This window comes from Nicotiana tabacum, chromosome 15 (genome assembly GCF_000715075.1).
Source record: "Nicotiana tabacum cultivar K326 chromosome 15, ASM71507v2, whole genome shotgun sequence".
Taxonomy (NCBI): Eukaryota; Viridiplantae; Streptophyta; class Magnoliopsida; order Solanales; family Solanaceae; genus Nicotiana; species Nicotiana tabacum.
The window spans coordinates 104,298,043-104,370,131 of record NC_134094.1 but is presented as its reverse complement, the minus strand read 5'-3'; the positions used below and the strand labels follow the sequence as shown (position 1 = coordinate 104,370,131).

The 72,089-nt window shown below is 39.2% G+C and overlaps 1 non-coding gene and 1 pseudogene across 1 annotated transcript; both read left to right on the top strand.

The window, feature by feature from the left end:
- The first annotated feature begins 30,565 nt into the window (after positions 1 to 30,565).
- LOC107798667 (uncharacterized) lies at positions 30,566 to 32,217 on the top strand (annotated as a pseudogene).
- Positions 32,218 to 62,150: 29,933 nt separating this feature from the next.
- Positions 62,151 to 62,257, top strand: LOC142169958 (small nucleolar RNA R71). The gene has a single exon (XR_012699578.1). It is a non-coding gene; the product is annotated as a small nucleolar RNA R71 (small nucleolar RNA).
- Positions 62,258 to 72,089: the final 9,832 nt, after the last annotated feature.

The following is a 72,089-nucleotide window of genomic DNA, read 5'->3' as shown; positions in this document are numbered from 1 at the left end:
GCGCACTCGCGCTCTATCCCCACAAAAAACTAGTCAAACAATCTATTATACACTACTTACAATCAAATATTTTAAAAGGCGGGGGCGTGAGGCGGGGATGTTTTACTTGATATGGGGCTAGGCGTAAGCCTGGAGGAAGGGGGTAAGCCCCATGGATCTTTAAAAATTTTAATTTATAAATTAATAAAATAACATAATAACACAAAAAAATATATAATATAAAATATAAATTTAAAAATTAAAAAAAAATTAAAGGAACTCATAGAAAAAAATCTAGCATGATTCTTAAGTATAACTAATGCATACAAATAGCGTATAATGTCTTTAACTTTCAAATAATTAAAAACTTATAATTTTTTTAAAAACATTATCAAACTCCACATTTTACCTTCCTAAAAGTAAATAATTAATAAAATCTTATTAGTACGATAATTAAAATATTACTCCTTCATGAATAAATACAAATTAGTTTAAGATATCAAATTAATAAAAGTGTATAACAAGGAGGGACAAATGAACTAAGACACGACCAATAACAAGTGAAGATATAAATTCGCAATACTATGTCTCATTATTAGAGTTATGCTCAATCTTCATATTTCTATCGATGAATAGAACTTTTATCATTAATTTGTTAAAGAATTTTGAAGGTCAACGATATTAATTAGGAAATTCGACGTGTGATTTATGTTAGAACTGTTAGGCGAGTCCCGAGCGTTGGGCATTAAGCGTGTTTAGGGCGCACGGTCGGACGCTTGGAGCGTAAGCCTCATAGAACTAAGCCCCATACATGAGCACCAGGGCGTTTTACAAGTGCCCCGCCCTGGGGCGAGTCCCAGAAATGCCTTTTAAAATACTGCATGATACCCATTTCGGCGGATATCTATAAAATTCAACAAGTTTCTTCGGGACTTGGAGGAGAATAATGCATTATTTATAATAAGTCTTGCTCCCTTAGACAGAAATACAATAGCTCTTCCAGAGCCTTCAATCAAACTTATATTACCAGAAATTGTAGAAACATTTGCTTTTTCCTTATGCAAATAAGAAAAGTATTTCTGATCTTTGAATATGGCATGAGTTGTTCCACTATCAATTACACAAATATCTTTATGATTGGTCTTTGATCCAAACATAATTTGAGGATTATCCATATTCTTCAAAATGACATAAACAAAATAAATATGATAGTAAACATTATTATCAAAGCATAACATTTATTTATGTACAACAATTACATAACCATACTATCTACTACAAATAATAAAAATTAAAATATTTATATTTTTACAGATTCACTACCGATCACATGACTTGTTTCTCCTTCTGAGAGTGCAAAATAATCAGTTACATCCAAATGCATGAAGTCTAAATTATCTTCAGAAATAAAATTTGCTTCAATATTTTTCTCTGTCTTCTTCAGGGAGGCTTGATATAGCTCAACCAGGTGCTTTGGCGTACGGCATGTACGTGACCAGTGCCCTTTTCCTCCACATCTATAGCATGTATTTTCTGGCTTTGCTGCTTGCACCGCTTCATGTTTTTGCTCCTTCCTTTTACACTGCTGGTGGTGAGGAGGGTTCTTTGGTGCATTATTATTACCATGATTAGAGTTTCTTCCCCAACCACGGTCATGACCACGACTGGGGCCACGTCCTCTTCCACACTTAGCTTGGTGGAAGTTCGTCTCATTCACTTCAGGGAATAGACAAGAACTAGTAGGTCGGCTTTCATGGTTTTTCATTAATAGCCCATTATGTTGCTCGGCTACAAGAAGATGTGAGATAAGTTCAGAATACTTTTTGAATCCCATCTCTCGATATTGCTGCTGCAGGAGCATATTCAAAGTATGACAAGTGGTGAAAGTTTTCTCCAACATATCATGATCAGTAATATTGTTACCACATAGTTTCAATTGGGAAATAATTCTGAACATAACAGAATTATACTCACTAATAGATTTAAAATCTTGTACCCTTAGATGAGTCCAATCATAACGTGTCTGTGGAAGAACGACCATCTTCAGGTGGTCATATCTATCTTTCAAATTATTCCACATTATGACTGGATCTTTAACAGTAAGATATTCTATTTTCAGGCCCTCATCAAGGTGATGGCGTAGGAACATCATTGCTTTGGCACGGTCTTGGTTTGATGCCTGATTTTTATCTTTGATGGTGTCTGCCAGACCCATCGCATCAAGATGAATTTCGGCATCAAGCACCCTAGACATGTAGCTTTTTTCCGATATATCCAGGGTTACAAACTCAAGTTTAGAAAGATTTGACATTATTTAGAAAAAGAAAGTTCGTACCTCTGATACTTTCAAAGTATTTTCTCGAGATGGCAGAGTCTCGTACTGATAACGTGTTATAAAATAAAGGCAGTAAATTAAAGACAAGTATAGAGAGAGATTGATATATTATTCAAACTTTAAAATTATGTACATAATGAATTGAAAACTCCTCTATTTATAGAAGAAAGGAAGCAGCTGCGAGGCTTTTCAGGAAGCAGCTGCAAGGCTTTTCTTTAGCTGCTTGTAAGCTGTCTACATGAGCTGCTTGCAACCTGCCTGTTTAATAAGAAGCTGCTGCAAATTATTTCATTGAGCTGCTTGCAACCTGCCTGCATCAGCTGCTTGTAGATAAATTTCAACAGAGTACTAAATGGATAATCTTCTTCAGGAAGATTATCTATAGCGGAGTAATAAATGAACATCCACAATATAATTATTTTCATAACATAATTGAATTTGTAATGTAATTTATAGACATGTGAATTAATTTGATCCAAGAATATAAAATAACTAAAAATAGAAATAAATTGATTAAACAAACTTGATACCGTTTGCCACAAGTGTATCCGCCCGTGACCCGACCCATTCCCCCTTCAAGTTTCAATTTCCTTTTCATTTTCTCATTGAAGACGAAACCCACCAAAACCACCGCCACCCTCTGTCGTGCTTAGCTCTGTTGCTCCCTTTAGGATTTTCTGTTGAGATTTTTTGTTTTTAAGATGAAATAGTCTTAAAATGAGGGTGAATGGAAAATGGAGGGAAAATGAAATTTTTGAGTAAAATTTTAAGTTTTCCCCTCTTGACAATGAGACATTGTCCCATATTGGAAGAGAATTTTTTTTTTGGTGGGTATATATATATTTGCTCTTCTTGTAGCTCTTAAAGAGTTAAGAAGAAAGCAAGCCTCGCGCCGTCGTCGTCGTCGCTCGCTCGGCTCGGCTACGGCTATGGCTTCGGCTTCGGCTTCGGCTTCGGATTTGGATTTGGATTTGGATTTGGATTTGGTCAAATGATCGATTGATTGATCAATTTTTTGGACCAAATTTATTTATTAATAGTAAATATTAACGTAAGATTATCCGCATTTGTAACGGATATTTTCCAATCCGTGTATTGACCACCGGCTGCAATAGCAGCCGCCTAATGCTCTTCCCACCATGAATGTGCTTGCTCCACAAATAAGTGCTTGCTCCACAAACAAGCTAGTGCATGCTCCACCATGGAGGGTGGACGATTGTTCTTCTTCAACACTGGCTGCTATATATATGTGCAGCAGCTGTTGAAGAAAGACACACACAATACACAAGACACAAAACTGAAATCGCTCAACAGATTTGGCTATACATTGCACTCCTTCCTCTCAGCATTTCCATACGATTTTCTGAGTTTCTACTCCTTTGTTCTGCATTGTTTTAACTTCAAACAAAGCAACTGTAAGTGTGATTTGCTACCGAACTTTGTGTTCGCTGAAACACTGGGGTTTGAAGTACCGCTACACCAGTGTGTGATTCGTTCTATCCTGGGAGAAAATAATTCATTACCTTGGGTACTAGGAGGGGATTAAATTCCTTAAGGAAACACTATGAATTCAGTGTGCTCGAATTAATTACTGTTTCATTACGATAACTTATATTTTACAGAATTATTATTTACAAATACAGCAATATTGGCGGGACTAACATCAAATAGTCAAAATTGATTACAATCCTTTAAGTGAAGAAGTACAAGAAGAGGTTTCATAAGATTGCAATTCATATGTTAGATGCTTTGTCCTAGTAATCAGAAAAAAATTTCTCTTCTCTATCTCTTTCTGATCTTACCTTTTTCAAATTTGAATACATTTTATGTTTCTGGAAAGCTATACATGGAGAAATTTGGAAGTGAGAAAACTGAAAAAAGAATTAGAACTTTGAAGGTTGTTTCTTCTCTGTATACTTGTTTGAACTTAAGTGTTTATAAAGAAAAAATGGAAAAATTGTATCTTTTGAGAATAAGTTGTTTTTGAGATTTCTATTATTTTTGTGAACTGAAGCAAAGTTTTTTGTTGGAGTTCTGCTATAAAATTTTGAAGGTTAACAGTAAGAAATGGGTTGAAGAATTAACGAAAGAAACTAAAATTAAAAAAAAAAAAAAGGAAAGAAAAGAAAGGACAAAAAAATAAGAACAATAAATGAAAGATTTCGCGGAGAATGAAGGGCGTTCGCCGGCGACAAGGCCGACACCTTCCCTCATTCCCCTCAATCACACATAAATGTACTGGATTATTTTTGCCCATGCTTACGCACGGGCCCAACAGTACAATATGATTCTATCGAAGTTCATTTATCTTCTTTTTTTTATTAATTATTCTTGTTATAATTTGTTGTTCTGTTTCAAATTCAACTAACTGAGCAAAAAATTTGTATATAATGATCTACATCAATAAATATAATCATGGGAGCATATATGTATTTCTATAGTCAACTTGTTAGAATATGAAGACAAAATCAAGAAAAAATAAGATACAAGAAAAGTGAGGAAATTAACACAAACCTCTCTGACAACTAATTCTAATTCTTTAAATTAAATTTTCTCAGAAAAAAGTAAAAAATACTTTAATACATATTGTGATTTTTTTCTCATTCTTGGTTCTCTCTCCCTTTTTAGATAGATAATTTAATTGTTATATTTACAATAAGTATTTTATTTTAGTTTGTTGCTCGATTGTTTACCTTTAAAATAGATAACAATTGAATTTATACGCGGTTTTAAGAAAATATGGACTAATTCTATACAAGTGATTAATAACGTTAGATGAACAGGTTAAAGATAGAATAAATGGCCAAACGAGTGGTATTATCGAGTCTGGGCTCGGTTGTGAGCCTAACAAATTAGCCTGCCTTCTGTTCGAAACCAAACACTTATGAATAACTATGAACAAAATTAAGAACTTTGAACAACCTTTAGGAGAAGAGAAAATAAATGTGTATTGCCTTGATATGCATGTTACAACGTGTCTATTGAATAATCAGCTTCCCCTTTATATAGTAGGAGAGTTTTACCCTAAGTACAATTCTAAGAAAGGTAAAAATCTTCCTTTTTGCTAATCACTGATCTGCTGCTGATACGGGCCGAAATTCACACCGTGATATCTGGTTGGACACGGATATCACGACCCTTTATTAATCGTGTGCGATCGTTTGGTAATGCTTTCCGAGGTCTTGGAACTCAAAACGGACCAGGGGGTCGTGTGCGGTCGTTTGTTCGGGCCTTAATATGAGAGGCTCCTGACTTTGATTCCGATTTCTTGTAGTTACGTCCTTGCTTCGTTTGCCTCAACGGGAAATCGGGGTGTTCATTAGCCTCGGTTTTACCCGTCTACAGATAGTCCACTCGTTTCTCACAGAGTAGGTTTTCCGAAACGATGAGAAACGATAGATGCTCTCTGGTTCCTTCTTTCGTACGTTACGACGAAGAAGTCGAAACGTCCCATCAGTCGCATCGTTCTAGCTTCGGACACGTGTCAACCATTAGCTGGTTGCCTCCGAATGCGAAGCATCACGTACCTCCCTATAAAATCTTCTATCCTTTGTTCTTTTTCTACTTTTCGAGCTTTTACCTTCGATCTTCCTAGATATCATCAACTTTTTTCAAACCTTCATACCTTCATCTTTTGATCTTCAAGTCTTCATAGTTGTTCTTAGGTTCTTGCCCAGATCTTCTTAAATTCTTCATACTTTGTTGTTCAGCCTTCAAACTTGTTCTTCCAAACCTTCATACTTCTTCTTCAAATCTTCAAATTTTACCAGACAACAATGGCTAACACTTCCAAATCTGTTCCCTAACAGTCTGCCTCATCATCTTCCCAACCGGCCGCCGGTACTGAGGCAGCCGCCGGTACTGAGGCAGCCGCTCCCGAAATAGTTTTCCTTGAGGCGACTGCTCTAGAAGTGACTGCCACCGAGTCAGTAGCCGCCGAACTGGCTCCCGACCCCCCTTGAAAATGTTTATTCCCGAGGGTTATTCTATTGTGGACGACTTCAAGGTTGAGAAACCCTCATCCAAACATGACCGGGGTGAAGGAGAATTGAGGTGTATATGCCCCATTACCAAAAACTTCCTTCCCACGGTTCGAGAGGACTGTAAATGGGAAGGCAAAGACGTAGTAGTACCCGAGCCTGAGGATGTTATTACTACCCACGTGGAGGGGTATTTAAGTGTTTACACTTACCCCTTCATACTAGGCCAGGTAGACCCAGTTCTTTTGGATTTTTGCAAGAGATACGAGGTGTGCTGGTACATCATCGACCATATGCTCCGTCTATATAGTCCCCGAACTTTCCGAGGGGGACTGATCAAGCTCACTCATCGGGCCAACAAGGCCCCTTCTCGAGCATCGACGAAGATCAAAACCGAGACCGAGGCTACTAGGGGCGCTTTGTCCGGGTGAAGACTGAGGACTTGATCCCTCCCGAGTTCATGCCATTCCCCGAGAAGCGGAATGCATCTTGTAAGTGCAACCCTTCTTTAAATGTCAATATTTCCTCATTCTCTTTCTCATCATTCATGTATGTGGTATAGCAATTGTTGTCCAGGTTCCAAATACGACCCCCCAGCTTAAGGAGTGGATCGAAGGCATCTGCAAACAGATATCATACTTCGAGCGCTCATGGCGCAAGCTTTCGAAGGGCTGATGAGAGGCTCGTTCTCTTGGTTAGGTTCTCCTTCAAATAGATATTATCGTGTCCTTAGCTCACATCATACTAACCTTTCTTATTTCTTTTATTGGTTTGCCTAAGACTACCGAGCTTAGGTCTTTGGAAGGGGATGAGGACGTATCCTTGTCTGTTGATCCCTCCGTTATGTGACAGCCCGAGGATGCCGCAGTGGTAAAGAAGAAAAGGAAAAGAAAATCTTCGGGCTCCTCGGGTCCTGAGGTGAAACCAAAGAAGAGGGTGGCTCGCAAGCCCAGGAAAAGCACCATCTCCCGGATGAAGATGACATTTTTAACGCCCATGGATCGACCCCTCACGGGGAGAAAAAGGCAGCCGAGGGGGAGACTCGTGAGGCCGACCTCCCTCAGACTCGATAGGTCGATATGGAGACCGAGGGTGGGATCCCCCGGGATGCCGGCTCTGCTTCGAAGAAAGCGCCCGGTGTAATAGAAATTATGGGGAAACCCTCATACACCGAGTCTATGCTTGATGAGGCCCAAGCAGGGAAAGAGAAGTCCAATGAAAGGGTTCATAGCACGGACAATCCCCTTCATTCTTTCTTTAATGGTGTGGACTCGTCTACTTTGGAAGATTTTTCTGGGCTGGGCGACCTAGAAGTCCCGAAGAAGGATACATTTTCGAAAGCTAGTGGGCCGAGTTCGAACCCAAAACTAATTAATCAGTTTCCCGCTCTGAATGTGGACCCCGATCGCAAGATATTGTTATCCTTACTGTCCCGGAGGATGCCCGGGTTCTATCTACCTCTGATGTATGGTGACCGAGGAGTACCAGGTAAAAATGAACGAGGTGGACGTGCCGTATTTTTTCAATGAGGCGCAGCATGCACTGAACTGGGTAAGGCATCATTACGTCCTTTTGAATTTTACTTAGGTTTGGATATTTCTCCCGACTTTCATTGTTTTGCAGGCCTCGGTACTTCATCATGAAATCTTTCTCTAGTACTGTGTCGAGGTCAACCAGCTCGAGCTTGAGCTCAAGGAGCAGGCTCAAAAAAGGGATACGTAAAAGCTCCTCAGCGAGCAACAATATGGGGTCATTAAGGACCTTCAGGCCGAGCTGTATAGGGCTTAGAAGGAAGCATCGATCCTAAGGCGGGAACACGCTTACTTGGTCGAAAAGGTAAAGGTCTTTGAAGTTAGAAACGAGGAACTAGTCGTAGGGGCTAGCGACAAAACCTCGCAGGTTCAACAGAAGATCGACCAGGTCGACCAACTCCGAAAGGAGATGAACGAGATCCAAGCCATGTCCGATTGGTGGAAGAGCAAGATGGATATGCTGGCTTTGGAGAAGGAAACTGCACAGGCAAAGCTATCTTCGGTAGAGGTTCAACTTCGGGTAGCGAAGGAGAAAGCTGACAAGCGGGAGCAGCTGAATGAAGATCTCCGAGAACAGCTGACTCGACTATTGTAGAACAGGATACGCTCGGTAAAGAGCTCGAAGCAACGAGGTACAAGCTAGAGACAACCTCTACCGATGCTGAGGAGATGGTGGCCCAATACAAAACTGATGTCGAAGCAGTCGAGGCCCGCCTGAAGACCATTGCGAATATGTGAGGCAACTGTCTTGAAGGGAGACCCTTAAAGAGATTCACGCCCGAGGCTTCGACCTGTCAGCCGAGATCGAGGAAGTAATAAAGCTTGATGCTGAGGTGAAGAAACTTTCTGAGCCCAAAGGTGTAGAGGGCTTCGAGAGATCCGAAGGCTCCGACGGTTCTGGCGACGAATCAGGCCCCGACGAAGATCAGGCATAAATGCCTTAGAACTTTTTTAGTTTTTGTATTGTGTATATTTTTTGTTTATTTTAAGGCTCTTTTTGTTGGGCCTTTATAAATACATTCCGAAATATATAAAATTTCCCTTTTTGGCAATGTCAAGTCTCTACTTTTTTTTAGCATCTTTTCATAATTTCTACTGCAAATATTTCTAATGCCTTAGCATGGAATCAAATGTAGTAATAAGTTGTTTGTTTTTCGGAGGTCCGAATAGATCCCGACTTCGATGCAACTTTATTTGCTCAAGGCTTGAAAACTCAAAGTGATCCAAAGTTTTCACAAGATGATTAAATGATTTTAGACGATGCTTTTGCCGAGTGTAACATTTTAGCAGGTTTTGAATCTTTATAAACACCTAATTTTCTGATTACGTGCTTCGGACGTCTCTGAGTCTTTTTTTGGGGTGGACGTAGCCTTTTGTGTTTAGGCACTACCTAATAGGTTTTGTGCCTCCTGGATTTGGTAGCCCGATTTGCCCGAATGTATTTTGGACGACAGTCCACGAGTAGGGGTAGCCCTTGGGATCGATAGTCTCCAAATAGGGATGGACCTTAGGCTCTATGTTTGAAGAGGTAAAAATGCGTAATAGCAAGGTGAATTTCTTTTTTATTTCTGTGTGTAAAGTACATGATCGAAAGCATATAAAAGATTATATTATGGCTAAGGTAGCCTACGCGGGCACGATTCATTTGACCGTTTGGCCCTTACAATAAGTCCTAACCACCGAGCTTAAGCTGTTCAAGTACAAAGTTTCCTTCTTTCCTTGTTAAGGACCTTAATCCAAGGGTGATGGCCCCCAGTATTCGAGGTCGATCTTGGGAGGGCTCGGTACTATTGATGAGCCCATTGACTCCGATTTAAAACTGATTTTCGAATCTAAGTTAGCACGATTTACTGTTGCCTCGTTAAAAACCTTACAGGAAAGCCCATTTGGGACAAAACTGGTTCAAGGGAAAAAGAGTGCAACGCGTGCTTTCAGAACTAATAGTCACATTCTTCTTTGGCTATTGCCTGCAAGCGTTAATCTGATTCATAATATTATATAAAAAAAGTAAATGAGATCATACCTTAGCAGTAATACCGCTTTAAGTGCGTGATGTTCCAGTTGTTTGGTAGCAATGCACCGTTTCCTGCTTCGAGTTTGTACGAGCCCTTGCCGGTGATTCTGATGACTAGATATGGTCCTTCCCAATTCGGTCCCAACTTTCCCTCATTCGGGTTTCGGGTATGCTATGTTACCTTTCTTAACTCAAAGTCCCGGATCTTGAAGTGTCAGAGGTTGGCTCTTCGGTTGTAATATCTTTCTATCCGTTGTTTCTCGGCGGCCAATAAGACTAGGGAGGCCTCTCGTCCTTCATCCAATAGTTCAAGGCTTGTACTCATGGCCTCACCGTTTGATTCTTCGGTCGCATATCGGAACCCGAGGCTCAACTCTCCCACTTCGACCGGTATTAATGCTTCAGCACCGTAGACCAACGAAAGCGGGGTGGACCTGGTACTAGATTTCCAAGTTGTAGGCCCACAAAACTTGGGGTAGAATTTCCTTCCACTTCCCCTTGCCATCGGTCAATCTCTTTTTCAAGTTTTGGAGTATGGTATTGTTTGTAGATTTCACTTGTCCATTCCCACTAGGGTGATAGGGTGTGGAGAGTATATTTTTAATCTTGTGGTCTTCGAAAAACTTGTTTACCTTGCTGCCGATGAATTGCTTCCCATTATTACATACGATCTCGGTCGGTATCCCAAACCGGCATATTATGTGGTCCAAAATGAAGTCAATCACTACTTTTTCCCGGACTTTCTCAAACGCTTGAGCTTCGACCTATTTGGAGAAATAATCAGTCATAAACAGTACAAATTGAGCCTTACCATGTGCCCACGGCAGGGGACCGACGATGTCCATTCCCCATTTCATGAACGGCCATGGGGACAAGACCGAATGGAGTAGGTCTCCGAGTTGATGGATCATCGGTGCGTGTCTTTGACAGCCGTCGCATCTTCGTACAAAGTCCTTTACATTTTTCTCCATGTCAATCCAGTAATAGTCATCCCTGATTATCTTCTGAACCAAAGATTCTGCCCTCGAATGGTTTTCGCAGGTGATTTCATGAACTTATCTCAAGACCTATTCGGTATCTCCCGGCCCAAGCATATGGAGAGTGAGCCGTCGAATGTTGTTCTGAACAAAGTCCCTTCGGACTTATTTCTCCAGTCCTAAGTCAAACTTTTGAGTTTATTTAAGCTTGGCCTTCTTCCACTACCAATTTCATGAGTTGTACGACCGTTCCTGAGCAGAATTCATCTTAATCAACCGATGATCCCAAGTTAGCCAGAGCATTGGCTTCGCTATTTTGATCTCGGAGCACTTGTTTTAGGGTCCATTATTTGAATCGATGTAGCGTCATTTGTTATTTGTCTATGTACCTTCGTATTCGTTGCTCTTTTACTTCGAATGTCCCATTGACTTGATTTACCACAAGGAGGGAGTCGCACTTAGCTTCGACCACTTCGGCCCCCAGACTTTTAGCCAATTCTAGACCTGCAATCATGGCCTCATATTTGGCCTCATTGTTAGTCAATTTCAAAGTTCTAATAGACTGCCTAACTATGCTACCCGTAGGTGGCTTCAACACGATGCCAAGTTCGGACCCTTTTACATTCGAGGCACCGTATGTAAATAGGGTCCAGTTTCTCGAGAAAGTCTCCGAGGTTAACAACAATTGCTTTTCGACTTCGGGTATTAAGGCCGGTGTAAAGTCGGCCACAAAGTCTACCAAAATTTATGATTTGATGGCGGTTTAGGGTCGATATTCGATATCGTACCCGCTAATTTCTACCGCCCATTCAGCTAACCGGCCCTAGAGCTCAAGTTTGTGCATTATGTTCCTTAGTGGGTAAGAAGTTACGACACATATGGGGTGGCATTGAAAATATGGCTTTAACTTTCTGGAGGCGCTTAACAAAGCGAGCGCCAATTTTTCCAGGTGAGGATACTTTGTATCGGCCTCGCCTAGAGTTCTGCTAACATAATAAATAGGAAATTATGTACCTTCCTCTTCCCAGACTAGGACTTTACTTATCGCTACCTCGGATACCGCCAAGTACAGGTACAACTGCTCATCCGCCTTCGGAGTATGGAGCAAGGGTGGACTCGAAAGGTACCGTTTGAGTCCTTCCAAAGCTTGTTGGCATTCCAGGGTCCAAGAAAAGTTATTCTTCTTCTCCAATAATGAGAATAATCGATGGCTCTTATCGGAAGACCACGAGATGAACCGGCCCAGGGCGGCTATGCGCCCGGTTAGCCTATGAACGGCCTTAACACTATCCACTACGGTGATGTCTTCTATAGTTTTGATTTTATCGGGATTGATCTCAATCCCTCGGCTGGACACCATGAATCCAAGAAATTTCCCGTATCCGACCCCGAATGCGCATTTCTCCAGGTTCAGTTTCATATTGTATCTCTTCAGTATGTTAAAGGTTTCCTGTAAATGTTTTAAATGGTCCTCTGCTCGCAGGGACATAACTAACATGTCGTCAATAAAACTTCCATTTATTATCCTATTTGTTCTTCGAATATCTGGTTTACTAGGCGTTGACAAATGGCACCAGCGTTCTTTAGTCCGAACGACATTACGTTATAACAATAGGTGCCGAATTTAGTGAAAAAGAAATTTTTTTTGATTGCCCGAGTCCATCCGGATTTGGTTGTACCCGGAATAGGTGTCGAGAAAGTTGAGTATCTCGTGCCCGACCATCGTATCGATCGTGCGATCGATGTTAGGTAAAGGAAAAGAGTCCTTAGGGCACATTTTGTTCAAGTCTAATCTACACACATTCTTAATTTATTTCCCTTTTTAGGCACTACCACTACGTTAGCTAACCAATTCGGGTAATTAACTTCCCGAATGAAACCTATTTTAAGAAGTTTGGATACCTCATCTTTGATGAATGCAAGCTTGACTTCGGATTGAGGCCTCCTCTTCTGTTTCACCGGATGGAACTTTGGATCCAAGCTCAGCTTATAAATGGTTATTTCTGGCGGGATCATTGTCATATCAAGATGGGACCAAGAGAAACAATCTGTGTTAGCTATAAGGAATTTAATGAGTTTTTTCCTGAGCTCGAGAATTAACCCTGTGCCCAATTATACCTTCCGATTAGGAAAGTGTTTGATCAATATGACTTGATCCAGCTCCTTGACCATTGATTTTGTGGCATCAGAATTATCAGGGGTGATGAACGACCTAGGGACTCTGTAATCATCATCCTCGCCTGTTTCTTGCTTCTACGGTTCGGTCGGGGCCGGTATCGGTGATTGCTAATTAGTTTCTTCCTTCTTAACCAGCTCTGTGTTCTTTGATGTCGAGAGTAAATACATCGGGATCACCTCATCGATCGCGAACATTTCTTTTGCGGTCCGCTGCTCTCCGTAAATCGTCTTGATTCCTCCCAACATGGGGAACTTTAGTGCCTGGTGTAGTGTCGAGGGTACTGCCCTCATGTTGTGAATCCATGGTTTTCCGAATAGAGCATTATATCTCATATCCACCTCGATCACATAGAACTTTGTTTCTTGAATGGTCCCGGCGGTGTTCACCGGTAGGGTTATCGCCCCTTTAGTAGTTTCGCATTCCATGTTGAATCCGTTTAAAACCCGAACTGTCGGTACTATTTTGTCTTGTAGACTTAACTGCTCTATGACTCTCGATCTACCTGGATCAATCAACACACGCTTAACTCGAGATTTATTTATAAGTACAGATATTACCAGTGCATCATTATGCGGTTGCACGATGCCATCGGTGTCCTCATCGTTGAACGAAATGATCCCCTCTAAGATATAGTCTTGGGTTCATTTTTCCCTTATGATGGACACCTTAGTGTGCTTTAGCATTAGTCCCTGGGGGATGTCGACTCTACCAATGATCATGTTAATGACGTGCTGAGGTTCCTCTTGTTCGGTCTGTTTGTTGGAGTCCCTATTCCTGAAGTGATTTTTGGTTCGATCGCTCAGAAATTCCCAAAGATGCCCGTTATTGAATAACCGGGCCACTTCTTCTCTTAGATGTTGGCAGTCATCGGCTCTATGGCCATGAGTGCGATGATACTTACACATTAAGTTAGGGTTTCTCTAGGTGGGGTCGGACTACAATGGTCGAGGCCACTTGGTATCTTTGATGCGCCCGATGGAAGATACGATGCTTGCAGCATCGACATAACTCTCTGATAACCTTGGTGCCTCCCTGGCCCCGAGTGGTATGTCGAAACCATTTTTTCTCATGAGTCCCCGGCCACTGTGGCCTCGATCGTTCCTCTTTTCATTTCTGGCTGGGTTATGCCCAGATCCGTTGCCCTTTCGATCGCCGATATACGGTTGATACCGGTCTCTGTTCGATCTTGGTTCATGATCGATGACTCTCTTAGGCCTGTCATTAGTTCTGATGAGATAAACGGACCCAGAAGAGACCCCGAGCTGATCAACTCTATTTTTTGACTGGTACCTATTATGGACGTCGGTCCAAGTTACCACCGGGTACTCTATCAAATTCTGTTTCAACTGTTGTGAAGCGAAGGAGCTTTGGGGGTTGAGTCCTTGAGTGAATGCATGAACGGCCAAATCAACCACAACCGGGGGCAGATCCATCCGTTCCTTTTGAAACCTCGATACGCATTCCCTAAGCATTTCATTATCTCTTTGTTTTACATTGAAAAGGTCCTATTTTCTGATCTCGACCTTGATGGCCCCAGCATGCGCTTTCACAAAGGCGACTGCAAGCATAGCAAACTAATCAATAGATTTTGGGGGTAAGTTGTGATACCATATTGTTGGTCCTTTGGACAGGGTTTCACCGAACGTTTTTAGCAAATCCGACACAGTTTCGTCATCTTCTAGGTCATTTCTCTAGATGGCACACATGTAGGAGGTCACGTGCTTATTTGGTTCTGTATTTCTATTATACTTTGGAATTTCAGGCATGCAAAACTTCTTCGGGATTGTCTTTGGTGCCGCACTCGGAGGGAAAGGTTTTTGGACAAATTTCTTGGAATCCAGGGCTTTCAATAACGGGGGCGCTCCTGGGATTTGGTCGACTCTGGAGTTATAGGTCTCCACTTTTTTGTCGTTAGCCTCAATTTTCTTCTTCTCCTATTCCACCCGCATTGTCAGTTCCTCAAGCATTTTTATTATTTCGGGGTTGGTCCCGGGCTTAACTTCACCCAGACTTTCTGTGGCGTGCTCACTCCTTCGGGTGCTTTCTTGGGATGGTTCAGGCTCAACTCTACTGGGGGCGTGACTTTGATTTTGCAGTTGTGCTATCACCGCCTGTTAGGCGTGTAACATTTCAAAGATTACCCGCAGATTGATCCTATCGCCTTCACCTTCGGGCGTACCTTGAGTCGTAGGTCGGGCTCCTCCACGAATGTTGTTCTCAGGGTCGGTCGGCAGGTTAGCATTGATGGCCACACGCAAGTTGGCATCAACTAGGTCCGCAATCGAGACTGCATTGGGATCAACAAGGAGCACCTCGTTGCTAGGTATCATATAGTTGTTTTCGCCGTGATGGCTAGTTTCAGCATCAACGTTCAAGTGAGCAGACTGAGAGTTTGACATTTTTAGGTTGACCTGAAATTAAAATCTCAAAGAACAAGCGTAAAACAGAGTGTGTTATGAAAATTTATATCAAATTATCACTATTATCCTTATCCTCACGGTGGACGCCAAACTGTTTACCTTTAAAAATGGATAATAATTGAATTTATACGCGATTTAAGGATATATGGACTAATTCAATATAAGTGATTAATAACGTTAGATGAATAAGTTAATTATAGAATAAATGGACAAACCAGTGGTGTTATCGAGTCTGGGCTCGGTTGCGAGCCTAAAAAATTAGCCTGCCTTCAGTTCGGAACCAAACACTTATGAAGAACTATGAACAAAATTAAGAACTTTGAACAACCTTTAGAAGCAGAGAAAATAAATGTATATTACTTTGATATGCGTGTTATATTGTGTGTATTGAATAATCAGCTTCTCTTTTATATAGTAAGGGAGGTTTACCCTAAGTACAATTCTAAGAAAGGTAAAAATCTTCCTTTTTCGCTAATCATTGACCTTCTGCCCATACGGGTTGAGATACACGCCGTGATATCCAGTTATATCCGTATATCACGACCCTTTGTTATTCGTGCGCGGTCGTTTGGTAATTCTTTCCGAGGTCTTGGAACTTGAACCAGATTTGGGGGACGCATTCTCGATGGCTCCGAGGACAGGTGTTTTGTTCGGGCCTTGATACGAGAGGTTCCTGGCTTCGATTCCGATTTCTTGTAGTTACGTCCTTACTTCGTTTGCCTCACCGGAAAATCGGGGTGTTCATTAGCCTCGATTTTACCCGTATCATCGATAAATATTATAAGAATTTGAGGATTGCATATTCGCAAGATTCATTCTCATTTCAATGGTATTTTGAAATATTAGTTTCTTTTTGTTAACTTTATCTTGTTTACTTGAGAGTAGCTACAAGCTATATACTCTTAATACCTTTTTGTGTACTCTATTTATCCGATTGTTTTCTAAAAAAATAGGCTTAGTAGTTTAACTACTAAGTAAATGTTGATTTATTTTATTTTTATTTACTTTCTCCCTTCTTTATTCTTCACAATTCACTAGCACATTTGTTTGGAAACCTTTTCAACAAATTTTGAATAGACAAAATCACCTTCAAATGACATCTAACTTTGCAATGAAAAACTAAACAAAGAAAAAGAAAATATGTCTTTTGCAGATTATTTTTCTTCAATTTCATTAAATCAAACTGTAATTCGAAAATATTGTCCAAGTATTTTTCTAAACAAAATAGTATTTGATACAATTGATAATTAAAGAGTTTTTAGACTTCAAAATACCAAGTTAACTACAGTAAAAGGTATTACAAACTAATTTGATAAATCTTTCCTGTAAAATAATTTGGCTCTTGAAAAATGTCACGACCCCGAATCTCAACCTGAGGATCGTGATGACGCCTAATATCCACTTGGTAGGCAAGCCGACGTGTGTTAAATAAATAGCCAAGTTTTTATGGTTTAACAAAGTGATGATAATTAACGAGAGATAGGAACTCATTCTAATACAACACCATCATTAGACATGTAAGAATATCTACTCCCAAAGATCCGGAGTCACGAGTACACGAACTACTAGAAGTTTTACAAATAGAGTCTGAAATTAATACAACTGGTTCGAATGAAATGAATAGTAAAAGAGGGAAGAGGAAGGGGACTCCAAGGTCAACAAGGTCAACGGACGTCAGAAGATCTACCTCAAGTCTCCGAATGCGATAATCCGAGCTGGTGCACCTCACGTACAGTTGGGGCCAATACCAAAATCTGCACAAGAAGTACAAAGTGTAGTATGAGTACAACCGACCCAATGTACTCCGTAAGTATCGAACCTAACCTCGATGAGGTAGTGACAAGGCTATGACAGGACATTGAATATATATATATATATATATATATATATATATATATATATATATATATATATATATATATATATATGTGTGTGTGTGTGTGTGTGTGTGTGTGTGTGTGTGTGTGTGTGTGTGTGTGTGTGTGTGTGTGTGTGTGTGTGTAGGGACATACGAAATGGGATAGAGATACGATAACTACAACAGGAATGACATCACAAGATTTTCAAATAAATTATCAACCAATAAAGACATATGATCATACGGTATAAGGATGGCAGGGTATCACCCTTCGTGCTTTTACTCTCATCCTTACCAAGAAATGATGATATAAGTAATATGAAATGGCACGGCATCACTCTTCGTGCTTTTGCTCCCAATCCCATATGCAACAATGAATAAATGATACAAAAGATACGACATCATCCTCCGTGCTTCAATCTCTCTTCCTCACTATGTATTAATCAATAAATGAAGTAATAAAATGGCACGACATCACCCTTCATGCTTTAACACTCTCCCTTACCTTGTAGTAAAGATAATGTAAATTCAGGAGATAAATAGCGTAGAGAATGTGCCTTACGTCAAATATAATCCCAAGATACCATATCTCAACTTCCAAAATACTCCACCATTACTAATTAAGCAATAATCATGGGAGAAATAATCAAATAAGTAATAGTCTAACCTAAGCATGGATATCGTAATTAAAAGGCAACAAATCACAAGGAAACAAGTTCCACCCGTATACTTTATCCCAATGACAACGCATAAATGCTCGTCACCTCACATATACGTTGTACCCATAAGTTATTCACGTAGTAAATAGGCAAACAAGTCCTAATCCCTCAAGTCAAGGTTAACCACGATACTTACCTCGCTCCGCAATCAACTCAAAGTTCAACCACAGCCTTGCCTTTCAAACAAGCCTCCAAACCAACTAAATCTAGCAAAATATTAACTAAACAATTCAAAATAAGCCTTAGAAACTACCCACGGATGAAAGAGGTTCAATTTAGATCATTATTGAAAAAGTAAACTGTCACGATCCAAAACTCTACCCTATCGGGATGGCGCCTATCGATGGACTTAGGCAAGACGACCTTTCAAAAATACTTCAATATTTCATAAAAAGGATAATTCAAGCTTTTTCATACCAGAAATGTTTTTTCACAAAAACCGGAGTTGAATTCAAAATAAAATGTGGAAAGATAGCCTCAAATATCGGGGTGTCACTAAGTCATGAGCATCTAGATATCCAGTCTAGTAAAAACAGTGTCTAAGTATCAATACAGGAAAGAAAGAAAACATAGAAGGAGAGACAAGGTCTGTGGATGCCGACAACTACCTCGAAGTCTCCGGTACTCGATCGCGCACGAACTCAATGACCTCTGCGATCAAATACACCTAAATCTATACATGAAGTGCAGGGCATAGCATGAGTACAACCAACTCAGCAAGTAATAGAAATAAATAAGAAACTGAGAAGCAGTGACGAGCTATACAATTATAGCTCATTTACAATAATTCCAGCAAAGAATAGACATGCTTTCACATCCGGCAGTTTAAGTCAAATAAGTTTTATACAGTTAAAGTTCAGGTAACCCAGATATAGAATCTTTCAGGAATTTCACAACAATGACAGATAGCAACTAAGTGCATCAACAAATGAAAAAAAAGAGCAAGTACAACCTCTCAGGGAAAAAGTCACTCAACTCATCACAACAACTCAAATCACTCGGCTCTCAGCCCTCAGGTACTCACACTCAATAGGTACCTACGCTTACTGGGGGTGTGCAGACTCTGGAGGGGCTCCTTTCAGCCCAAGCGCTATATCGCTGCGGCGTGCAGCCCGACCCAATCATATAAGTAGCCATAAGGCTCGTTGCGGCGTGCAACCCGATCCACAGTCCATAAATAGTCATAGGGCTCGTTTCAGCGTGCAACCCGATCCATATACCCTCACATAGCTCACAGCTTGGCACCCAGGCCCTATCTCAATCACTAATCTCTCCAGCCCTCTCGGGCTTTCAGAAATCATACAAATCAACCAAAAGAGTTAATAACAAGTGTCAGCAAGAAAACAAAAGGAAACAGAGATATGACTCGCAAGTAGCACTGTGACTGAGTTCAAGACAACAAATAGCAGTTTATCAACAAATACTTGACCGCTGCGGGTCCCAACAGTGATAACATATGGCCTAAGCATGGCTTCTAACATGAATGGCAGTCAAATTTCTAGAAGATAGAGGGAACATGTAATTAACAATAAGCTATTCGACTTTACAGTCTCACGAGACAGACCAAGTCACAATCCCCCACGGTGCACGCCCGCACGCCCGTCACCTCCAAAATAATCACATCATACCAAAATCCAGGGTTTCATACCCTCAGGACCAGATTTAAGACTGTTACTTACCTCAAACCGCATAAAATCCTACTCCGCAATGCCTTTGGCCCTCGAATCTGTCTCCAAATGCCCCGAATCTAGCCACAGGCAGTACGAGATAATTAATATAGGTTAAAGGAATCAATTCCACAAGAAAAATATAAAATTACAAGCCAAAATCCGAAATTGGTCAAAAGCCGGCCCCGAGCCCACGTCTCGAAATCCGACAAAAGTCATAAAACCCGAAAGACCATTCATTCACGAGTTCACTCGTACCAAAATTATCCAAATCCGATATCAAATTCTCAATCAAAACCCAAAATCTTAGTTGAAGAACTTCTTTCCATTTTTTCCCAAATCCGAAATTAAAAGATGAAATTAGTGATAGATTAGTGGGATATAACCAAAATCAAGTGAAGAATCGTTACCCAATTGATGTATCTGAAAATCCCTCAAACTCAAGCTTTGATAAAAATGGCCAAACCCTCGTTTTTGAAATCTTATATTTTGCCCAGGCAAATCCTTCTTCACGAACGCGACCACAACCTCGCGTTCGCGTATACCAAAAACACACTGACCAAAATTCCTCCTTCGCGAAAGCGAGTGACCTCTCGCGTATGCGTGGCTTCCACTGCCTGGTATTTCGTGAACGCGATCTCTATTACGCGAACGCATAGAACAAAGCCTTGGGTTCCCAGCTGCTCCACTTCCTCTATGCGACCGTGATGTCCTTCTCGCGTTCGCAATGCACTGATTCTCAAACCTTCGCAAATGTGTCCCCATCTTCGAGAACGCGAAGACCAACTCCAGTTGGCCTCTTAAATTCCTTACGCAATCACGAGACCTCTCTCGCGAACGCGATGAAGTAAACTGTGCAACAAAAATACCAGAAAGTCTGCTATCTCTCCTAAGTCCGAAATGATCCGTTAACCCCCCGAAATCAACCCGAGGCCCCCAGGACCTCAACCAAACATACCTACAAGTCCTAAAATACCATACGAACTTAGTCGAGCCCTCAAAACACATCAAACAACAACAAAAACACTAATCACCCTCCAATCCAAAATTAATGAACATCGAAATTTCCAAATTCCACAAACGACGCCAAAACCTATCAAACCACGTCCGATTGACTTCAAATTTTGCACACAAGTCATATCCAACATTACAGACCTACCCCGATATCAAAAAGTCAACTTCCCGGTCAAACTTCCCAAAAATTCGACTTTCGCCATTTCAAGCCTACATTAGCTACTGACCTCAAATTTACAGTCCGGACACGCTCATAAGTCCAAAATCACCCAACAGAGCTAACAGAACTGACGAAACTCCATTCAGAGTCGACTTCACCCAGTTTCAACTACAGTCAAAATTCTAAGACTTAAGCTTCCGTTTTAGGGACTAAGTATCCCAAAACACTCTGAAACCAAAAATAAGACCTCCCGACAAGTCACATAAGCAGAAATAGATACAGGGAAAGCAGTAAATAGGGGATTGGGGCCGGCCGGGTCGTTACATAAATAAAAGTCAACCTCGGGCTCGCATGGTCAAACCTCAGATTCGAACCAAAACCCAGTTACCCATTCACCCCCGAGCCCAGTTATGTAATTTGTTTCAAAATCTGACCTCAATTCGAGGTCTAAATTTCAAATTTACAAGAATCCCTAATCCCATTTTACCCAGTTGCAGTTATCACAATTGCGTCACATTGTTCGCAACTGCGAAAGATCCATTGAGCCTGTTGTCATCACAAATGCGACAATTTTGTCACAATTACGAACGAAGACTGTCCACAGATGCGACACAAAAGTTCACAAATGCTAATCTGCCCCTTTCGCATCTGCGAACTTCACTTCGCATAAGCGAAGCTAACCCAACTCCCACCATCTTCGCATATGCGAGCCTGACCTCGCATTTGCGATCAAGTCCTCGCAAATGGGAGATCTGCAGACGTGATGCACCAGTACTCTTCTAAGTTCAAAACACTAATTTGGGTCTGTTTGCTCAAAACATTGACCGAAGTCAACTCAAATGTGTTCTAAAGTATGATTTCATATTTTTATCACGTTTTCGCATAAAAACCTTTCGAAAAAAGATACAGACTGTGCACGCAAATCGAGAAAGGCTAAACAACACTAATCGAAGTTTTGAAATAGAGAATTGAGGGCTAAAACTGAAAATGACCTACCGGGTCATCACAAAAAATATCTTTGTTGAAATAAGTTAACATCAATAACTTTTTGTGCACAAAATTTCAAGTAAAATTTAATTACTATGTTATTAAGAAATGTAGCTCAAAGTAACAATATAAAATAAGAAGATAAGTAGCATAAGAGAAGAAGAGACAACTTTCTTATTTCGTCAAGTGTTCAAGTGTATCCCATCTCACATTTCATGCCTCTATTTATACTATTACACAGGAAGGTTACAAAATGATTATCTTAAACATGAAATTAACAATTGAGATAATGGGGAAAGATCATCGAGAGGGGTTATGGAGGTGTGGGAGTTACAATCATAATAGTGATGAGTAGTGGAAGGTTATTTACATCAAGGATGAAAGTAGTGGACATCAACAATTATTATAGGTTTTACAACACTCCCCCTTGGATGTCCAAAAATAGAATATATGCCTCGTTAAAACCTTACTAAGAAAAACCCTGTGGAAAAAAATCTTAGTGAAGGAAAAAAGAGTACACATATCTGTAATATGCTTTATTTGATGCCTCGTTAATAAAACCTTACCAGAAAAACCCAGTGGGACAAAACCTAGGCTAAGGGAAAAAAAGTACAACACGTATCTTACCCCCCTCATGAATACATCACTTTATTTCTCGAAGACGGCGCATTCCAATCTTTTGTCTCAACTTCTCAAATGTTGAAGTTTGTAATGCCTTAGTAAACCGATCATCCAAATTTTCACATGAACGAATCTGTTGAACATTAATTTCACCATTTTGTTGAAGATCATGCGTGAAAAAGAACTTTGGTGAAATATGCTTTATTTTGTCTCCTTTGATGTATCCTCCTTTCAGTTGAGCAATGCAAGCAACATTGTCCTCATATAGTATAGTTGGATTATCTTTTTTCATAAGAAAACCACACATTTTCTGAATATGTTGAGTCATTGATCTCAACCAAATACATTCCCAACTAGCTTCATGAATGGCTATTATCTCAACATGATTTGAAGATGTGTCATCTATTGTTTGTTTCATTGAACACCATGATATAGTTGTACCTCCATATGTAAACAATTAGCCTGTTTGAGATCGGGCTTTATATGGATCAGACAAATGACCTGCATCGGCATAGCCAATTATTTCTGACTTGAATTCATTAGAATAAAACAATCCCATATCTAAAGTTCCCCAAAGATATCTAAATATATGCCTAACACCATTCTAGTGTCTTCTTGTTAGGGAGGAACTGAATCTTGCTAATAAGCTTACTGCAAAAGCAATATTTGGTCGGGTATTGTTAGAAAGATATATCAGTGCCCCAATTGCACTACGATATGGATTTTCATCACCAACGAGCTCTTCGTCATTTTCTTGAGGCCGAAATGGATCTTTATTTATGTCAAGTGATCTCACAACCATTGGGATACTCAATGGTTGTGCATTATCCATGTAAAATTGCTTTAAAACCTTTTCAGTGTATGTTGATTGATGGACACAAATTCCATTTGTTAGATGCTCAATTTGTAGCCAAGACAAAATTTTGTCTTACCAAGATCTTTTATTTCAAACTCTTTCTTCAAACAATCTACAACCTTTGGAAGCTCTTTAGAAGTGCCAATGATATTCAAGTCATCAACATACACAACTATGATGACAAATTCAGATCCAGCCCTCTTAATAAAGACACAAGGGCAAATAGGGTCATTTTTGTACCCTTCCTTTAACAAATATTAGCTAAGGCGATTGTACCACATCCTCCTTGATTTCTTCAATCTGTATAAGGATTTCTGAAGCTTTATTAAACAAGTTTCCCTTGAACATTTATGTGCTTCAGGAACTTTAAATTTTTCAGGGATTTTCATAAAACATTCATTGTCCAATGAACCATATAAGTAGGTTGTGACAACATCCATAAACCGCATATCAAGCTTTTCATGGACTGCCAGATTTATTAGATACCTGAACGTAATTGCATCTACCATAGGAGAATATGTCTCCATATAATCAATGACAGGTCTTTGCGAAAACCCATGTGCTACAAGTCGTGCTTTATATCTTACGACGTCACCTTTCTCATTTCATTTTCACACAAAAATCCATTTGTGCCCTCTGGCTTGACACCTTAAGGCATTCGGACTATTGGTCTGAAAACTTCACACTTTTTGAGTGAAGCCAATTCAGCTTGAATTGCATTTTTTTATTTTGGCCAATCATTTCTCTGCCTACATTCATCGACAGATTTTGGCTCAAGATCCTCATCTTGTTGCATTACTTCAACTGCAACATTATATGCAAAACTGTTGTCAACAATAACGTTATTTTGGTTTCACCTTTTTCCCATAGAGACATAACTTATTGAGATCTTTTCATTTTCATCATTTCCAGGTACTAGAACCTCTTGTGAGGTCTTATCAATTGTTCTGTCTTTATTCTCCTATTGAGCAATTACCTTCATGTTATGATCAACTTGATCATATGCTCCTTATCTTTTTCGGGGATTCTTATCCTTGGAACCGATTAGTCTACCACGTTTAAGGCATGGCATAGACTCATTTTCATTATAATACTGTCCAGCTGGGACATCAACTCAAATTGGAACATTTACAGTTGGAATATGCAATTTAGTAACCCGTGAAAGGTTAGTAAATGCATCTGGCAATTGATTTGTAATATTTTGCATATAAATGATCTTTTGAACTTCTTGTTCACATTGATTTGTACGAGGATCCAAATGAGATAGAGATAATATATTCCAATCTATTTCTTTTTCCAGTTGTTTATTTTCTCCCTATAATGTTGGGAAAACTAATTCATCAAAATGTCAATCATCAAATCTGGCTGTAAACAAATCTCATGTCATAGGCTCCAGATATTTAATAATAGAAGGAGATTCATAATTAATATATACTCCCAACCTTCTTTGGGGGGCCATCTTTGTGCGTTGTGGTGGAGCAATTGGAACATATGCTGCACATTCAAAAATTTTTAGATGGGAAATATTTGGCTCCTGACCAAAAGCCAACTGTAATGGGGAGACTTCATGATAACTGGTTGGCCTTATGCGCACAAGTGCTGCTGCATGCAAAATAGCATGTCCCCACACTGAAAGGGGAAGTTTTGTCCTCATTAGCAATGATCTATCTATTAATTGGAGGCGTTTAATCAACGATTCTGCTAGACCATTTTGAGCATGAACATGAGCAACCGGATGCTCAACTTTTATTCCAGTGGCCATACAATAATCAGTAAAGGCTTGAGATGTAAATGCACCAGCATTATCAAGACGAATTGTCTTAATTGCATAATCTGAAAATTGTACTCTTAACCTTATTATTTGGGCCAGCAATCTCGCAAATGCCATATTGCGAGTTGACAATAAGCACACATGTGACCATCTTGTAGTTGCGTCTATCAAGACCATAAAATACTTGAATGGTCCACATGGAGGGTGTATAGGCCCACATATATCACCCTGTATACGTTCCAGAAATGCAGGGGATTCAATCCCAACTTTAGCTGCTGATGGTTTAATAACCATTTTTTCTTGAGAACAAGCAGCATAAGAGAATTCCTTAAATTGAAGAATCTTCTTGCTCTTCAATGTGTGCCCATTTGAATTTTCTATTATTCTATGCATCTTGTTAGAACCTGGATAGCCCAACCGGTCATGCTAAATGATAAAATCATTAAAAGTAGTAAGCCTTTTGTTTACTATGGCATGTGATTCAACCACACCAATATTTGTGTGGTACAACCCAGAAGAAAATGCAGGTAATTTTTCGTGCACACATTTTTTCCCCACTTTTATTGTAGTAATATAAAGGTATTCAACATTTTCTTTGTTAGAGGTCTCAACATGGTAGCCATTTTGGTAAATAACTTTGAATCTCAACAAGTTTCTTTGAGACTTACTACAATAGAATGCATTATTAATAGTTAATATCGTTCCTCCAGTTAGTAATAAGGCCGCTCTTCTAAAGCCCTCAATTAACTTCGTACTACCAGATATTGTAATAACATAGGCCTTTTTCATAACAAATAAGAGAAAGATTTCTTTTCTCTTAATACTGTATGAGTTGTAGTACTATCCAAAAGGCATAAATCTTCATTACTTATCTTGGATCCAATTGAAGACTAGGGAATTTTATTTTCTGAACAACGAAAAGAGCTCAACTTCGTGTTGATAGTGTATTAAGAAATGTAGCTCAAAGTAACAATATAAAACAAGAAGATAAGTAGAATAAGAGAAGAAGAGATAACTTTCTTATTTCATCAACTGTTCAAGTGTATCCATCTCACATTTCATGCTCTATTTATACTATAGGAATGTTACAAAATGATTGTCTTAAACATGACATTAACAATTGAGCATAGGGGAAGATCATGGGGAAGAGTTATGGAAGTGTAAGAGTTACAATCATAATAGTGATGAGTAGTGGGGGGTTATTTACATCAAGGATGAAAGTAGTGAGAGTAGTGAACATCCACAATTACAATAGGTTTTACAGCACACGTAAATTATTGTGATAGTTGTAGTTACCCTAAGATATAATTGTAGTTTTTAATATACATAATTAGTCCCTTAGATTTTTTTTATACGAATTGATAGTGGGAAATGAGTTTAGGAAGTAGCTTAAGCATGTACAAAGTAATTATTTTACGTTTAAAATTAGTTTTTTTAGTTTGCCTGATACACCATTATGTAGTGATATTCAATTTGAAAATGGATGAAGATTAACAATGACTTGAATATTTTAAATTTTCTCATATGACTGTGTGTTGAATGAATTAAATACAAAAAGTTTACTATGATGTAAACCAAGTAGTCACATTCGTATGGAAGAGGTTAAACTAAAATAAGTACGAACAAAACTACAAATATTTAAAGAGCTGCAATAAAGTTTGTGTAAATTGTAAAATGGAGAAATCAGTTTGTAAGCTTATAGTTGTCCTCTCTAAAGGTTATTCCCGCTAACGTGGCGATCACAGTTTTAGCGGGTCCACCAAAATTAAAGCAGAATGTGAGCATTCGAAAGGTAAGGATGTCTACTCACTAAAAATGCAACAAAGTAATTAAAGTCACGGGTGTTCATGGTTCGGTTTGGATCGATTTTTCCTAAAAATAAATCAAATTAAGTAAGTCGGTTCTTCAAATATTAAAACCAAATCAAACCAATTAAGTCGGTTTTTTATCGATTCGATTTTTGTCGGTTTTTCGGTTTTTTATTGGTTTTTTTCTTAGATATGAGACATACACTACCAAACACATATTCCGGCGACAACATTTTCAACATCACACTATCAAACCAATTGTTATTTGAGAAATCTATCATTTATCATGATGTATTGATGATAATTGAATCAAATAATGATGAATAATTTAATTACTCAATTAAAAATCGATTATTTTTAACATGAAATAAATTCTTGTACTTAGCAAAAGAAAAATACCAATCAAACTAGCAAATAATTAGATTATTATAATAGCAAAGAACTAGTCTAAAAATACAAACGACTAATATGTACTAAATTTTTTTTGAAACTTTATATAAAAATATACATATATATAGGTGTAATAATAAATTTAAATAGCCACTTCTATAATCCGTTTGGTTCGGGTTTTTTGGGTTTTTTTTATTAAAATCAAAATCAAACCAAATTTGATCGATTTTTAAAATTCAAAACAAAAACCAAACTAAACCTAAAAAGTATCGGATTTTTGGTCGGTTTGGTTCAGTTTTCGGTTTGGTTTGGTTTTTCGGGTTTTATGAGCACCCCTAACTATAGTAACTAACTAATGTGGACCAGTCAGAAAAAATCCTTTCACGCTCAAGTTATAATATAGTTGTAACGATCCGACCGGTCGTTTTGAGAGTTCTAGCTCCATTCCCCCACTTACTGCTCATTTTATGCTTTATATCTGTTATGTGACTTATCGGGGTAGTCAGTACGGGTCCGGAGTAATTTTCGAATTAATTGAGACACTTAGTCTCAAAGTTGAAAGTTTAAGTTGAAAAGGTTGACCGGATATTGACTTATGAGTAAAAGACTTCGAAATGGAGTTTTGGCGATTTCGTTGGATGATTTTAGACTTAGGAGCGTATCCAGATAGTGATTCGGAGGTCCGTAGTTGAATTAAGCTTGAAATGGTAAAAATTAGAAATTTAAAAGTTTGACCGAAAGCGGACATTGTGATTACCGGGATTGGATTGGAGTTCCGGGAGTGGGAGTAGGTCTGTGGTATCATTTGTGACTTGTGTGTAAAATTTGGGGTCAACTGGACTTGATTTGATAGGTTTCGGTGTCGTTTGTAGAAGTTGAAATTTCCTTAGTTTTAATAGGCTTGAATTGGGGTGCAATTCGTATTTTTGATGTTGTTTGAAGTAATTTGAGGGATCGACTAAGTTCGCATCGTATTTTAGGACTTGTTGGTATGTTTGATTGAGGTCCCAGGGGTTTCGGTTTGATTTCGGATGGTTAACGGATCGAAAATGAGGCTTAGTGTATTGCTGAAGCTGGGAGTTCTCTGGTGTGATCGCACCTGCGATGGGTTAGCCGCAGGTGCAATGCCGCAGGTGTGGGTGGAGTGGCGTAGGAGCGATATTGTTTTGGCCTTGGGTGTATCGCAGGTGCAGAAAGGGATTAGGCGATTTTTGAGATGATTTTCGAGGGGTTTCTTGAGGTAAGTCCCATGTGTTCATTTTTAATCAATAATCTTGTTTCCCCATTGAATTTTTCACCTAGTTTGTGTATATTTAAGATGGAATTTGGGAATTTGAGGCTAGGAATTTAGAGAGTTTAATTTGGGGTTTTGGATGGCGATTTGGTGTCGGATTTTGGTAAATTTGGTATGGTTGGACTCTTGGTTGGATTAGAGGCGTTAACTGGACGGGCTGGTCCGGGCTGGACACAAAACAAATAACCCGCCCGGTTATTGTTCCGGGCTGGTAGTGGGATGGATAAACGGGCTGGTACCGGGCTGGAAAATTTTGGTCTAATTAGGGCCCGTCCGGGTTCGGGCTTAACGGGTCCAGCCTGGGCCAGGTTACTATTTTTTTGAAGTACATTTTATTTTTTTTATTCAATGTTATTGATACTTAAGTGTTTGCAAAGTTTTAAGGCTTAGAATTAAACTTTAAACTTAAATTTTAAAGTTTTAAATTTGATATTTGAATTTTAAAATTTTAAAATTGAAATTTAAAAGTAAGTGGCTACAAAAAGTTATTTAATAAGACCAATAGGAAATATATAAGGATCGAATTTTCAAAGCTTTCGTTTTATATTTTCATTGAATAATAAATAATACTTCAAATTAATTTGCAAGTTCTATTTTGATTTTTTTTTCTGAACTTGCAAATTAAAAGTTTACAACAATTATAAAAAATAAGAAATAGTACATCACATGCTTTTCAGCATTTTTGTAAATTCATCCATCTCAACATGAGGGTCTTGGTTTCCGGCATTGCTTTAGTCGGAACCATAAACCATTACATCTCCAATTTCATGGTCCTCCGCTTCATCTACCTCTTCCCGCCCTTGATTTCGCCGTTCTGATCCTATCCAATCTCTGAAGAACACTAAAATTTCCAAAGCGTTGCTGCCCAATGAATGGCGAGTATGTCCTAATTGCTGTCTTGCTTGGATAAATGCACTCTCTGAGGCGACTGTTGAAATCGGTACATTTAGTGCGTCCCAAGCCATTGCCGAAAGAACAAAAAATTGATTTGAGTTGCTCCTCCACCAATCCAGTGGTAGAAATTTCTTTGTGCGGGGCTCTGTGACTTTTGCAAGTAGAATTGGAGTTCATCAATGTTCCTACTACTGGTTTGTTGATGCTCTCCTAGTGTAGACCAAATCAAATAATCTTCAAAACTATCATTATCCTCCAAAGCATCGGATGCAGATGTTGAAACTGAACTTCAAGGAATATTTGCATCTACAGCAGTAGAAGCATCAACAATGTTAGCATAATAATTATATAAAGTTTGTAAATGTTTGTGTAGATCAGAAATACAAGTTTCAACATCAAGGGTTTCAGTTGGTCCAATATTCATATAAACATATAAAGCAGTGATTAATTGGCGACAATTGGCCATTTTGATAGAAGGATTTAAAATAGCACCAATTAGGTAAATAAGGGGAATTGGGTAGAAATATTTCTTAAATTTATCTAGCATAGATTCAACAACAGAAAAATATCCTTCTTTCTTCTTCAAATTATGGAGTAAAAGAGAAATTTCAGCAATATGAACTAAACCATTTGCAATAGTAGGATAACAAGTTCCAGAAAACTCAAGTGTAGCTACATAAACTTTTTGTAAAAGTTTTACAACATCTTCAATGACATCCCAAGTTCTAGACGTTAACAAACGGTTAGGATCGGTACAATGATAATTAGCAACTTCAGTTATAGGCATTTTATATTTATGACAACATCTTAAGAATAAATAAGTATAATTCGACCTAGTAACTATTATTTCAGTCATGAGTCTTGGTTTTAGTCCATATCGTACACATTTTTCCTTAAATGCATTTAATCTAGCACTTCTATTATTTCCTTGAATTACACCAATAGCTGTTCTTACTAAAGTGATCTCATCTCTAAATAAGTCAATGCCACTCTTCACAATTAAATTATAAATATGACATGCACACCTAACATAAAATATTTCAGGAAGTGGTGGGTGTAGATGCAATTTTAATATTGTAATAACAGAATTGTTGTTTGAAGCATTATCATATGACATACACAAACTCCATTACTTCTCTTTCCCTTACCCACAAAGCTCTTTCTGATTTTTCGTGTTTGAGCGAGTTCAAGAATTTGCAGAGGCTTGATCTTGGCTTTAATAATTTAACTTCACTAGAGGGGTTCAAGTTATGTGTGAATTTGAAGTGGCTGTCTGTTGTACAAAACAAACTTCAGAGCTTGAAAGGGATTGAAGGGCTTATTAAACTCACTGTACTGAATGCTGGAAAAAACAAGCTCAAATCTATGGACGAGGTCAGTGGTCTTGCGAACTTGCGAGCACTGATTTTGAATGACAATGACATTTTTTCGATTTGCAAGCTTGATAAAATCCAAGAGCTGAATACATTAGTCCTTTCTAGAAATCCTATATCTGGAATTGGGCAGAGTCTGGCCAAAATTAACTCAATCACAAAATTGTCTCTCTCTAATTGCCAGCTACAAGGTATTGACTCTTCAGTCAAATCCTGCACTGAGTTAAAGGAGCTACGCCTTGCTCATAATGATATTAAGACACTTCCCAATGAGTTGGCTTCTAATATAAAACTACAAAACATAGACATCGGAAACAATGTGATCATGAAGTGGTCAGATTTGAAGGTGCTGTCTTCATTGGTTAACTTGAAAAACTTAAACCTACAAGGGAACCCCATTGCTGAAAAGGAAGCTTTGGCCAAAAAGATCATGAAACAGCTGCAAATTTGCAGATTCTCAATGCTAAACCTATTGAAAATGCCGTGAAAAAGGAAGAGGGTGGGAGAGTCGATGGTGAAAATGAAAGTGGTCATCTTGATAATGCCGCTTCTGATCGTAAGAGAAAGGAGTTGGTGCAAACAGAAAAAAGAACCAATTATGACGTGGGGATACCACTCGTTGAACTTGGCACAAGAGAGTAACAAAAGCGCAAAAAACAGAAGAGTGAAGTTTTGAAGGAGAAAGCATCAACCAACAAAAATGATACTACCGTCGGGGATAAGGAACCAGCTAAAAAGTCTAGTAAGAAGGCTAAACAACATAAAGCAAGTGCCATTGACGATGGAGAAACTCCTTTTGCAGATCTTTTTGGTCCTGATTCATCAGAAGATCCATTGACTAGCAGTCGGAAGGGCGTTAATCACAACACACTCCAAAATGTTGATGCGGCTGCAGGCTTGGTTACGTTCCCAAAAAAGAAAAAGAGGAACAAGAATCTGGTAACTGGTGCTGCTGCTCTTCATTTGTCATCAGTAAGTGATGAAATTGGATTGGGTGGTACATCAACGTGGGGTGACTAGAAAAATAGCATCGCAGAGTAAATCAAGTAGCACCAAGCTCAGACTGTGAAGTTAGCTACTGTCATTTAAGCCCGGGCCTCCCATTTTGCTTGATTGCTGTGCAATAAGACGTTTGCATGATTTACATGAGAACAAATTGGTTTCACTTCCTGATAGAAGCTGTAATTTTTGGTGCTATTACTGCAAGTCTTAAGGGCCACAATTCTTTCTTGATAGCCAGATCATTGGCAAGGAAAAAGATATTCCTTCTTGCTCTTGTTTGTCTTAGCCTCTTGGGTGTTTGGAAGAACAAAAATACCCAACTTGCTTTTAGCAGGAGTACTTGTTGGGAAGATTTTGTACTTGTAGAGACGTGGTAAACAAGCCTAATTTAAATCCTGTTTTTAGAACATATTGTGTTTTAGATAATTAATGGTCGTGTTTCCAATGGCACACTCACAAAGTATTGTCTGCCTGAATTCTAATGCATTAGAAACCAGAAGAATGACCCTTTGTGGCAAAAAAATAAAATAAAAATAAAGGATAAATAAATAAAAATGACATACACAAAACTTTTTCTGAAAGATTGTAAAATATAGCAACTTCATAGATAGTATTACTTATAAATGCACCAGGATGACTTTGATCTTCATCATATTTAAAAGTAATAATATGTTTTTGCATACAAAAATTATCATCTATCCAATGACATATAACAGTCAAATAATCATTTCCATTAACAACACCACCAATATCAGAAGTAAGAGAAACTCTACAAGAAACACTCACGAACAAATAACGGATATATGTCTGATATTGTCCAAAAAGTCTAAAGATATCAGTTGTACAAGTACTTCTAGGAATACTTTTAACCAAAGGGTTATAAATTCTTTGATTATAAGTAACAAGATATGGTGAAGCAATAAAACTAAAAGGTAAACCACCTAAAATAATTATTTTAGCTAATTCTTCCTGATCTTTCACTATATCGTATTTACCCATTAAATCGCCAGTATCAAGGTTAAACTTTTGTTGCCCACCTTCCTCATCGGCACCTCATGTAATAGGGTGGTTATCTACTATTTGCCTACGAAGTTGACCCGTTCCCCCTACCTTACCTTCGGTCTCATGTTTATAAACTTCCTTACAAATTTGACATCTTACATAATTTTTATTTTCTTCTAGTCTTTCAAAAAAATTCCAACACTTACTTCTTAATCTTCTATTCCTCTTAATAGGGAGAGGAGGCCTACCTGTATTACCACGACCTTCACCCCTAATATTTTGAGTTTGACTAGCATTACCAGGTGTATCTGGTGGTGTTTCAAGACATTGAATATCATCTAAATTATCATCTATAGCATAATTTTCTTGAAGTTGCTCATAATTTACATTTAAATTTTCATGTGAACTTTCAGAAATATGTGTAAAGCTAGTAGAAGAACCAACACCACCTCTTGATTTTTTTAGAAGTTTTACTCTTACTACTATCACCCCTACTGGTACACCCTTTTTTAGCTGCTCTAAATATATCCATTATGTAAATTAAACTAAGAAATTAAATTAATAATTCTAAATAATAAAATAAAAATATACATCAAAGAAGAGAAAGAGATGGAACGAGTATACTGGGATTTCTGATGCCCCACTAAATATTATATCAAGCTTCAGTTGATAGACTGATACTTGATATTTGATGATATTGAATATTGATACCACACTTCACTTGAATACTTGATATTTGGTAATTATAATTTTGTAGTGGCTAAAGTAAATATTTGATGAAACTTGAAATAATAAGTAAATGAAAATTTAAGAGCAATAAGCAATATTATCAAGAGAGAATTGAGAGAGAATTAGAGTAGTAAGAGAGCAAATTGTGAGAAAACAATGAAGAAGAAGGGGGTAAATTTATAGTTTTTAAAAGGTTAAAATTATAAATTATCAATTATTAGGGGTGGGGGCTATTTTCTTAAGAGGGTAGGCCGAAATGGCTATTTTTGTAAAAGATGGCCGTTGCCCAACGGTCATTTTTGAATTTGACCGTTGGCAATGGTCAAAACATTTTTAAAAAATTGACAACGGTAACCGGGCTGGACCTGGCTGTAGCCCGGTAAAAACCCGACAAAGGGTAATCGGGCTAGCCGGGTTCCAGGGCACTAATTACCAAACAATATTCATTCAAGCCCGGCTCTCCCCTCCCCCCAACCCTCACCCAACCCGTCCCACCCGCTAGCGTACCGGGCTGACCCGAGTTGAACCGGGTCGAATCGGGTTGTTATTGGGCTGGCCTGGCCCGGCCCGATTAACAGGTATAGGTTGGATGGGTGTTCGGATATTGTGACTGTTATTGGATTCAGAGACGTGGGCCCGAGGGCGGCTTTTGTGTGGACTTTTTGATTTTTAATTAAAAGCTTAGCATTTTCTTATGGAATTGATTCCTTTAGCCCGTGTTGATTGTATCGAACTATTTTTGACTAGATTCGAGGCATTTGGAGGCCATTTCGCGAGGCAAGGGTGTGTTGGAGTATAAATTTGCACGGTTTGAGGTAAGTAACACTTCTAAACATGGCTCTGAGGGTATAAATCCCTGAATTACGTGTTATACGATTGGTATGGAGGTGACGCACATGCTAGGTGACGGGCGTGCACCACAAAAATTATGACTTAATTATTCCCGTGGAGTTGCATAAATCAAATAATCATGTCAATACCCACATATCCTCCACATGTTAGAGAAATTGAGCTGAGACTCGTGTTAAAATCAAGCTTAGGCTAGGTGCCGATATGTTTTGGGTCCCAGAGAGTTTGGGTTGCTGTTGAATTACTTGTTTAATTTATAATTATGTACTTAGTCACATTTATCATTGCATATTGTATCTCAGTCTTTATTTCCATCCATTGATACATCATATCATCATGTTGGGCTAATTTTCATGACATAGTAAGCCCGAGAGACTGGAAAGGTTAATAACTGAGTGAAGCCGAGTGCCTAATTTTGAGTGATATTTCTGGGATCGGGCTGCATGCCGCAGTATATGTTTATTGATTTATGCCTGGATCTGCCTCTCCGTAGTCTGCACACCCACAGTGAGCGTCGTTGATATTATATTGAGGGATGGATCTTCCATGGTCATGGATATTGCCTAATTACTTATATTGAGGGATAGATCTTCCCTGGGTTAGATTGGCCCTATACAGTACTGAGTGACTGACTATTAGTTAATCTTTATATTGAGGGATGGATCTTTCCTGGGCTGGATTAGCCATATACAATACTGAGTGATATAGTATTTTGAGAGTGTGAGTTCACGAGACTTCAATTGTAGTGCATCCCATATAGGATGTACTTTTGCGTGTAGATAGAGAGATGTCACATTCCTCATATCATTCTGAGTTGATCTAATTTACTTGTATTGAGTTGATCTGTTGAACTGGAAAGCACAATTCTGTACTATTAATTCTATATCGAACTATACCTGCTGAGCTCGTCACTACTTTCAGTCCAATAGTTAGTTTTGTTACTTACTGAGTTGGTCGTACTCACACTACACCCTACACCTCATGTGCAGATTCAGGCATTTCTAGGAACGACGGTCGTTGATTGAGGAGTTCGGTCGTTTGGAGATCATCGAGGTAGCTATTGGGCATTCGCAAACCTTGACTCTCCTCCCTTATCTTTCATGTTATTTATTTCAATTTTATTTTCTAGACGGTGTACCAGACTATATCTTTATGTAGATGCTTATGTACTCGGTGACACCTCGATTTTGGGAGAGATTATGTATTGAGTTATGACTTTCTATCCTACTTTTAATGAATTTCCTTTAATTAAGTTGTTTTCATATCTTTTAAGTTTTAAAGTGTTGCAAATGTCTGAGTAGTCGGCTTGCCTAGTACCATGATAGGCGCCATCACGACGGGTTTGTTTTTGGTCGTGACAAGTTGGTATCAGAGCCTAGGTTACATAGGTCTCGCGAGTCATGAGCATGTTTAGTAGAGTCTTGCGCATCGGTATAGAGACGTCTATACTTATCTTCGAGAGGCTGCTGAACCCTTAGGAAACATCACATTCTTGTATTCTTGTCGTGCGGATTTGTTGATTCCGGTCACTAAACCTTTGTTTCTCTATTCTCTCATAGATGGTGAGGACACGCACTACCTGTCAGGATGGATATCAACCAGTACCACCAGTTAGGGCCACGAGAGGCAGTGGGGCAGGGGTGCAGCTCGTACAACAGCTAGTGCGGCACCTGCAGATCCACCAGTTGCTCTAGCTCAAGAGCAGGTACCAGCTATGGTTGAGCCAGTGGGGCTAGCACATGCACTACCTGTGCCCATTATGATTCTAGGCCTTCAGGAGGCTTTGTCTCAGATTTTGACTGTGTGCACCAGCCTTGCCCAGGAAGTTTCTATACCAGCCGCAGCAGCCACTTCTCAGGTTAGGGGAAGTACCCAGACTCCCGCCGCCCGTACTTCAGAGCAGGTGGTGCAGGGACTTCAGACACCGGGGGTATCCCTAGCCCAGCCGGTCGCAACTGCTCAGGCCCAGGTGGGTCCCGTTAAGACTGATGATGAGAAGAGGAGACTAGAGAGATTTAGTGGACTCCAGTCTCCATCATTCAGTGGGGCTGAGTCTGAGGATGCCCTAGACCTTTTGGATAGGTGCCAACAGATTCTTTGCACGACAGGTATTCTAGAGATCAATGGGGTCTCATTCACTACTTTTCAGTTTACTGGGCCTCCTTCAGATGGTGGGAGGCTTATATGAGGCGCAGGCCAGTCGGTACAGCACCACTTACATGGCGTGAGTTCTCTGTTCTCTTCTTGGAGAAGTTCATGCCACAATCTCGCAGGGAGGAGCTGCGCAGACAGTTTGAGCAGCTACATAAGGATTGCATCTCTGTGACCCAGTACGAGATGAGGTTTTTCGAGTTGGCCCGTCACGCAGTTTGGTTGGTTCCCACTGATAGAGAGAGAATTAAAAGGTTTATTGATGGCCTCACATATCAGTTGCGGTTGCTTATGACTCGGGAGAGGGTATCTAGTGCTATCTTTGACGAGGTGGTTGATATTGCTTGGCAGATAGAGATGGTCCGTAGTCAGGAGCGTGAGGAGAGGGAAGCCAAGAGGCCTCGAGGTTCGGGTGGTCCTAGTAGTGTTCATTCTGGGGGCAGTCTTACCACAACAGGGGTCATCCTTATAGGCCCGCTCAGACGGCTCATCCAGTTCACCGTGGTGCATCATCTAGCCATGGTTCATACAGTGCCCGCCCGGGCCAGTCATCTCTTAGTGCTCATCCAGCTTAGAGTTTATCTCGTGCACCATCAGTTCAGGGTTCATCTGTACCAGGTTCTTCTGACAGTTATTCTAGTTCCCGTGGTTTGCCTCAGTACTTGCCGCTATTTATCAAGAGGGGATGTTTCGAGTGTGGAGAGTTGGGTCATGTGAAGAGGTTCTGTCCCTGCCTTACCGGAGGTTCAGTTTAGCAGAAGAGTAATTCCACGACTTCAGCACCAGTTACTTCATCACCTGCCCAACAAACTCGGGGTGGGGCCTAGGCAGCTAGAGGTCACCCTACAGGGGGAGGCCGATCAGATGGCGGTCGGGCCCGATTCTATACTATTCCTGCCAGACCAGAAGCTGCTACTTCAGATGAAGTGATCACATGTATTGTCTCAGTATGCTATATGGATCCCTCTATATTATTTGACCCTGATTCCACTTATTCGTATGTATCATCGTATTTTGCTAGTTATCTAGATATACCCTGTGAGTCCTTTGTTTTATCTGTTCATGTATCCACGTCGGTGGGTGATACTATTGTGGTGGACTGTACATATCGTTCATGTGTAGTGACTATTGTGGGATTGGAGACTAGAGTTGATATTTTATTGCTCAGTATGGTTGATTTCGATGTTATCTTGGGTATGGATTGGTTGTCTCTATATCATGCTGTTCTGGATTGTCATGCTAAGACCATGACGTTGGCGATGCCAGTGTTGCCAAGGATTGAGTGGAGAGGTTCTCTAGACTATGTTCCAAGAAGTGTGATTTCATATTTGAAAGCATAGCGGATGGTTGGGAGGGGTTGTTTATCTTATTTGGCCTTTGTGAGGGATGTTGGTGCTGATACTCCTACTATTGATTGTGTTCCGGTGGTGCGAGATTTTTCGGATGTGTTTCCTGCAGACCTGTCGGGCATGCTGCCGATAGGGATATTGACTTTGGTATTGACTTGGTGCGGGGCACTCAGCCCATTTCTATTCTCCCGTATCGTATGACACCAGCTGAGTTAAAGGAATTAAAGGAGCAACTTCAGGAACTTCTTAATAAGGGATTTATTAGACCAAGTGTGTCGCTTAGGGGTGTACCGGTCCTGTTTGTGAAGAAGAAGGATGGTACTATGAGGATGTGCATCGATTATAGGAAGTTGAACAAAGTTATGATCAAGAACAAGTATCCTTTGCTGCACATTGATGATCTATTTGTCTAGCTTTAGGGAGCGAGAGTGTTCTCTAAGATCAACTTGAGGTCTAGGTAGTTGAAGATTCGGGACTTGGATATTCTAAATACAACATTCAGGACTCGTCATGATCATTATGAGTTCCTTGTAATATCTTTTGGGATGACCAACGCCCCAGCAGCATTCATGCATCTGATAAATCATGTATTTCAACCTTATCTCGACTCGTTTGTCATAGTATTCATTGATGATATCGTGGAGTACTCTCGTAGCCAGGAGGAGCATGCCCAACATTTGAGGGTTGTGATGCATCGGTCAAGGGAGGAGAAATTTTATGCCAAGTTCTCTAAATGTGAGTTTTGGCTTATCTCAATGGCATTCTTGGGGCACATGGTTTCCAGTAAGGGGGTTTAGGTGGATCCAAAGAAGATCGAGGCGGTTCAGAGTTGGCCCAGACCATCCTCAACTAAGTAGATTCGGAGCTTTCTCAGCTTGGCCGATTATTATCGTCGCTTCGTGGAGGGTTTCTCGTCTATTGCATTGCCTTTGACCAAATTGACCCAAAAGGGTGCTACCTTCAGGAGGCCGGATGAGTGTGAGGAGAGCTTTCAAAAGCTCAAGACTGTTTTAACCAGAGCTCCAATTCTTGTTTTGCCTTCAGCCTCTAGTTCTTGTACAATGTATTGTGATTCTTCTCGGATTGGTATTGGGTGTGTCTTGATGCAGGGGGTAGATTGATTTCTTGTGCTTCGCGTCAGTTGAAGCCCCATGATAAGAACTACCCTATTCATGATTTGGAGTTAACTGTCATCGTTCATGCATTGAAGATTTAGAGGCACTATCCCTATGGTGTGTCTTGTGAGGTATTTACAGATCATCGGAGTCTCCAGCACTTGTTCAAACAAAAGGATCTAAATTTGAGGCAGCGAAGATGGTTGGAGCTACTAAAGGACTATGATATTATCATTCTGTATCATCTCGGGAAGGCCAATATGGTGGATGATACCTTGAGTAGAAAGGCGGTGAGTATGGGTGGCCTTGCATTCATTCCTATTGGTGAGAGACCTCTTGCAGTTGATGTTCAGGTCTCGGCCAACCAGTTCGTGAGATTAGATGTTTCAGAGCCCAGCCGGGTTCTAGCTTGTGTGGTTTCTCGGTCTTCCTTATATGATCGCATCAGAGAGCGCCAGTATGATGATCCTCATTTGCTTGTCCTTAAGGACACGGTTCAGCATGGTGATGCCATGGATGTTACTATTGGGGATGGTGGGGTGTTGAGAATGCTGGGTCGGATTTGTGTGCCTAATATGGATGGGCTATATGAGTTGATTCTTGAGGAATCCCATAGTTCGTGGTATTCCATTCATCTGGGTACAAGTGCAGATGTACTAGGACTTGAGGCAGCACTATTGGTGGAGAAGAATTAAGAAAGATATAGTGGGGTTTGTAGCTCGGTTCCTTAACTGTCAGCAGGTAAAGCATGAGCATCAGAGACCAGGTGGATTGCTTCACAGGCTAGAGATTCCAGAGTGGAAATGTTAGCGAATCACCATGGATTTTGTAGTTGGGCTCCCACGAACTTCGAGGAAGTTCGATGCTATTTGGGTGATTGTGGATCGGCTGACCAAGTCTGTGCACTTCATTCTAGTTGGGACTACTTATTCTTCAGAGCGGTTGGCTGATATTTACATCCACGAGATTATTCGCTTTCACGGTGTGCCAGTGTCCATCATTCCAGATCGGGGCACATAGTTTACATTGCAGTTTTGGAGAGCCGTGCAATGAGAGTTGGGCACCCGGGTTGAGTTGAGTACAATATTAACCCTCAGACGGACGGACAGTCCGTGCGCACTATTCAGATATTGGAGGACATGCTAAGCGCTTGTGTTATTGATTTCGGGGGTTCTTGGGATTAGTTTCTACCGCTTGCGTAGTTTTCCTACAACAACAGCTACCAGTCGAGCATTCAGATGGCTCTGTATGAGGCTTTGTATGGGAAACTGTGTCAATCTCCGGTGGATTGGTTTGAGCCTGGGGAGGCTAGGCTATTGGGTACTGACTTGGTGCAGGATACTTTGGATAGGGTTAAATTGATTCAGCATTGTCTTCGCACGGCACAGTCCAGACAGAAGAGTTACGCCGATAGGAAGGTTCCTGATATTGCTTTCTTGGTTAGGGAGAATGTACTGCTCAAGGTTTCACCTATGAAGGGTGTTATGAGGTTCAGGAAGAAGGGAAAGTTGAGCCCTCGGTATATTGGACCGTTTGAGGTACTTCAGAGGATTGGATAGGTGGCTTACATGCTTGCCTTGCCACCTAGTTTGTCGAGTGTGCATTCAGTGTTTCATGTTTCTATACTCCGGAAGTATGTCGGCGATCCGTCTCATTTTTTGGATTTCAGCACGGTTCAGTTATATGGTAATTTGACTTATGATATTGAGCCAGTGGCCATTTTAGATCGGCAGGTTCGAAGGTTGAGGTCAAAGAACATAGCTTCAGTGAAAGTGCAGTGGAAAGGTCAGCCAGTTGGGGAGGCTAGTTAGGAGACCGAGCGGGAGATGCGGAGCAGATATCAATGCCTATTCGACACTCCATGTATATTTCTAGACCCGTTCGAAGATGAACATTTATTTATGAGGGGGAGGATGTAACGACCCGGCCAGTCATTTTGAGAGTTGTAGCCCCGTTCCACTACTTACTGTTCATTTTGTGCTTTATAGCTATTATGTGACTTGTCGAGGTAGTCAATTTGGGTCCGGAGAGATTTCGGAATGAATTGAGACACCTAGTCTCAAAATTAGAAGCTTAAGTTGAAAAGGTTGACCAGATGTTGACTTATGAGTAAACGACTCCGAAATAGATTTTTGGAGGTTCTGTTGGGTCCGTTAGTTGATTTTGGACTTAGGAGCATGTCCGGATAGTGATTCGGAGGTCCATAGTTGAATTAGACTTGAAATGGCAAAAATTGGAAATTTGACCGAGAGCGTACTTTGTGGTTATTGGGCTTGGATTGGAGTTTTGGGAGTGAGAGTAGGTCCGTGGTGTCATTTGTGACTTGTGCGCAAAATTTGGGGTCAACCGGACGTGATTTGATAGGTTTCGGCGTCGTTTGTAGAAGTTGGAATTTCCTTAGTTTTAATAGGCTTGGATTGGGGTGTGATTTGTGTTTTTGATGTTGTTTGAGGTGATTTGAGGGCTCGACTAAGTTCGTATTGTGTTTTAGGACTTGTTGGTATATTTGATTGAGGTCCCGGGGGCCTCGGGTTTATTTCGGATGGTTAACGGATCGAAAATGGGGCTTAGTGCATTGTCGAAGCTAGGAGTTCTCTGGTGTGATCACACCTGCATGGGGTTGGCCGCAGGTGCGATGCCAGAGGTGCAGCTGGAGTGGTGTAGGAGCGAAATTTGGTATGGCCTTGGTTGTATTGTAGGTGCATAAAGAATTCTGTAGGTGCGGACTCGCACTTGTGCATGGAGGATCGCAGAAGCGGAAGAGAGCTTGGAGAGGCTGGTCCGCAGAAGCGGTTGGTCGGCATTTGTGGCCTCCGCAGATGCGGATGGTTGACCACAAAAGCGGTACCGCAGAAGTGAAAAGGCTGGGGAGAACATTTAAATTCAAGGGTTCGCGATTTGTTTTCATTTTGAACATTTCAGGCTCGGGATTAGGCGATGTTTGAGAGGATTTTCGAGGGGTTTCTTGAGGTAAGTCCCTTGTGTTCATTTTTAATCAATAATCTTGTTTCCCCATTGAATTTTCCAACTAGTTTATGTATATTTAAGGTGGAATTTGGGAATTTGAGGCTAGGAATTTGGAGAGTTTGATTTGGGGTTTTGGGTGGAAATTTGGTGTCAGATTTTAGTAGATTTGATATAGTTGAACTCGTGGTTAGATGGATGTTCGGATTTTGTGACTTTTATTGGATTCAGAGACGTAGGTCCGGGGGGCCGGTTGTTGAGTAGACTTTTTGATTAAAAGATTAGCATTTTCTTATGGAATTGATTCCTTTAGCCCGTGTTGATTGTATCGAACTGTATGTGGCTAGATTTGAGGCATTTAGAGGTTGTTTCGCGAGGCAAGGGCGTGTTGGAGTAGAGATTTGCAAGGTTTGAGGTAAGTAATACTTCTAAACTTGGTTCTGAGGGTATAAATCCCTGAATTACGTGTTATACGATTGGTATGGAGGTGACGCACATGCTAGGTGACGGGCATGTGAGCGTGCACCATAGAAATTGTGACTTAATTATTCCCGTAGAGTTGCATAATCAAATAATCATATCAATACCCACATATCCTCCACATGTTAGAGAAATTAAGCTGAGACTCTTATTAAAATCATGCTTAGGCCAGGTGCCGATATTTTTTGGGATGCACAGAGGTCGGGTTGCTGTTGAAATTACTTGTTTAATATATAATTATGTACTCAGTCACATCTATCATGGTATATTGTATCTCAGTCTCTGTTGCCAATTATTGATACATCATATTATCATGTCGGACTAATTTTTATGACATTGTGAGCCCGAGAGACCGGAGAGATTAATGACTGACTGAGGCCAAGTGCCTGATTTTGTGTGATATTTTTGGGATCGGGCTACATGTCACAGCATATTTTTATTGATTTATGTCTGGATCTGGCTTATTATATCGCTTGGGCTGGATCTGACCCTCCAGAGTCTGCACACCCACAATGAGCGCAGTTGATATTATATTGAGGAATGGATCTTTCCTAGGCATGGATCTTGCCTAATTATTTATATTGAGGGATGGATCTTACCTGGCTTGGATTGGCCCATATAGTACTGAGTGACTGATTGGTAGTTGATCTTTATATTGAGGGATGGATCTTCTCTGGGCTGGATTGGCCATATACAGTACTGAGTGATATAGTATTTTGAGAGTGTGAGTTCACGAGACTTCCATTGTAGTGCATCCCATACAGCATGTAGTTTGGCATGTAGATAGAGAGATGTCACATTCCTCATATCATTCTGAGTTGATCTAATTTACTTGTATTGAGTTTATCTGTTAAACTGGAAAGCAAGCCTACATTTCTGTATTGTTAATTCTATATCGAACTGTACCTGCTGAGCTTGTCACTACTATTAGTCCAATAGTTAGTCTTGTTACTTACTGAGTTGGTTGTACTCACACTACACCCTGCACCTCGTGTGTAGATTCAGGCATTTCCGGGCATGGCGGTCATTGATTGCGGAGTCGGGTAATTTGGAGATCATCGAGGTAGCTGTTTGGTGTTCGCAGACCTTGACTCTCCTCCCTTATCTTTCATGTTATTTATTTTAATTTTATTTTCTAAACGATGTACCAGACTATATCTTGATGTAGATGCTCATATACTGGGTGACACCCCGATTTTGGGAGAGATTATGTATTGAGTTATGACTTCCTATCATGCTTTTATAAAAAATTCCTTTAATTAAGTTATTTTCATATCTTTCAAGTTTTAAAGTATTGGAAATGTCTGAGTAGTCGGCTTGCCTAGTACCATGATAGGCGCCATTAAGACGGATTTATTTTGGGTCGTGACAATAACCCCACTATTTAAGCAGGCATGTCAATGAAGTCCTGTTAGCTTCACCTATTTCTACCGCACTTCTTATATAGGAGAATTCTTCAACCCTTTGGCTTCTTTCTTTTTTGGCGAAATACATAAACGACCCCTTAAAGTTGTCACCAAAAATTAGTTAGACACCTCAACTAAGCCTATTTTTAGCCGGACACTTCATTCATTCACAAAGGTATATATTTTAAATATCGAATCCAATAAACCTCATGCGTGAGTTACAATCGCTGATAATGTGTCAAACAGACCAATAATTAAATGACACGTGGATTTTTAAAACAAATGCTCTTATTAAAAAAAATAGAAATTAAATCTTCTTCTTTCCAATAGCCGTTGGCTTCACTAAAAGCACCATTGGATCTTCGCCAATGGGGCTATCCCAAAATCACCATGAAACCACCTTGAGTCACTCTCTCCAGCCACCGTAAAACACTGCTACTATACCACTCATCAACGTTTCTCCACCAAACACTAAAATCCAAACACTAATGTAATTCCTTCGTTTCAGCCAAGAACCTTAAGCACCACACAAGCTCGACCGTATCTCCTCCCTAGTCACCAACCAATATCTCCTTTTATCATCTCAAATTCTTTTGTTGTGCTCAACAATGGCGGAAGAAAGAGACATCCATGTGCGAGTGCGGAAATGGATATTTCCTTTATCTTCAATCTTTTATGATTTTTTACATAGAGGATTTTCTATGATTTTTCAGTTTGAAATTCAAGTAGATGAGAATATGCTGAAATTCATAAGTATTCTTCCTTCTCATCTTTGTTATTAACTAGTAGCAGAAATTACATCTCCTTCCGCTTTTACTTCGATTAAAGGGAGAACGGAAGTGGGTGAAAAAAATTGAAAAATTTTCCCCTATTGGTATCTAATGGTGGAGTCGAAGGTCCTACTTGACTTGTAATTTTCTTAAATGGTATTATAAGAAATGGTAGTTTAAGGTGAGTATTTTTTGTGTATTTTTCATTGGCGTGTTATAATGGTGGTTTAAGTTGGAGGTTGGTAGAAAAGATTTGAAGAAGAAGGTGAAATTGGGGTTGTGGGGGGGGGGGATCCAAATTGTTTTTATGAAAAGAAAAAGATAAACCTAATTTTAGATAGGCAACTCGCATCCCAGAGAGTGCATTTCACGTGATGAGGGCTAACAGGGTCAGGTGTTTAGTTGATCTTCTTTTGTGAATGAATGAAGTGTCTAGCTGAAAATGGCTCAGATAAGATGTCTAACTGATCGTCGGGGACAACTTAAAGAGGCCGTTTATATATTTCGCTTTTTTTTTCTCATTTGGGTAGGTGGGTGGGTTTAGCTTGGAATAGGGTACTAAAATTGGGGATGACTTATTTGATTCTCACGTTGCCACATGTCCCTCCATCTAAATTAGGGGCATATTTGTATTATAGTATAACGATAAAGTGTTAATTGAACGGTTAATAAAACGAAAAATATATTTAAATAATTTTTAATAGTATAGAAATATATTTGACCAATTTCCGAGGATGATGACACGGCAATTTAGCTAAAAGAAAAAGCAGGTTCCACCGCATTTATATTCTTTTTTTTGCTTTCAATCTTTTATGGAAAATAAAGTATATATTAAGCAACAACAGGAAAAAAGATACTATAAATTCTTATTCTGGAATGTAAGATAATAGGAAGTATTGCAATTAAGGAAATAATATATTTTTTTTGAGTTTTTAATGAGTGATTATGTACATCCTTATTTAGAAGGACGAAACTACTTATTTTTCGCATTTTGGATAGTATATGTGATATTTAATGGGTAATGTCTTTTTGATATTATTCAATTGACTTAAGTTGCATGTCCTAACGGTATAATGAATTTTTACACTATCGGTCTAATTAAACCTTGTATAACAAATTACTCACCGTTCATTAAAGATTATTGTCAATGTTATTAGATAAGCTGCTTGTTGTGTTTAAGTGGGCGTTTGGACATAAGCATTATAAAATTTCGGAAAAAAGTAAAAAAAAATAAAGTAAAAATGGTAGTTAAAAATTAGAGTTATATTTGGACATGAATACAATTTTGGGTTGTTTTTGAATTTTTGTGAGTGATCTGAAGTGAAAATTTTGAAAACAGCTTTTTGGAGTTTTTCAAATTTTCAAAAAGTTTCAAAATTCATTTTTAAGTGAAAATTAAAAATTTCATGGACAAATACTGATTTTGAAAAAAAGTAAAATATTTTCAAAACAAAGTGAATTTTTTTATGGCCAAATGGACCCTAAGTCTAGACATTGCACTACAGCAAAATCCACTTCCAAGCTCAACTCTTTAAGTCCCTTGAAAACTCTGTTTATGGGCCTCGCAAGTCACATGGCTTTTCTGAGTACAAAACATTTTCTAGTTCTAGGTAGAAGTGGCATGGGGTGACCAGTTTTGACCCTGCTATTTAATGTGTAGTCAGTGTTTTAAATTTGGTGCACAAATAGTCATTACGTTGTCAAAATGAACTTCAAAAAACATTTTTTTCGCTTCTAAAGCCTATATAAAAAGGCCAGTGCTTGTTGTTTCATTTATGTAATAGCTGAGTGCATAAGTGCTAAAATCAATGCTAATCTTCACTTGAAGTCTCAAGCTTCACAGGTTCTTCAATTGAGAAAGTTTCTAAAGAGGAGAAGAAGAGAGCATTTCAGAGGCAAAACAAAAGCTATTGTTTCATTAGGTATTGTGCAAGGTCGTTATATACAAGACTTCCACTAACCGACAAACTAATTAACTTAACCAATAAAACGTTATACGCCATCCCTACTAAACTAACAATTACAGCTAACAGCTAGCTAACTGAAGATAAACTAACAAACTAACAATTATAAGTCATAATACTCCTCCTCAAGCTGGAGGGTGCAAGATATTTAGCACACCAAGCTTGCCTAAAAGAAACAGATATTGAGCTTGACACAACCCTTTTGCGAGAAGATCAGTTAATTGGTCTCGAGTGTTCAGATAGACTATTTTGACGACCCCATTTTTGACCTTATCTTGAATGAAATAACAGTCAATCTCTATATGCTTGGTACGTTCGTGAAAGATAGGATTGACTGCTATTTGTATAGCAGATTTGCTGTCTCTGAAGACTGTAATAGGAACTTGAATGCAACTCTGAGCTCCTTAAACAGGCCTAACAACCAAGTCACCTCTGCTACAGCTAAAGCCATGCCTCGATACTCGGCCTCAGCAGAACTTCTAGACACTATATATTGTTTCTTAGATATCCAAGAGATCAAGGAATATCCAAATTTAATCACATAACCTATAACTGACCTACGTGTATTGGGGCAGGAAGCCCAATCTGAATCACACCAACAACTTAACTTAGTCACAACCCCAGTCTTCAGCCACACACCTTGACCTGGAGCATTCTTTAAGTATCTAACCACTCTAAGTACAGCTTTCCAGTGTGATCTTTTAGGCTGCTGCATGGATTGACTCAAGGTTTGAATCACATAACTGATGTCTGGCCTTATGATTGTAACATACACAAGTTTGCCAATTAGAATTTGGTATAGAGTAGTATCCTGTAACATCATATCTCCAGTAATGCCAGCGGCTTTGTCATACTCCACTGTAGTCAACTTCAAATTGGTTTCTATAGGAGTGATGGCAGGTTTGGCTCCACTGAGGCCCATATCAAAAATTAACTCAAGCACATATTTTCTTTGATTTAAGATAACACCAGCTTTTGACCTAAGGACCTCAATTCCTAAGAAATATCTAAGTTCACCAAGGTCTTTCAGCTTGAATCTCTAATGAAGCACTTGCTTGGCTTTAGTGATCAAATTTGCACTACTACCTGTAAATAGTAGGTTATCTACATAGACTAGGATAGCCACCATACCACCCTTCTTCCTTAAGGTGAACAGAGAATAATCATGACTACTTTGAGTGAAGCTTGCATCAAGCAATGCCTCTGTCAGCTTAATATTCTATTGCCTAGAGGCTTGTTTAAGTCCATATAGAGACTTAAGTAATCTGCAAACCTTCTGCTCCCCCTGTCTTCTAAAACCTTCAGGAATTTCCATGTATACTTCTTCACAAAGATCACCTTGCAAGAAAGCATTAAATACATCCATTTGGTAAAGAGACCAACCTCTAGATACTTCTAGTGCTATCACTGATCTCACCGTGACCATCTTGACCACAGGAGAGAAGGTGTCATGATAGTCAAGACATTCTTGCTAACTGTATCCCTTAGCAACCAATCTAGCCTTGAATCTTTTAACTTCCCCATTGGCATGATACTTGATCTTGTATACTCACTTTGAGCCCACAGTATTCTTTCCTGCAGGTAGATCAACAATTTTTCAAGTGTGATTATCCTCCAAAACTTGAATCTCTTGCTGCATAGCTTGAATCTATCTAGCATCTTTGGCTGCTTTCTTAAAGGTATGTGGTTCTACCAAGGTGGAAAATTTAGACAGATAGTTATAGTAAGTTGGAGTAGCATTATTATAGGAAAGATAATTTGCCAATGGATTCTTGCTGGAAGCTTTGTTTGGTGCCACATAATCTTTCATCCAAATAGGCTATTTGGATTCCCTAGTAGACCTTCTAACATGTGCGGGTGGTGCTGTTGCCTATGCTTTTTATGTGGTATTTTCCTGTGTAGGCATTTCTTGTATTAGCTCTTCTTGTAATGTTTCCTCTTCTTATGATATTGTAACTTGTTCCCGCTCTACACCTTCAATGACTAGTTTTTCAGACTCAAAGTTATCAGTTATATTAGGTGTATAAGTATTTATGTGAGTTTTCTATAGCTCCTGATCTTGTATATTCAGATCAGGCATGTCAGGAATCTAGGAATGATCAGTGTCCATATTTGCAGCAAAAGGGAATTCTAATTCCTTGAAAACTATATCCCTACTTACAAAGAGTTGCTTGCTATCTAATTCTAACAACAAATAGACTTTCTGTCTCTCAGAAAAACCCATAAGAACTGCAGGTCTTGTCCTTGCAGCAAACTTATCACCCTTAGTACAGTAGTTGCATAACACAAATATCCTATTACTCTTAAGTGATTCAGAGATGGAGACTTAGAGTATAGCATTTTATAGGGACTCTTTCCTTTGATGGCTATAGATGGTAGCCTGTTAATCAAATACACTACAGTGGTGACACAGATCCCCTAGTGTATAATAGGCAGTTCGGACTGAAACTTTAAGGCTCTTGCTACTTCTAATATATGCCTATGCTTTCTCTCCGCAATACCATTATATTGTAGAGTGTAAGTGTAACTATTCTAATGTATCACACCAAGACCTTGCAAGAGTTCATTACATTGAGAATTTAAAAAAAATTATTCAATTATCAGATCTTATTATTTTCACCATAGTTCCAAAATGATTCTTTATCATCAAAAGAAATTTTTTAATAGCTACTATGACTTTTGATTTAAGCTATAGTAAATGAATCCATGTGTATCGACTGAAAGCATCCATAATAGTCAAGAAATAATATTTCTTATCAAAAGTTGCAACCTTATAAGGGCCCCAAAGGTCCATATGAACAAGAGAGAAGGGAGAATCAGCTTTGGAGTTACTAGTAGGAAACACTAGTCTAGTCTGCTTAGCTAGTGGGCAGACATGATACTTATTCAACAATTCACTATTTACATCACTTCCTAAATTCATGTTCTTCATAGCAGTATATAAAGAAAGTCCAAGCTTTATATTCCATAACTTGCAGTCTTCTCCGTTAACTACAACAGCTAACCCATATGTTTTGATCTTATTTCTTTCAATTGGTTCTTTTACTATGTACAGTTCAGTATTCTCCTTATCAATCCCCTTTCACCCTACCACTGTAAAGGTCCTGAAACAAAATAAAGTCAGGGAAGAATTTGACTGAACATGAGTATTCCCTGGTTAACTTGGACAATAACAAGTTGAATTTGAAGTCAGGTATAAATAAGCAAGCTTCACCAACACATGAAATTGTAACCTTATCTCCTGCAGGAAAATGTACTTTATCCTTAGAAACCTTCCTAGCATGAACTCCACTTTTAATAAGTTTTCAGTTGATGTTATGTGATGTGTAACACTCGAATCAACAATCCATTCATTTGTAAAACTACTAGTCATCAAACAAGTAGCAATACCTACCATGTTAGCTTGGCTATCATTGGTGTCTTTGCTCAACGGTCCTAGGATCTGTTTGTATTGCATCTCAGTGAAGTAAGGTCCTTTTCCAGCTAGAGTAGTCTGTAAATCAGCAGTTGAAGAACTTTGGGACTGAACATCAGCACTCCCACATATATTATTCACAACATTGATAGATTGTTGAGTGCCAGACTGTCCTCCAAAGTTTCCATTACCACGACGAAACTGTCCACGAGTGTTGTTGTTACTAAACTTCTTTTCTCCTTTAAAATCTTCAGGATATCCTATGATTTTGTGGTAATTCTCCTTTGTGTGACCTCTAAGTCCATAATGTTCACATTGCATAAAAGGTTTCTTTTCCCTGTATCCTTGACCTCTGTCAACTTGCATGGCCATTGGATCATTGTTTTCACTTAAGGAGCTCAGACCAGATGAGGAATGTTGAGACTCATCTTTAGTTACCATAGCATATGCCTGATTAATAGATGGTTCATTGGATTTCAACAAAATTTGTCTTCTAGCTTGATCATAAGAATCATTCAAGCCACTGAGGAATTGTAATAACCTCTGTTATTGAAGGTGTTCAGCATATTCTCTTGAATTGGGGAAGGTACCATGGCATCATACTCATTCAACAAACCTTTCAATTTAGTGAAGTAAGTAGAGACAAAATCTGTACCTTGAGATAAAGTAGCAATAGCTCTGTGAATCTGATAAATCCTCATGCGATTGACCTTATCAAATCGTTCTCTTAGATCTTCCCAAGCCAAATGAGCATTCGAGGCATACACAATCCTACTAAGGAGTTTTGTTGACATTGTGTTCATGAGCCACGAGAGAACAATTGCATTACATGTTTCCCACTGTTCATGCAATATTTTCTCACATGACTCCTTTGGGAAAGTGTTAGTCACAAACCCTAGCTTTCTCTTCCCCAATAGAGCGATCTTCATCGTCGCCCATAGTTCTCAGTTCCTGTGAGCTTCACAGCGATTAGGACAACGTCGGGAGTGTCCGATGGACCAAGGTATAGTGTATGCGTATAAAGAATTTTTGATTCTTCCATTGAAGAGCTCAGATTCAGAAATTACTTAGTAAATGAAGAATCGACAAATTCGAGGAAGCTGCAAATCATATTGATTAATTCGCGCAGATTATTAGTATCATCCGCTCTGATACCATGCTAAAATCAGTGCTAATCTGCACTTGAAGCCTCAAGCTTGACAGGTTCTTTAATGGAGGAAGTTTCTAGAGAGGAGAAGAAGAGATCATTTTAGAGGCAAAATAAAATCTATTGTTTCATTAGGTGCTGTTCAAGGTCATTATATATAAAACTTCCACTAACCGACTAACCGACTAACTAATTAACTTAACTAATAAAATGCTGCCACATCATCCTTACTAAACTAACAATTACAACTAACAGCTAGCTAACTAATTAAAGACTAACTAACAAACTAGCAATTACAAGTCATAATAATAAGCATATGTAAACCCAGAGAGAGTATTATGTATGACTTTAGATGAATCCAATGGTTTTTTCTTAGACTCCGAATTTGTATTAGGTTATCTATTAAATATATATAAAACTTTAATTATGAATCCAGTAACTAAGAGGAGCTATAAATTCAGTTGTAAGTTCAGAACCCATAAATTTCAAATTCTGACTTCGCCTCTAAGCATATGACTTCATTATCACCATCAATCATAGTGTGATGTATCTTCCCCCAACTTTCTCTCTCTCTATATATATCTATATACACACACAATATACCTGGTAATTGCTCCTTGAGCTATAGCACTGTATTTTTTGGGCCATATTCCACCTTTAACAATAGAAGGAGAAGATATATCATTGGTGACCAATGTGATCCTAATGTGTTTGTCCCTAGCTAATAAGATGTGAATCAACAACAACAACAATAACAACAACAACCCAGTATAATCCCACTAATGGGGTATGGTGAGGGTAGTGTGCACGCAGACCTTACCCCTACCCTGGGGTAGAGAGGCTATTTCCGATAGACCCTCGGCTCCTTCTCTCCAAGAACTCCCCATCTTGCTCTTGGGGTGACTCGAACACACAACCTCTTAGTTGGAAGTGGGGGGTGCTCACCAATAGAGCAACCCACTCTTGTACCTAATAAGATGTGAATCAACAATGGGAAATCAATTCCATTGATGAAGTCTAGACACTCAAATTTGAACTCAAAAGGCAAATATTTCACTTTATCATAGAAACACATTAATACCAACTGTTTTTTTTTTACTAGTTAAAATAAAATTTACTAACAAATTCGAACAAACATAAATGAAACAAAAACGCTATAGTTGTATGCAGCATACAAGGTCAAGTCATATGCTATCAAACGAACCTATACTAGGGCATACCAGGGCCAATTTAATTAGAGTGCTTGTCAAACAAAGCAAACATAAGATATTCGGGGCTGAAGTTTATATGAAGTTTGCTTGCAGCAGTGCAAATTAACTTCAGATATTTGAGTTTGAAAGCCGCTTGTAGCAGTGCAAACTTCAGACCCACATATATGAAGTTCTCTTGCAGCAGCACAAACTTTGAACACATTAGTTCAAAGTTCATGCCCATATTATTAATATGTTTTTATCCAAATATTAATTAGCTACTCTAAACTTATCACACTTTAACTAATTTTAAGTAAATGGCTACGACTTAAATCGTGACTTGAAATTCGGCTATTTGTGCACTTCGCCCATTTTCTGGCAGTTGTTTTGTATTGGCCCCAACTTCTTTAGTATACATATATTTAGATTGGGCTTTGGATGCTTCGAAAACCAGCACAAAGGGTTCCACAAAGGGTGATTCTTCAAAGAGAAAACTGCTCGGTTTGGCCCTTTAGAGCAAAAATACCATCAATATTAGTTAATTCACAAATACTATTAATATTAATTAATTATTTATAATATTATACTAATATTAGCCCAATTAAATATTTATATGCTTGTCCCTCTCTTTAGTCTATCTAGTAAAAATAAAAAAGCAAATGCAAACCATATGCAATATGCATATAAATAAAGATTGATCATTTCGTTGCTCAATCCAATAATTTTTGTGACATGACATTCTACATCAATGACCAGTCAAATTTTAAATACAAAATGGAGTTTTCCAAATCCAAAAACTTGCAACTAATATAGAACTAAACTGAATAGTAAATCGTAGATAAAATAGTTACAAGAAAAGTAAAAATGAAAAAACAAAAAGCAAAAAGATTTATCATATGTTTCCTGACCAGTGGCGGAGCCACATGCACTAAAGGGGTGTTTAACCGACACTCGTTCGCCGGAAAATTACACTGTATAACCCTGTAATATTTTTTAAATATGTATATACTATATAATGACATCCCTTGACTTCTTAGTGAGTTTATTTCTTTATATTTTGACTCTTCTTAATGAAAATCCTGGCTCCCCCACTGTTCGTGACAGAAGATAAAGAATAGTATTCTCATTGTTGTATTTCTAAAACTGAAATTTGTTTTAAGCAAGTGTTGTTGAAATACATTGGGTACATCTCAAGGAGATTAAATCACAATTTTGGGATGATTTGATTGAAATTCGAGGTAGTTTGAATTGAAATTTGAGCCAAGTTCGAAATAGAAGATGAACATGGAATAAGATGCAAAATATATCACCATGTATCATGTGTATATCTCATATGTATTTCTTGTGTATCTCTTATACATCCATATATAGATGTGTGTGGGATACATGTTAGATATGTGTCGTAGAAAATTTTTTAAATTTGATTTTAACTATTAATTTTGACTCCAAATAAGTTTAATTTACCTCCAATCTTTTTAAAACTTGTGTATTGTCTCGTCTACGTGTGTTTATGTGTTTTTAGTGAATTCCAACATAACCATTGAAAAAGAATCTTTTTTTGTAGGCTTTTTGAATATTATATATTACTGATAAATTTTTCTGGGTATTTTTGAAAGCATGACTTAATGACTAATTTCCCAAATCATCGCTACAGACAGAGTCACACAGTGCAAGAACCAACATGTATGTGTCTTCATTAGGCCTCGTCATACTGAGAAGTGAGAAGACCCAATTAATTTCCTTCATTTTTTTTTTATTGTAGGTCCATGTATATTTATATTTTTACTGTATTAAAAGCACAAAACCTTTACCGAAATGTTGTTCATCTTTTTTATTCTTTTAAAATAGAATTCATTCTAAACAAAATAGTTATTTATTATTTTTCAAATATTTTACACTTTAAAATCAACTAAATATTTTACTTATTAAATCTTTCCTTGCTTGAACTATGTAGTGTTCCTTCATTAGTTTAGTTTAGTTTAGTTTTTTTTTGCCTAATTTGATGTTATCCTTTTTTTTCCCTATTAAGTTCTCACATTTTAAAATCTATTTTCTAAAATAATTGTTATTAGAATTTTAGATTCTTCATTGCAACTTTTTTTTTGCCTAATTTGATGTTATCCTTTTTTTTCCCTATTAAGTTCTCACATTTTAAAATCTATTTTCTAAAACAATTGTTATTAGAGTTTTAGATTCTTCATCAGCAACCGCGCCCCGCGCCCCTTTCCATTTCATCCCTTCTTTAATTAAAAGTTTATATTCTTTTCTATTTTATGTATACTAAAAAACCCCCACCTTGCTTTTGAGGTGACTCGAACCCCCCACCTTGCTCCCCTCCTTCTAGGATCAACAATTTAACATTTACCATTTTCATAAACTAATTTAGATTTATTTCCTTAGATTCTATATTATAACTCAAATATATTTGTCCAATATTATTTACGTGATTTTAAAAGTTTGTGTACATTGGTACAAGGTACACGCGCATTGTGCACTTTAAAACTAGTTAAATTAAAAGTAGAAGACACTTCGAAAAATGTTGTTAGCCTTTTTTACCCGTTAAAAATAGATTTCACATTGCATAAAATAGTTATTTACTTATCTTTTTAACATTTAGGATTTTTAAATCAACTAAAATTTTATTTATATTAAAAGCACGAAAACCCTTAGCGAAATGTCGTTCGCCTTTTTTACCCTTTTAAAATAGAGTTTATATTAGACAAAATAGTCATTTAATTATTTTCCTAATATGTAAAACTTTGAAATCAACTAAAACTTTTACTTAATAAATCTTTTCTTGTTTGAACTATATAGAAAATCCTAACAGGATTTCTAAATCAATTAAAATATAACATTATATAAATTCTTTCCTTATTTGAACATGTAAAATAACAAGACTTCTTACAAATTATATTTCGTGGTATTTTGTTTCAAAACAAACTTAAATGCCGTAATGAGTTTGGTTTTGGTGTTTCTTCATCAGTTTGGTTTTGGTTTTACCTAATTTGATATCATCCTCTCTTTTTTTTCAATTAAGTTCTCACATTTTTAAATCTTTTTTCTAAAACCATTGTTATTATAGTTTAGATTCTTCATCAACAACCCCCCCTCCCGTATGGCTATTTTGGTGTTAGGAGTGTATCCGAATGTCGATTTGGAGGTCCGTAGATCGTTTCGGCGTAAATTGGTGAAAGTTGGAAAGTTTGAAGATTTTTGAAAGTTTGACCGGGAGTGGACTTTTTGATATCGGGGTCGGATTCTGATTTCGGAAGTTGGAATAGGTCCGTAATATCAATTATTACTTGTGTGCAAAATTTGGTGTCAATCAGAGTTGTTTTGGTATGTATCGGCGTTGGTTTCAGAATTTAGAAGTTCATAGGCTTGAATTTGGGTTGCGATCCGTAAAATTCATGCTGTTTGATGTGAATTTTGGCCTCGAGTATGTCCGTTACGTGTTTTGAAATTTGTTGGTATATTTGGACGGGGTCCCGGGGGCTCCAGGTGTGATTCAGATCGATATCAGATCATTTTAGACTTGTGTAAATCTGCTGAAGCTGGGATATTTCTGGTGTAATTGCACGTGCGGAGGGATTGGTCGTAGGTGCGGGCTCGCAAAAGCGAGCTCTTGGTCGCAGATGCGATTTTGGTCATGCCCAGTTGGGGGTGCAGAAGCGGCTTCGCTTTTGCCGTGAGGAGAAGTGCATGAGCGATTGTGGTGGTCGCAGGCGCACATTTCGGAGGTGCGGCGCTTGGCTCACAAAAGTGGATCTTGTGGACTTAAGTGAAGTCCGCACCTACGATGTTTTTTCCGCAGGTGCGGAGCCGTAGATGCGGCAGAATGGTTGTAAGTTCGACGTAACAAGGCAGAAAAGGGAATTTTCGAGGGTTTTACTTCATTTTCATTTTGGGACCTTGATAGCTGAGATTGAGGCGAGATTTTGAGGGATTTTCAGAGGAAGTAATAGGGTAAGGATTCTTGACTCGTTTTTGTCTAAATACCATAAATCTATTGTTAATTTCATCTTCTAATTTGTGTTTTGGAGTTTAAAATTGGGGGAAAAGGTGTAGAAGTTCTTAAACTAAATTATTGAGTTTTGAAAGGCGAAATGGGATCGGATTTGAATAATTCTTGTATGGTTGGACTCGATATCGAATGAGTGTTCAGATTTTATAATTTTGGTCGGGTTCCGAGACGCGGGCCCGGGTCGACTTTTTGGGGTGATTTTTCAATTGCTTGCTTAGGTCATAACTTTATTATTTAAGTTAGTTTCCTATAGTTATATTTATAGTAAGAAATTATTTTGGCTAGATTCGAGCCGTTCGGAGTCGGAAAATCGAGGGAAAGGCCTTCTAGTTGATTGATTTAGCATAGTTTGAGGTAAGTGACTTGTCTAACCTTGTGTGGGGGAAACTCCCCTTAGGATTTGGTATTGTTGTGATAATTGTGATATGTGAAAGCCGTATACGCAAGGTGAAGAGTGCGTACACGGGATAAATATGAAATTTCCAATTTTTAGCTATGTAGTTCTCTTTCATGCCTTAATTGAGTTACTTCAACATGTTGTAGTCCTCATAATCAATCTAATTTCACACACCTACTTGTCTTATCTCTTATTTGTAATTTGTCCTACATGTTTAGTTGAATTACTTGCTTTCTTTTATTCAGTATTCATTATTTAATTGTTGAATTCTTACTTGAAATTGGTATTCTTGGAATATCATGTTGTTGAATTTGGTATTAAGTTGCAAAGGACGTGGTTTCTACTGAGGCAAGGTATAAGTTGTGAAATGTCATTTTACTTAGTTATTATGTTTGGAATTCGTGTTATTATTGAAGTGATTGTTTGGTTGTTTGCACGAGGTTTTGCCGTGTTGTTGTTATTGTTTGCACGAGGTTTCTGCCGTGCTGCTGCTGTTACTATTTGCACGAGGTTTCTGTTGTTTGTTGATGTACATGCTGTAGGATAAGGTGGACTTGATATGCGTGACTAGTAGGGGAACTACTAGAAGCCATGCAGTGTGACAAGGTGTGCTAAAACGCGGGGTGCTATTTTGACGAGCTCGAAACACACACTTAAATTATGCTCGCTAGTCAATGATAGTATAATATAATATCGTATCCATATGGATTGGAGTTAAATATTATTTTTGTAGTTTTTAGCTTAATTGATATCAAGGAGAATCAACAATTGAGATTTATAATGAATAACTAAAATTAACTACGAATCTAAAGCTATTGACTAATGACTATCGAAACAAAGAATAAACAAAAAAAGGTTATTAGCGGGAGAAAAAGAGGGGTTGATAAGATAGGTTCAAGATAATTGGTTGGGATATAACTCTAGATAATTCACTTCTAATGTTTAAGCGAGTCTCTCGAATTCACTCAATTATTATTTCAAACATTCAGTAAAAACTCATCTCTCGATTAAGTCTTAACCTCACAAGATGAACCAATTTTAAGCACGTGAAGATATGCAAGAATGCGTAGTGGATTGTTCTTTAGGAAAACCTCTTTCGATTATTCTCTTAGCCAGTTTTAATCAATAATTTAACTAGCCTCTTTCGATTACAAAGAAGAATTAATGAATTCAACAAACACTATAATGCAAAGATATCACAAGTGATGCTTCTCTCGATTAGATGAACACCTGGATATAGGTGCAACAATTAAATCATCCAAAAACGCTTCAATACATAAAACTAGAGTCATAATCCACAAACAATCATCAATACACCAAATCCATCAAAGCCTAAAGAGAACTACTCCATAGATATGGAGTAATTCATCGCAAATATAATAAAAAAATAGGAAAACATAAATTCAAACCAAACTCGGGTCTTGAGTGAGGAAGGAATGATGAAATTCTTGTGCTCGTGTTCTTCCAACTCCCCCTTATCCTCCTTAGGTAGAAAGTATGTCAAAAGTCCAGGAAATAATATTTCTTCCATGTATTTATACCAAGTAGGGTCGGGCCCAAACGAAATCACCTTCTCCTAGCCGAAATAGGAAAATTACTCTGTAAAACTTGCACAAGTGCGCCGCATGGGGCGACGCTCCTTGTGGGGCATTAGTGGGGAAATCTGGAGAGTTGGTTCTGACATGCAGCAGAGAAATACACAAGCGCGATGCCCCACACGCTGCGGCAACGGGGATTTCTCAGAGTACGGATGTTTCTTTCGTTTTGACGTCTAGACTTGGTCCTCGACCCCCGAACATGATCCCGGCATAATTCCTTGGGCTTTTACTCAGACTTCAAAGCTCCAAATCACATAAATTTATTCCATAATATCTACATAGCTCGGAATCACTCCTACAAGGCATAAAACACATAGTAAGTGCAAAACTCTAGCAATTAAAGCTCAAAACGAATAAAGTGCAATAAGCGACTAAAATACGAGATTATAGCCTACCATCAACACCCCACACTTAAACCATTGCTCGTCCTCGAGCAATCAGACTACACTTTATATAGACACGACCTTTTTTAACAATTCTACTAGCTCATCTCACCAGAAATATTTAAAACAGATTAAGTACAATACCGTAAAATCCTAGCCTCCAGATTTGGCTCAAAAGCACCACACATTATTTATAACCTGCTCACTTACTCTAACATAGAGGTCAACCATTAGCTTTCCTTCGTGAATCAAGTGCCCTCACATGAAAATAGAGAGTAGTTCCACATACTATAGAAATTAAGAACAATTAGAAACTCAAGATAGAAAGAATTCGCTCACTCTCAAAAACAACATTCATATGCCACAAACGACGTACCATAAGCTTGCCCGTAGTGTGCTACTCTACTAATCGAGCTCATTCAGTCAAGGATCAAGTAGGACTTTAATTGGTTGTAATGTAGGTTGCGGGACGGGTATGATACATTTGAATATAACAGTGACTACACCTCCCTAAGCACTTTAATATATATACATTAACATTTCAAAACCCCACACTTATATCAAACCATAACTCCACCTTCACAATCAATATACATTAACTCGTTACTTCTTTAAGCACAATTACATCAAGAGTCACCACTATCAAAAAATATTTTGCATAACAATACAATATTTTTTTCTTTTCTCTTTCAATTCAAGTGGCTCTTACTTTTTCAAAATAGTGCACCTTCTTCCTTTTTCAATAGTTCCACTCAAAAGCTAAACCAGCCACCCCACACTTCAACTTTTACAAAGTTCATAACAAATTCAAGTGCTCACGAGAGGTACAAGGTTCAAATAGATTGTCAATTTAAACAAATGGGTAAGTTTTGTAATGTGGTTGCCAAAACAATAATAGGATTACAGGCTCAAAGAGGTTAACTAGGATACATAACAATTAGGAAGGTCACAAACATATAATTGGCTCCACAAAGAAACCCCTATATCACTTCCAAGATTGAATAAAACTATTATTTCGCTTTACAAACACACGGGGCAAGTTCTAGAAATCAAATGCAATGCACAGAATAATACAAAACCTCACACACACATGGAACATAACTCACTCAGGATCGGACTCATCACGACACTCTAGTCAAAGCAGTTAAGCAAAGTTAAGATCATCTTATTTAAGGTACTTATACAAGAGTAAAACACTGAGCCTAAGCGTCACAACGAAAGCACTCACTATTCTCAAGTCATCATAAAGTCAAGAGATATTTCTTTCAATTTAAATCATAGCACAGGGTTTCCTACTCCTAAAAATATTAAAAACTAACTACACTCGGTTCATACAAAACCCTTGAAAAAGAACCACAGCACAAAGAAAAACCAAGGGGGAATTGTTACACAAGAAACCCGTCGAATGATATCCATCGTCAGGAAAATTAAAAAAATTTCAAATTACACATATACATACAACATACAACATATCCCCCACCTCACACTTTAAGTTGTGGAATATCTCCATGATACACAATTAAAAAGCATAAGGTAAAGGAAACTTCCCTGAACATCTAGTAGGGGTCTGAGTCGAAGTTGGGATCCATTCCTCGCCTTCGGACTAATGCGCATATCCATGCCGACAGCTTCTTCTCCACCTTTTTGGGGTACACCTCACACTTATCTTTCTCACTCAATGCAACCTTCTCTTTTGAGCCCTTCACTTTCCATTCAACACTTGCAACTGGTTTTTCCTTCTGTGCCCCATTTTCTACATTCATATCAAAAGTCACCGTCTTCTCGCCCACTCTAAGCATGAGTTTCCTTTCGTATATCCAATATTGTTCTACCCATTGCTAAGAATGGTCTTCCTAGGATTAGGGGGACCTCCTTGTTCTCCTCCATATTCACCACTGTAAAATCTACAGGAAATACGAACTTATCCACCCGAACTAACACATCTTCCACTATCCCCTCGGTTATTAAGGTCATTTGGTATGCCAGCTGCAAAGACATTGACACTGACCTTATCTTTCCAATCTCCTTCTCCAGTTTTCTGTAAATAGATAGAGGCATTAAATTAACCGAGGCATCAGAATCATATAAAGACTTATTAAAATTTATAGTCCCTAATGAGCAAGGTATAGTAAAACTCTCTGGATCTCCACACTTTGTGGGAGTTTGTTTTGTAATATAGCACTGCAATTCTTTGTAAGCTTGACCACTGGGGTCTCCTCTATTTTTTTCTTCTTTGTAAGGATCTCTTTCAAGAATTTGGCATAAGCAGGCATTTGTGAGAGCACTTCTGTAAATGAAAAATTTACATGAACCTGTTTCAGCATATCCAAAAATTTCTCAAACTGCTTGTCCAATTTTTCTCTATATAGCTTTTGAGGGAAAGGTAAAGCAGGCATATGCTCGCTCTTCTCAAGTTCCTCCCTTCCTTCTTTTTCTTCTTCTTCTTTTTCTTCTTCTTCTCAGTTTTCATCGGGCCTTTTTTTTTTTTATCAACATCACTTTTTAGCTGCTCCCCACTTTCTTTTGCAATTATCCCATCTTTTTGGGTTGGGGTGGGATCCTTCCACACTTTCCCACATCTCAAGTTCACAACATTCACTGTTTCTTTGGGATTTCTCCCAGTATCAGCGGGGAGAGTTCCTTGAATCCTCTCAGACAAGGAGCTCTTGACCCGCATGAGGATTTATTCAATCATAAAGTGGCTAGCTGCCCAACTTGTCTTTCCAAGTTTTGAAAACTCATACCTATTTATTTGATAGTTGCTCCATGTTCCCGTATAGCTGCGCTATGAGTTTCAAGCCTATCATCAGTTTTCAGAATGAAGGCCTTCATGAGATCTTCTATGCTAGACTGAATGGGCAGTTGAGGCTGAAATTGCTGCCTCTGCTGATTTTGGAAAGATGGAGCTCCTTGTCCCTAGGGTCTAGAGTTATTGTGTTTCCATGCATTCATGGTACCCCAGTTGAACTCCATGAAAAACTGGGGTGCCTCTGACCCATTGCATTAAAATTGTAGTTCCCCACAATATTTACTTCCTCAGTTGAGGCTTGACACTCATGAATAGGGTGTCCTCTTCCACATATATCACAAGCTGCATGAGGCTCACTCTGTATTGTAGACAAGGTCAACTTCCTTATTTCTTTAGCCATAGCTTCAAGCTGTACCTGCATATATGTGTTAGAATCAAACTAGTGAACACCAGTTGATCTTCTTCTTTCAGCACTCTCAGAGGGCCACTGATTTTCATATTCAGATAACTTATCAAGAATTGTGACTATCTCCTCTAGAGTCTTCTTCATCAACGGGCCTCCAGCTGCATTGCTCAATGTTCTATGTGATGCCGGTGTCAACCCATACCAAAAGTTCTGGAGTTGCATCCAGAGTTCAATTTCACTCTGTTGACACTTTCGAACAATCTCCTTAAACCTCTCCCATGCTTCAAAAATAGTTTCCGTATCTTTCTGATAGAAGTTATGGATTTCTCTTCTAAACTTGCCCGTATTAGGTGAGGAGAAATATTTATCAAGGAATTTTCTAGTCATCTCCTCCCAAGTTCTAATTGATCCCGTGGGCAAGCTTCGAAGCCACTGTTTTGCATAATCTTTAAGAGAAAAGGGGAATGCCCTTAGATACACTTCATCTTGTGACACACCATTATATTGGAAGGTGTTCATAATCTCCTTGAAGTCCATTAGATGTGTGTTTGGATCTTCGTCTGGCTTCCCTCTGAAGACACGTCAATTCTGAAGGGTTTGAAACAACCCTTGCTTTAACTCAAAATTGTTTGCTGCAATTGGATGTGGTCTAACACTTGATAAACCTTGGTTGTAAATCGGTCTAGCATAATCTCCAAGTGGTCTCCCAGGCAAGGGTGCTATATTTCCGAACTGGTTTGCACCCAAGGGTTGATTTTGAGCAATTCTACGGCCCCTCTCTTCTTCATAGATAATTTGTGCATCTCTAATAGCTGCTTCCTCAGCATCCCGTGCAACTTGTTCTCTTTGTTGGGCTGCCTCTCTTGCAGCCAAATCCACATTATCCTCACTGTCCAGTCATATCTTTGGTTGAGGATTGCCCAACCTTTTCTAACATCTCAGTGAGTATTCTTTCCTTCCTCAACTTTCTAGTTGTTTTTCAATTTCTGGATCGTATAGTAGCATTATTTTCGCAAAAGCTCGAGTCGTGCACCAATCTAACCTATAACCTGCGCACAGTCAAAGAACACCAAACGTAAAAAGAGAAAAAAATAAAATTAACTAAAAATAAAAACTCCTGAATTAGCACTACAAACTATTTCAAACACTATTGATTGTTAATCTCCGGCAACGACGCCAAAATTTGACTAGCTCAAAACACACACTTAAAATATGCTTGCTAGTCAAAGATAATATAGTATAATATCGTATCTACATGGATTGGTGTTAAACTATATTTTCATAGTTTCTAGCTTAATTGCTATCAAGGAGAATCTACAATTGAGATTTATAATGAATAACTAAAATTAACTACGAATCTAAAGCTACCGACTAATGACTATCGAAACAAGGAATAAGCAAAGAAGCTTATCAGTGGGAGAGAAATAGGGGTTCATAGGATAGGTGCACGATAATTGGTTGGGATCTAACTCTAGATAATTTACTTCTAATATTTAAGTGAGTCTCTCGAATTCACTCAATTATTAGTTCAAACGTTCAGTAAAAACTCCTCTCTTGATTAAGTCTTAACCTCATAAAATGAATAAATTTTAAGCACGTGAAGATATGCAAGAATGCGTAGTGGATTGGTCTTTAGGAAAATCTCTTTCGATTATTCTCCTAACTAGGTTTAATCAATAATTCAACTAGCCTCTTTTGATTACTAAGAAGAATTAATTAACCCAACCAATACTATAATGCAAAGATATCACAAGTTATGCCTCTCTCGATTACATGAACAACTGAATATAGGTGCAACAGTTAAATCATCCAAAAATGCTTTAATACATAAAACTAGAGTCATAATCCACAAATAATTATCAATACACCAAATCCATCAAACCCTAAAGAGATATATTCCATAAATATGGAGTAATTCCTCACAAATATAATAAAAGTATAGGAAAACATAAATTCAAACCAAACTCGGGTCTTGAGTGAGGAAGGACTGATAAAATCCTTGTGCTCGTGTTATTCTAACTCCTCCTTAGTCTCCTTAGGTCGAAAGTATGTCAAAAGTCCAGGAAATATCATTTTTCCATGTATTTATACCAAGTAGGGTCAGGCCCAGACGAAATCACCTTCTCCTAGACGAAATAGGAAAATTACTCTATAAAACTTGCACAGGCGCGCATGGGGCAATGCGCCATGTGGGGCATTAGTGGGGAAATCTAGAGAGTTGGTTCTGACATGCAGCAGAGAAAGGCGCTCCACGCACCGCGACAGTGGGGATTTCTCAGAGTACGGATTTGTCTTGCGTTTTGACATTCAGACTTGGTCCTCGACCCCCGAACATGATCCCGGCTTATTTCCTTGGGCTTTCTCAGAATTCAAAGCTCCAAATCACTCAAATTCATTCCATAACATCTACATATCTCGGGATCACTCCTACAAGGCATAAAACACACAATAAGTGCAAAACTCTAGCAATTAAAGCTTAAAACGAATAAAGTACAGTAAAGTAGAGTGCAATAAGTGACTAAAATACGAGATTATAGCCTCCATCATATTTCGGGAAAATTGATTTTCAAAACTTAATGTAAAGGCCCCCGTAGTGATATAAGGAAAGGCTGTGATTTATTTTTATGATTTGGGTATACGACGCGGTACCTCGGGAGTGCCCCTGTTGATCTTTCTCTATTTGCTGTATTTTTGTTTGGTTGTTATTTTCCTTAACATGTAAAATCCTTGTTTTCCTTTCGTGTTGTATTAGCTGCCTTGATTTCGTGTTGTTATCTTTCCGTAAATTCTGTCTTATTTCTTATTATCTCCAGTAGGGCCTTGACTTGACCTCATCACTACTCTACCGAGGTTAGGCTTGGCAGTTACTGGGTACCATTGTGGTGTACTCATACTACGCTTCTGCACTTGTTTTGTGCAGATCTAGGTACATCCTATCAGCCTAGGTATTAGCGTGTGAGTAGCTTGCTTTGGAGACTTCAAGGTACACCTTCCCGCGTCTGTAGGCCACAGAGTCCCCTTCTATCATGTTCTTTTCTTATTTCTTTACATCTTTATAGATAGTGATGTATAGGATTCTTCGGTACTGTATCTAGAACTTGTGACTTATATCTCACCAGGTTTTGAGATTGTATGTATTGAGTTTTGGTAGATTTTGTTTATGAAATGGATGTGATGTTTAAGGTCTAAACTTTTATTTAATATTTTCGCATATTGTTAGGCTTACCTAGTCTTAGAGACTAGGTGCCGTCATGATATCCTACGGAGGAAATTTGGGGTCGTGACAGTCCCAGCGGTGCATGAGGTATGTCAGCTCGGATCATTGCATACGGAGACTTGAGGTAGATCTTCTGGCATCCGCAGACCTTGAAGTTTCCTTATTCTTCACTCGTTTTACTGTTCATTTCCTTCGAAACAATTATACTTATTCCAGACTCTATTTGTAGAGCATCTATTTGCTCGTGTACTCGTGACTCCAGATATTTGGGAGGAGATAATATTATATGACTTGTGTTGGTGCTATATTAGATTGGGTTCCTATCTCTCATTATTTATCATCATTTTGTTTAAAATGTTAAAATTTGGCTATTTAACTATCTCATGTAGGCTTGCCTAGCAAGTGGATATTAGACTCCATCACGACCCCGGGGTTGGAATTTCGGATCATGAAAAGTTGGTATTAGAGCACTAGGTTGCCTAGTTCTCTCGAGTCACGAGCAAGCGTAGTAGAGTATGGATGATCAGTACAAAAATATCTATACTTATCTTCCAGAGGCTATGAAGTTAGGAAACATTTCACTTCTTTCTTTCTCTATCGTACGATTTTATTCTATCATTGATGATTGAGCCATTCTATTCTTGTTCTCTCATAGATGTCGAGAACACGCACAATATCTATAGCCGGACAGGAGTCGGAGCCCCCTGTGGCAGCTACTACTAGGGGCAGTGGTCGAGGCCGAGGCCGAGGCAGAGCTCAGCCTAGAGCTCGAGCAGCAGCACCCGCAGTGCAGCCTCAGATTAATCACGAGGAAGAGGTTCCAGCTCATACTGTACCCGTCGAATCAGCTCAGGTCCCGGAGGGGTTCATAGCCACTCCAGTGCTTTAGGATGCTGTAGTCCGTTTGGTGGGACTTATAGATAGTGTGGCCCAGACCGGTACATTCCCGGTGGCACCAGCCATCTCTTAGGCTGGGGGAGGAGCACATACTCCCACTACTCACACCCCGGAGCATATGGCTCCCCAATATCAGACTCCAGTAGCCCCAGCAGTTGGGGTGGTACAACTGGTTGTTGTAGCATAGGCCGACGATCGGCCCGCTATGTCTTCTGAGGTTTTGTTGAGGTTGGATAAGTTTACCAAGCTCTTCCCTGTTCATTTCAGTGGTGCACCTTCTAGGACCCACATGATTATCCAGACTGTTGTCACGAGGTATTATAGAGGAACATGGACATAGTTGAGACCAATGGGGTATTTTACAGTGTTTCAGATGACTAGTTCCGCCAAGAGATGGTGGAGAGATTATATGTTGACTAGACCGGCTAGTTTGCCTGCACTTACCTGAGATCAGTTTTCACAGCTATTTCTAGAGAAGTTTATCCCTGTCACTCTGAAAGAGGATTACCGCAGGCAGTTTGAGCGTCTTCAGTAGGGAAGTATGATTGCTACCCAATACGAGACTCGATTTGTGGAGCTAGCTTACCATGCCATTATCTTGCTTCCTACTGAGAGAGAGAGAGTGAGGAGATTCATTGATGGACTCACTTTCATGATCAGGCTATAGATGACGAAGGAGACCGGAGATGATATTACTTTTCAGAGGGCCATAGATATTGCTAGACGGATCGAGATGGTTCGTGATCAGGAGAGGGGGCCAGTGTCTGATAAGTTGCCTCGTCATTTAGGTGGTTTTCGTGGTTCCTCGTCTGGAGGAAAGGGTACTTTTGGTAGAGGCCCTCCTCCCATGCTGTTTCAGCCAATGCTTCAGGTATCCCACGGCGCATCGGGCAGTCGGGGGTCCATATGTGTCTCATCCTGAGCAGCTAGCCTACAGTGCACCACCATCTCCTATTAGTGCACCTCCGATCCAGAATTATCAGAGTGGTTACACAGGTCGACAGGGTTAGTTTCGGGGTCAGCAGACATGCAACAACAAGGTTCTCGTGCCATGATTCCGGCACTAGTTGCTCCACCGCCCGCTCAACCAGTTAGAGGTAGGGGTCTGGCAGCCAGAGGAAGAGGTCAGACCGTTAGAGGTGGAGGTCAGGCCATTAGAGGTGGATGCCATCCAGCTAGAGGTTGTCCCAGAGACGTAGGTCAGAGTGGTAGGGCCAATTTTATGATTTCCCAGCTATACTTTAGGCCGAGTCATCTGATGTCGTTATCACAGGTATTGTTCCAATTTTCCATAGGGATGCTTTAGTTCTATTTGATCTGGGCTCTACTTATTTCTATGTGTCATCCTATTTTTCTTCATATATGGTTGTGCCTCGTGATTCTTTGAGTGCTCTTGTGTATGTGTCCATGCCTGTGGGAGATTCTATTATTGTAGATCGCATCTATCGTTCGTGTGTGATTACTATTGGGAGTCTTGAGACTAGCGTAGATCTTCTACTTCTTGATATGGTAGATTTTGATGTTATCTTGGTTATGGATTGGCTATCACCTTATCAAGCTATATTGGATTGTCATGCCAAGACGATGACCTTAGCCATGGTGGGGTTGCCTCGATTAGAGTGGAGAGTGACTCCTGCCCTTCCACCAGTAGATTTATTTCTTATGTGAAGGCTCGACATATGGTCGGGAAGGGATGTTTAGCATATTTGGCCTATGTTCGTGATTCGAGTGTGGAGGTTCCTTCTATGGATTTAGTACTAGTTGTGCGTGAGTTTCCAGAGGTGTTTCCTGCAAATCTGCCGGGGATGCCACCCGATAGAGATATTGACTTATGTATTGATTTTGCTCCGGGCATTCAGTCCATTTATATTCCATCATACTGTATGGCCCTGTCAGAGTTGAAATAATTATAGGAGGAGTTGCAAGATTTGATTGATAAGGGATTCATTAGACCTAGTGTATCGCCCTGGGGTGTGCCCGTGTTATTTGTGAAGAAGAAAGATAGCTTGATGAGGATGTGTATAGACTATCGGCAGTTGAACAAAGTCACTATCAAGAATGAGTATCTGTTGCTAAGGATGGATGACTTATTTGATCAGCTTCAGGGTGCCAAGGTGTTTTCGAAGATTGAGTTGAGGTTTGGCTGCTATTAGTTGAAGATTAGGGCATCAGATGTCCCTAAGACGGCTTTTTGGACTCGGTATGGGCATTAGAAGTTCCTTGTGACGTCATTGGGTTGAAAAATGCCCCATCAGTTATGGATTTGATGAATCGGGCGTTCAAGCCCTATTTGGATTCTTTTGTGATCATATTCATTGATGATATCTTGATCTACTCCCACATCCGAGAGGAGCATGAGCAACATCTTTGGATTGTACTTCATACTCTTAGAGATAGTTAGTTATATGCCAAGTTTTCAAAGTGCGAGTTTTTGTTAGACTCAGTCGCCTTTTTGGGGCATGTGGTGTAGGCAAAGGGCATAAAAGTGGATCCTAAAAAGATTAAGGTAGTTCAGAACTAGCCTAGACCCACTTCAGCTACAAAGATCTGGAGTTTCCTAGGTTTGGCGGGTTATTATCGCCGGTTCATGGATGGGTTTACAACCATAGCAGCCCTATTGACTAGACTGACCCGGAAGGGTGCTCTGTTGAGGTGGTTCGGTAAATGTGAGTTGAGCTTTTAGAAGCTCAAGACTGCTTTGACTACGGCGCCAGTGTTGGTGTTGCCCATAGGTTCAGGATCTTACATGACGTATTGTGATGTATCTCATACTGGGCTCGGTGCAGTATTGATGCAGCATGGCAGGGTGATTGCATATGCGTCGTGGCAGTTGAAGGTTTATAAGTAGAATTACCATGTTCATGACTTAGAGTTGGCAGCCATTGTTCATGCACTGAAGATTTGGAGGCACTATCTTTAAGACGTGTCATGTGAGGTATTCACGGATCATCGGAGTATACAGTATTTATTCAAGCAAAAGGATCTCAACTTAAGGCAGAGGAGGTGGTTAGAGCTGTTGAAAGACTATGATATCACCAATTTATATCATCCTAGGAAAGCTAATGTGGTGGCCGATGCAGTGAGTAGAAAGGCTGTGAGTATGGGTAGCCTTGCGTATATTCCAGTTGGGGAGAGGTTGTTAGTATCATATGTTCAGGCTTAGGCCAACTAGTTCATGATGTTCTTTGTATAAGCGTATCAGAGAACGTTAGTATGATGATCCTCACTTACTTGTCCTTAAGGACATGGTGCGGCATGGTGGTGCCAAGTAGGTTACTATTAGAGATGATGGGGTTTTGTGGATGCATGGTCGTATTTGTGTGCCTAATATGGATGGGCTTCGTGAGTTGATTCTTGAGGAGGCCGATAGTTCCCAGTACACTATTCATCCGGGTGCCACCAAGATGTATCTGGACTTGAGGCAACATTATTGGAGGAGGAGGATGAAGAAGGATATAGTTGCATCTGTAGCTCGGTGTCTGAATTGTCATCAAGTAAAGTACGAGCATCAGAGGCCTCGTGTTTGCTTCAGAGGCTAGAAGGCTAGAGATTCCTGAGTGGAAGTGGGAGCGTATTACTATGGATTTTGTTTTTGGGATCCCACATACTCAGAGGAAGTTTGACGCGATATGGGTCATTATGGACATGTTGACCAAGTCGGCACATTTCATTCCAGTGGCAGTTACCTATTCTTCAGAGCGGTTAGCTGAAATCTACATTCGCGAGATCGTCCGTCTTCATGGTGTGCCCATGCCTATTATTTCTGATCGAGGTACGCAGTTCACCTCACACTTCTGGAGGGCCGTACAATGTGAGTTAGGCACGCGAGTTGAGTTGAGTACAACATTTTATTCCCAAATGGCCGGACAGTCCGAGCACACTATTCAGATATTAGAGGATATGCTTCACGCTTGCATTATGGATTTTGGGGGTTCTTGGAACCAGTTCTTTCCACTTGCCAATTGGATGGTTTGAGCCGGGAGAGAATTGGTTGCTGAGTACCGATTTGGTTCAGGATACCGGTCAAGATTATTCAGGATCGACTTCGCACGACTCAGTCTAGGCAAAAGATTTATGCCGACCGTAGAGTTCATGATATTGAATTCATGGTTTGAGAGAGGGTATTGCTGTGGGTTTCACCCATGAAGGGTGTGATGAGGTTTGGAAAAACGGGCAAGTTGAGCCCTAGGTATATCAGACCCTTTGAGATTCTTGAGTGAGTGGGTGAGGTAGCCTACAGACATGCATTTCCACTTAGTTTATAAGTACTCCATCCGGTGTTCCATGTGTCCATGCTCCAGAAGTATCACGGTGATCCGTCCCATGTGTTGGATTTCAGATGTAAGGACCCGTAAATAGTTTAACCAAAAACTCGGGGTTTCGTGGTGCCAAGATAGATTCCTGCGTTACTATAGTAAAAATTCTTCGCGGCGAGCTTGCAAGCCTCGGTTCGGACTTTTTGGACTGAACAGTACCCTACGAACTTAGAGGAAAATGTTTCATAGAAGAAAGCGTTTCTGTGGCCCATTATGCGATCGCATAATCACTCTACGGACCGCATAATGGCCGCAGAGTGAAGCAGTAAGCTTGGACAATTTGAGGTCAGTTTTGCGATCGATTATGCGACTGCATAATCGATATGCGGACCGCATATCAGTCACACAATTCCTCTTGGGTTTTTGCGGAGAGTTCTGCGGTGCATTATGCGACCGTAGAACAAGTATGCAGACCGCATACTGGTCGCATACCTGAGCCGAAATCTTAGGCCCCTGAGGGCCATTTCTGCGGTCACTTTGCAGCAGCATAACCATTATGCGGTCGCATATGCGACCGCAGACCTGTGTCGGGGCACCATTTTTCTTAATTTAAAACCCGACCCCCATTCCGTTCAAACACCCCTTTAGTCTATTTTGAAGCTCATTTGTGATATTTCTAGGGTGAGAGAGAGGGTTCTAGAGGGAGGGCCTAATTTTCATCAATTAATCTTCAACCTTCACTCAAAGCTTAGAAATATTCAAGTAGAGCACCAAATTCTTTATCCTAAAAGGTAAGGTTTCATCACCCCAACTCTTAATTTAAAACATAGCTATAATGGGGTACTAGGGTGATACTTCATGGGTATGAAGGTGATTTATCTTGCATGAATGTGTGATAAAAAGTGTGGGGGAAAAGTGAGTTAAAACCATGAACGTTTTCCTAATTCTGGGTTCAATTTGTATATTGCTAAAATACATTGAAGTTGCTAAGGATTCCGGATAATTGTAGAGTCTAAAGAAGAGAAATTGAGGTATGTATGGCTAACTCTCTTCTTCCTAGAATCGAACTCCTGGTATCCGAATGATGGGTGTAAGTTAACTTGATCATACTAGAATTATTTACCTTAGTGTGTTGGATTGAAAGATACATATTCCCTAATTGTTTTAGAAGGTTACCATGTCATCATGCTATTTGAGAACATAATTATGTTGTTTCCAAGCCTCTTCCCTTATGTGTGCAATGCCTTATGTGATGATGTTATTTGAAAGGATAAAAAGGGAAAAAACTTGAATTGTAAAATGTTCCCAAGTGCCAAGAACTACTTAATAAATGAGGATGTTTGTGCCATGTAACGAAAGATGGGAAAGAAATGTGAATTTAGTGAACAATTGAAAGAGGTTATGTCTCAAGTGAGATGTCTTAGCCGATCGGGCCGAGATCGGACGCCATGCTGTACACATTGTGGCATTTGTGTTGGAATTATTGATTTACATTATGGATATGGATATGTCTTACTTGAGATGGCTTAGCCGGTTGGGCCGAGACTGGACTCCGTGTAAAAACACGGTGGCATTGTGAGTTATGGCTTTGGCACTAAAGATTATTAATCTAAAAAGATGGAAAGATTGAATTGGAAACTATGTGACCCTTACTTGGTGTTTTCTTTGTATTTCTCTGAAACTCTTATTGATTTTTTTGTGACTACCTTCTCTTTGTTTAACTGTTCATTATACTAAGATTGGTGTTTGCCTTACATACTAGTACTATTCGACAGTACTAATGTCCCTTTTGCCGGGGGCG